The 57,919-nt window shown below is 48.6% G+C and overlaps 2 protein-coding genes across 2 annotated transcripts; one reads left to right on the forward strand and one right to left on the reverse strand.

Moving 5' to 3' along the window:
- Positions 1-6,010: 6,010 nt before the first annotated feature.
- LOC125425437 (E3 ubiquitin-protein ligase ZNRF3-like) lies at positions 6,011-46,883 on the reverse strand. The gene is made up of 3 exons (XM_048483044.1): positions 46,563-46,883; positions 8,941-9,066; positions 6,011-6,055 (listed from the first exon to the last, which is right to left on the reverse strand). Exons 1-3 carry the CDS (start codon positions 46,881-46,883, stop codon positions 6,011-6,013), a joined length of 492 nt encoding a protein of 163 aa, XP_048339001.1.
- Positions 46,884-46,975: 92 nt separating this feature from the next.
- On the forward strand, positions 46,976-50,874 carry LOC125425439 (transcription initiation factor TFIID subunit 4-like; the record flags this gene model as incomplete). Its single annotated transcript, XM_048483045.1, has 3 exons — positions 46,976-47,388; positions 47,518-47,783; positions 50,786-50,874. Coding segments are annotated over 3 exons (768 nt in total), but the record flags the coding sequence as incomplete, so codon positions are not given.
- Between the last annotated feature and the right edge of the window lie 7,045 nt (positions 50,875-57,919).

Consider the following 57,919-nt stretch of genomic DNA (forward strand, 5'->3'; position numbering starts at 1 on the left):
ATCTAGCCAAAATGGAGCCTGGGAACAAAACTTGAGTTTGCCCCCCCAGTATGGGCAGCCACCCTCCCCCACCACAACCAAACAATGATTTTTGCACCAGCTCACAAAATACCTCCCACCCCCAGCAAAACATACATGGCTCTTTCCCCATCAACTCACTTTCCTAATTTTGTCTTCACACCAACCCTATGAGGTAGGTTGTTAGCCTGAGAAACAGCTCCAAGTCAGTGCAAATGGGTATTAAGCATGTAAATCTCTCACAAATCACCCCCAGCAAAACATTTACCAAACAAATGTCAGCATCATCTCTCACAAATCACCCCCCACCCATATTTCCAGCAAAACATACATGGCTCTCTCCCAGAGGCATAGCTAGGGAAAATGGAGCCTGGGGCAAAATCTGAGTCCCACCCCCGTATGGGCAGCCACCCCACCCCCACAACAAAAGAATGATTTTTTTGCACCAGGTAATCTTAAAGTCACCATCACATTATAGAACATGCCCCAACTCACAAATCTGCACACCCAGGGCTCCCTAGTTTAAACAAAATTGAATGTGATGCTGTTGGGGGGGGGGGAATCCACCCCGAAACAGCATCATTTTCAATGTTTTTTAAACTAGGGAGCCCAGATTCTCCTTTGAAATCCCCTATAAAAGGAGAATCCACCCCGAAACAGTATTACTTTCAATGTTGTTTAGAGAGCCAAATGTTGTTTAGACTAGAGAGCCCGTATTCTCCTTTTAAATCCACCTTAAAGGGAAACTCTGGGCTCCCTAGTTTAAACAACATTGAAAGTGATGCTGTTGCAGGGTGGATTCCCGCCATCCCACCCCCCAAATAGCATCACTTTTAATGTTGTTTAGACTAGAGAGCCCAGATTCTCCTTTTAAATCCACCTTAAAGGGAGAATCTGGGCTCCCTAGTTTAAACAACATTAAAAATGATGCTGTTTCAGGGTAGATTCTCCACCCGCCCCACAAACAGCATCACTTTCAATGTTGGTTGTTGTGGGTTTTCCGGGCTGCGTGGCTGTGGTCTGGTAGATCTTGTTCCTAACGTTTCGCCTGCATCTGTGGCTGGCATCTTCAGAGGTGTATCACAGAGAGAAGTCTGTTATAAACTGTGTCCAGACTTCTCTTATACCCCATGTCCCTAGGCAAATACACCTCTGAGCGCGGGCTTCTCAGAAACATCTTTGCTGATTCTTACCTTCAGGTGCCAAATAAAGACTACAGTTTCTATTATTTTCAGACCCAGGGTCTGACAAGCTTCCGGGCTGTATGGCCGTGTTCTAGTAGCATTTTCTCCTGACGTTTCGCCTGCATCTGTGGCTGGCATCTTCAGAGGATCTGATGGTAGTAAAGCAAGTGGAGTATATGTACCTGTGGAATGTCCAGGGTGGGAGAAAGAACCATTTGCCTGCTTTAACAAGTGTAAAAGGGTGCAATTAGCAAGCTTGATTTGCATGTATTGAGTGGGATCCACCCGTTTTAGCATATGAGTAATCACGAAGAGAACATAATCCATTAATGAAGGCATCAATGTAGCAAAATGTAAAGTGATGCACATAGGGGCAAAAAATCCAAACTTCACATACATGCTACAGGGGTCAGTGCCATCAGTCACAGACCAGGAAAGGGATTTGGGCGTCTTAGTTGATAGTTCCATGGGAATGTCAACTCAATGCGTGGCAGCTGTGAAAAAGGCAAACTCTATGCTGGGGATAATTAGGAAAGGAATTGATAATAAAACTGCAAAGATTGTCATGCCCTTATACAAAGCAGTGGTGCGACCACACTTGGAGCACTGTGCTCAGTTCTGGTCGCCACATCTCAAAAAGGAGAGATAGAAAGAGATAGAAAAAGTGCAGAGAAGGGCAACGAGGATGATTGAATGACTGGAGCACCTTCCTTATGAGGAGCGGCTGCAGCGTTTGGGACTCTTTCATTTGGAGAGGAGACGTCTGAGGGGGGATATGATTGAATATAAAATTATGCATGGGATCAAAAATGTTGACAGAGAGAAATTTTTCTCTCTTTCTCACAATACTAGAACCAGGGGGCATTCATTGAAAATGCTGGGGGGAAGAATTAGGACTAATAAAAGGAAACACTTCTTCACGCAATGTGTGATTTGTGTTTGGAATATGTTGCCACAGGAGGTGGTGATGGCCACTAACCTGGATAGCTTTAAAAGGGGCTTGGACAGATTTATGGAGGAGAAGTTGATCTCTGGCTACCAATCTTGATCCTTCTTGATCTGAGGTTGCAAATGCCTTAGCAGACCAGGTGCTTGGGAACAGCAGCAGCAGGAGGCCATTGCTTTCACATCCTGCATGTGGGCTCCCAAAAGCACCTGGTGGGCCACTGCGAGTAGCCGTGCTGGACTAGATGGACTCTGGTCTGATCCAGCTGGCTTGTTCTTATGTTCTTATCTGCACAGTAGTAGCCTAACCTTTTGATCCCTTTGACTGCTTACTGCCTAGAGACATCCTGTGTCTGGGTGGTGTTCATTAGTCACTGTCTTGATTCTAGTGTTTTTCTGCACTGGTAGTCAAATTTTGTTCATTTTCATGGTTTCTTCAGATGCAGGCAAAACGTCTGGAGAAAATGCTGCTAGAACACGGCCATTGAACCCGGAAACCACATAACACCCCAGTGATTCCGGCTGTGAAAGCCTTCGACAATAAATTAAAACCTTATTATTAAATTCTAGTTTTAAATCCTAATGACACCCTTAGTAAAATCTAATAGTAAAATTTAATACACCAGAAAAGGCAAGAAGGCAAAAGAAAGAGAAAGGAGCAGGAAGGCCAACCAAGGAAACAGTCAACAAGTTAAAAATGCAAACAAAAACAGACCGAGAGAGGCCAGCCTGAGGTAACTGTCTTTGCCTCCTCAACCACAGCCTGACGGAGCATCTCGGCCTTGCAGACCCTGCAGAAGTGAGCCATATCCCACAGGAACTGGGTCTCATGTAATAGAAAGTTCTACCATGCTGGATCCAGAGCTCTGACTGAGCATGCTTCCGGGACCAGGGACCAACAGCAGATTGTTACCAACTGAGGGTCACACTCTCTACTGGGGGGTGGGGCATTTGGGAGAGGATAATGGTTCCAGACCATCTAGGTTAATACCAAGACCTTGAATCTCATTCAGTACTGAACTTGAGCCGGTGCGGTGGGCAGAGCACTGGGTTTATATGTGTTCTAAATGGGCTCCCCATAAGGACGCTGGCCATTGCATTCTGAAAGTTTCTGGAGCATCCCAAGCAAGTTACAGTAGTTTAACCTGGAGTGACCATTACATGGATTACCATGACTAGATCAGGGTAGGACAGATAGGGCAGCAGCTATATGTGTGACCTAAGCCTCCAAAGAAAAGGACGCATCCAGAATCACACCCAGGCTCTGATAGTTGGTGCTGGTGTTATTGACACCCCATCCAAGGCCAGAAGCCAGATCTCCTGGGTTTCCCTGGCCCAGCCACAGGACCACTGTTTTACATGGATTCAGATTCACCCAGACTCCATTTCATCCCGACTCCATTTCACCCAGCCAATGTATCTGGGACAGTATCCGGTCAGCCATCCATCAAGAGATACAGCTGAGTGTCATCTGCATACGGATGAGAACCCAACTTGAAACTCCAGACTGGCTGGGCAAGGGGGTGCATATAAATGTTAAATAATATTGGCCAGGCTTGGAGGGATTCTTGCAAAACTGCAGCTCCCTTGATGATATGGTGGCTGGTCAAGCAATCTAACAACCCACCCAAGTTCTAGTGGGCTCTTCTGCTGACTTGCTGACTCATTCCAAAAGAGTTCTTATTACAAGGCATAACTGGGAACTCCTCTTTCCACACAAGCAGAGACAGAGCAGCATTGCAGAGGCCTCGGGCTAAGGATTAAACAAAAACAAAACCCCTTCCATGTATAATTAGGGGTCTCTGTTTGCCAAAGAGCCATTCCACAGCAGGGCGACTTAGATTCAAGACGTTGCTTGGAGAATGACTCCCAGCAGGTCGACTCCAATGGCAGGTTCTTCTGAGCCAAACATTTCTGCTCACCACGAGGCAAACTGCCTAAGTATTGTTTTCACTGGCCTAGCTTTGCAGTCTGAGGAACAGCAAGATAAAAAACAGTGTTAGACTGGGGAAGCATTGGCTAGGGGTCTCATTTTTGCCTCTGGCAGGTGCCCGATTTCTGCACAGCTCTTGGCTCTGGCACATTAATGCCTGCTTCCTAGGAGCCTAGACCGTCCCCCTAGCCCCAGGTCTTCACCAGCAGTACTAGAGCTGATGGCTACAGCCCACTGGTGGCAACAGAAATTCTAACATTTAGCCAGTTGACTTCCATCCTCCAACAATAAAGCAGGCAGGCTGGCAGGCAAGGAGTCAGTGGGGACTGCAGCATCACTCACAAACTTCACAGTCAGTTTCTAATCAGAGCACTTTCTTTCCTCTTCTCCCACAGTAAGGATTGGGGCCTCTGGGACAGTCAGGATCCTCAGGGGGGGGGGGGGAATATTTCTAATGCGTGCTTGGGAGGTGACCATCCACATACAAACTGGGTTTCAGGAGCCCCTCCTGAACAACCATTGGCTTTCCCAAGTTGCAATTCAAAACTGGTCATGTTCCTCTCCATGCCTGAACATCCTGGCCAAGAAAGTAAACACCTGCTCAAAGCAATGACTTCTACAGTGGAATCAGCTTTCTCCATTTTTTCTCTTGGCGCTGCTCATTAAGGAAGCAACTAAAAACCAAGCAAGAAGGAAAGAAGACTGTTTCCTTTTGACTTTTCAGAAACTGCATCCAATTGCCCCAAAATGCAGTCTACACAACAGCTCAGCAACTCCTTATCTTATTTGTAAGCCTCCTTTCCATTGCCTTGTATATCCTCACAATCCTTCCTCCCTGCTCAAGTTCACATCATGAGCCCCTGAAGTAAGTACTTCTTGGAAGCAGTCAGAAAATGACAAAGGCCGTTTCCCCACTCACCATTTGTTGCGGGCTACTGGTGGCAAATAACCCGGGGTCCGGCTGCACTCCCCACTACATCAGCGGTGACAACGCAGCCACCCCAGTTCTGCTGCTCTCCTACCCCCTCAGCGCACGTCATTTAAGATCCTGTTCAGAAGTGCACCTTTTGGAAAACCCCACACAGAGCACGGGGCAGTGAGGAAATCTGGGGGCGGGGGTGACTCCAGGTTTGAGTTTCCCGCCCCTGGTAGTGACGTGGAGCCTTTTGCCCAATAAGGAAGCAGTGGGCTGTGCACAAGCGCGCAGCCTTTTTTTTTATTTCGGGAACAGAGATCGACATGTATTTGACCCCATGTTGCAATGTAGGGTCATTTATATAGCAATGCAAGGGAGCACTCACTGAAAGTCTAGTATTTATCCCTATCTGCTATTAGAATTTCTGTGGCTTAACTAGGTAATGATGCCTTCTGTCTGCTTGTGCTGCAATGTGAAAGCTTGTTAGTTCTAGTCCCGCTAGGGACGACTAATTTTTTTTAAAGAAAAAAATCGTCTATGAAGGAATTTGGGCTAATTATTAACCAGGATAAGTTTTTTGTTTGGGCTGAAAGCAGCGTGATTCTGATACACCGGTCCCACTGTTATTTAGGTTTACTCAAAACACACCACAATGAATCCCCACAGTTTCTGTTCCCAGCATGATCATGAAGCCACAAGCGAACAACTAGGAAGTTCAGCAAATTTTCGTGCCGCAAAGTGCTGGCCAATCAAAAGCCAGCACCAAAAGCACGGAAATCGCATTGGGCAGCTTTGTGATGTCGTGTGCATGTGGCGACATTTCCATGTTGATTCCAGGAAGGAAAAATTAAAAAAATTTTAAAAGGTTCAGCCTCCAAAATGGGACTCCAACCAATCATAACAGAGACCCGCCCTGCCGATCGCTGCAGAAAGCAGGGCTGTGGGGATTGCTGGATCTAAAAAACTGCAGCAGAAGGGTGAGTTCCCCCAATGGACAAACTGCAGTGGGGAGCATTAACCCGCACTCGACAACGCCCAGTTCTTACGAGCCCGGTTTGCCTCCACTTTCACTTCTGAAGTGGGGAAACGACCAAAAATGGGGGCTGGGCAAAGGACAGGAAAAAAAGAAGAAGCACTTCTTTGCCCAGCACAGTTATGTGAAATGCACTCCAGGCAATATGGTGGCCATTTGGGGCAATATCAAGCAAGGAAAGGGAGGCAGATTGGACTGGAACCAGTTTAGGGAATAGCAGATTTTGCTTATTCCATGATCATCTCTGGTGACTCTTGTCAAGTCCCGTGTCGAAGTAACCAGTGCAGTGTCAGATTCTGCCCATGATGTGATGCTGCCTCCTAGCAAGCTATGGTGTCATCTATGGCAGCACTAGAACTCTTCCAATTTGTATCAGATCCCACGCCACACCCTGGATTTGATTTTCAGGGTGGGGTTGGAAGTGGATCTGACTGAAAAGAACCATAGTTGGACCACTGCACCCTAAAGGTCTGTTTCAACATGCCACTCCTACCTCATACAGGAGGCGAGCTAATTTATGCTTGCCCGTGGAGTCTCATGGTTCCAACAGGATTCCAGAATCCTACGCGGGAGTGACTTATTGGATAAGCTGATAGAGGACTGGCATGCACGGCTTTCTGAAGCCATCAACAAGATTGCTTCATGACACCGTCTGCATTCCCACCCCAGATTAGCACAGTGGTATACCCCAGAGCTGAAGAGGAAAAAGCAGGAACTAGCACGGATAGAGCAAGTTTGGCAGAAACCTTGTGACAGAGTGATAAGAGCATCTTATAGGATGCTTATGAAAGCCTATGAGATGCGGTGAAGGGAATACTTTGCAGTCAACATTGCATCCACTAGCTCATATCTAGCAGTGTTTTTTAGAGTAATGCAGCAATTGATGACCCTATCAGGAAGGCCCCAAGTTAATGCTGATTTGGCCCACAACTGTGATGATTTTGTAAGTTCTTATCTGTCAGCACCTTCCCACCAAGTTGAATGCAGATAGGGAACTAGAGGCAACTCATCACTGCAAATGCCCCCACCCCCACCCCCGGTCCAACAAAAGGGAAACAGAAAGGAGCCAAGTGCAACTAAACACAGAGTCTGGGCTAGTTTATAGCCAGTAAGCTGCCAACATGCACCTTTGGGAAGATCTCCAGCAACAGGAAGAAGACTGAAGCTCTGTCAACCTAATTGGCAAGCAAAAGGCTAAAGAACATCCAGATCAATCCAGATACACTTCTTGGCCCAACTGAAAGCTTCCAGAAGTATCTGGCGGGCCATGACTGCTGGCCTAGCTGGCCTGGTCTGATCCTGCTGACGGGGTGGACCAGGAGGAACATCAACATGGCCCAGGCTTAGCTTTACCCCAGGGAGCAGTGATGACAGGCAGTTGCTTGCCCAACTGCCTCCTCCCACACTGCTACGGAGCCCTTGAGGACCTAGCTTGATCCTGGCCAAGCAGCAGTGACCCAGGATAGCAACCTACAAGGCACTGTCCCCATAAAGATCAGCTCTCCCTGTAGGTGGTTCTTATACAAAGGAAGAAGGTACTCTTTGCTATCAATGGGAAGGGTCAAAGAAAATATGAGAAAGGAGAGGACCTGCACCCCCTTGGAGCCACTCTGTGGCCTCTGTGGCACTCCCAAGACATTCCATGACAGTTAAGCAACCTGAGAGGAACAAGAATAGGCTGGTGCCAGGACTGAAGCCAGCCACATCCAGCAGTGACTGGACCCCACTTGGCTCAGCAGCTGAGTTCCAGCATTGCACGCAAAGGATCCCAGGATCAGGGCCTGCCATTTCCAGATGCCAGATCTCAGGCAGCAGGTGCCACAAAAGACCTGTGTCCACCTGGTTCCCATGACAGCCACTGCCAGTCCGAGTAGACAATACAGAAGCAGAGGGGCTAATGGTCTGACTCAGTGTTCACAGAACATCTTTCTTTCCTTCTGGCAAGGTTGCTGCCAGACCCAAGAGTCATTTTACAACTGAGAAATGGAATGGATGAAATATTTGCCACAGCTGTACCTTCGCAAGATGAAGTTTCTTCACCCCATAACCATTCATGTTTTTCAGTGCCAAGGTCCTGTTTATAAAACTGCTTTCAAAATAAGGTGATATCCCCTCATTCATTAACTTCCCACAGTCAAATGCTACAGAGAGAGGTCTTCCCCACTAGCTGTTGGCTCTGCTGGCACATGGAAAACTTGAAAAAAGGAGAAGTCTTGGCTCAATTCTCCCCGCAGGAAATCTGTCCACCCATTCAGATTCCTCTGAAGATGGGAAGATGCCGTCCTTCCACTGGCTGCAAAGAAGGTCTCTGTGACCAAGTCACAACACAGGCTCTGTTCCAGCAAAGCCTCAGCTAGCAGCCCTTGAGGGCATCCTCAGCACACAAGCTGCTCAGAGCCTTCAGGGACTGTGCCCAAAGAAGAGAGGCTCCCAATAGGAGGACAGCAAGAGAGCCAGCCACACATGCAATGGGCCTCCTCTTTAGCAAGGAAACAAAGAACTGTGAAACAATTTTGGCACACAGTCCTCATGATCAGGAAAAGGTTCCAAGCTAGGATGGATCTGCATCATGGCAGTTTCCCTGAGGCGGGCAGCAGACTGAGAATCGGGACTCTTCTACCCACATGCAATCAACTAGTTCGCTAGCAACCAACGAGGAATAGTGGCTTACAGACTCCCAATGTTTCCAAAACTAAGTCCAGACACCACCCTGAGACTACAGAGGAATACACAGGAGAAAGCCCCAAAACCAAAACCAGGGGCAGCCCTCTGACTGTCATAGAACCGTGCTCTGGCTTGAAGCATTTTCACACCTTATTTAAATGCATGGACACATCAGAAAGCCATCTGCCAGATGACGCCTTCGATGAAGCAGGGGAACAGCCAGAGTTCACCTAGATGGGTTCCTTACCTTGCCCAGAACAGTGAGGCAGGGCTTGGGTTCCAGCTCGGGCTGCTCCAGTTTCACGACTCCAACCCAGCCATATTCATACAAATCCTCTTCATCATTGCTATTGCAGAGGCCCAGTGGATGCATCTGGATTCAACAAAGGAGAAGACGAAAGCCTCCATGAAGCAGACAAGAAAAACAATCCCCATCCCCAGCCACTGTCCTCCGTTCCACCATGACAGCCACACAGGCGTTACTGTGCCAAAGAACATTGGTTCCTTCCGCCCGCCCGCCCGCCCGTCCGTCCGTCCGTCCGTCCGTCCATCCATCGACCATAGAACGTGGAGCAAAACTTCCACCTAGGAACAGCCTGCACTGCACAGCAGGAAGCTTTTCCCGTAGCAAAGTCTTTTTGAAACTCAAACTGTTCTGCAAGAACCCACTCTTTGCTCAGTCGGGTATGGCTTAAAAGTCGATCCAATTAGAATAGTTTACCTCCTCTATAGTCAAGCACAGGAGAACTTCTGTTTCATTGCTACCACCAAATATTGTGGGTAGGAATGCAGATCTTCAGTCATCATTCTGAGGTTTTATACAGAAGACATTTCCAGAGAGGAAACAATTCTACCCTCTTTTTGCTCCAAGTAATGCTTGTTCCCCTGGGGTTTGATTCCGGCACAAACAAGCCTCTCTCAACCACACCCTTTCCAAGGGTTCCAGAGGAGGGCAACCAAAACAGTAAAGGGTCCGGAGTCCATGCCCTACAAGGAGAGGCCTAGGGAGCTATGGGTATGTTTAGTTTGGCGAAGAGAAGGTGAAGAGGTGACATGATAGCCATGTTCAGATATTTTAAAGGATGTCATGTTGGTGAGGGAGCAAGCTTGTTTCCTGCTGCTCCAGAGACTAGGACACGGAGTCATGGGTTCAAGGTGAAGGAAAAGAGATTCCACCTAAACATCAGGAAAAACTTCCTGGCAGCCAGGGCTGTTCAACAGTGGAATGCACGACCTTTCCCCTTTCTTTTTTTGTGTTCCTTTTTCAGTCCCACTCTTCATTTCATCCCAAAGTAGAAGTTTACAGTCCCAGCTGCACCCTAAAATAATTTTAAAGGCCACTGGGAGAGGCCACTGGGAGAGGGAGCAGCAGGGATCGGGGTCCAGGGAGGACAGCTAGAAAAGTTCCTCCTTGGTTGAGCAACTGCGCTCAGACACGGTGGCACAGCTGTTGACTTTCCCACCACTAGCCACACAGAAGGCCCCAGGTTCAGCCCCCAGCAGCACGTCTAGCTAAAAGGATCGGTTGATAGGTGATATGAAAGACCTGACACGGAGGCCCTGGAGCACCCCGGCCAATCTGCATAGAAAACCCAAAAGTTTGATTCAGTATAAGGCAGTTGTGTGTGCTCAGAGATTCTTGGATTAATAAAAACTGCCTTTCAACACAGAACTCACACAACATTTGTGAACTCTGTTGGGTAGCAGCACTTAAGAACATAAGAACGAGCCTGCTGGATCAGACCAGAGTCCATCTAGTCCAGCTCTCTGCTACTCGCAGCGGCCCACCAGGTGCCTTTGGGAGCTCACAGGCAGGAGGTGAAAGCAATGGCCTTCTGCGGCTGCTGCTGCTGCTCCTGAGCACCTGGTCTGCTAAGGCAGAATTCCCCAGGTGCACCTTTTTTCTCAGAACAACCTGTGCTGATCATATGGCCAGACACCCTACCCATGGTACCTGCCTGTGCACATGGGATCTACAAGTATGCTGCACTTCCAATACAATGCTTGCAAATTGCTTCAAATCTGTTCCCACTGGCCACAATGTCTGGTTGATGAGATTTAAACAGCCAATCAGAACAGTACCCTCAGAACAGGGAAGTCAGTCCTTAGAGCCACCTCTGAAGAAGCTTTCCATCTGAATTGCCTTGAAGAAGTAAATGGAAGAAGGTTGGCACTTTCTATCCAAGGTCACAATATTTGTACACACTCACGAGGGTTTAAAATAACTTCAAAGAAGGCTGCACAACTGTAAGAGGGTTACTGTTACACAGCAGCCAAATGCTGAATCAAAGAGGGTATAAAAGTCACAAGCTGTAACCTCATCTCCTAAAAGAAACAAGCCAGGCAATTAAAAGGGGGAGAACTTCTTCTTCTCTTTCATCCTTTTCTCATCTGCAGCATAAAACCAGAAGCCCAAGCCCACTCTTAAAGACCCAGCGACCGGTTCCATAATTTTTAACTAGCTTCCCTGCCTCAGCACATAAGACAAATTACCCGGACAGTCTGAGAATTAGGGCTTCAGTTTTTAGACCACAGGGATTTTTCAAGTGCAGCAGGTACAATCTGAGTTCAAAAGGAGACGCTCTGCCGCATGCTATCGTTTCAGATAGCATGCACACCACTCTCACAATTCAGCCAGGCAAAACAGCTTTAGAGGACCCGTAGCAAAGTAACAGTCTTCCATATAGCACCGGCAAAGGAGGATGAAGCATGTCCCCTCAGAAGCAAAGCTGGCAGTTCAGCTGAGGGCACAGGTGGAAAGCACCGAGAGGGGGGGAGAAAGGATTCCCCCGTCCTTACCCTGGATGTTTCCCCATCCCCCCCCCCCCCGGAAAAATTAGAAATTTAGAGAAGCTCTTCAAGACACTCCTACAAAATACTGTCTATCTTAGAATGAGTAAAATATTTTTAGAGCAACGCATTACTCAAAATGTATAGTATGAAAGACAATCTAAAGAACCAAGTAAATGATAATTCCTACGTAAATAGCAGAGACTACATATTTTCAGTCATGTACATCATCTAATTCAGTATGCAATAATGTGTATGATTATGCACTATAGTAGGATTCAATTTTTCAGTGTCATAGCATATGTTGCTAGTCCTATTGTAATGCCAGTCCAAAAATACACCCTTCTGTTTGCTACAAAAGTTGTTTCCTATGTTCAAATTTTGTTTTTTTCTTACTTCTCAAGTGGCAGAAATTAAAAGACATGCAGAAAAATAGCCAAGAAGCAACAGCTTTGCCAATGTCTCTCAAGGACTGAGTGCATTCAGTTTTGCTTCTAGTTATGTGAATTCCCTCAATTCCATAAATATGCCAAAACATCACAGGAATGTTTAAGCAGTGAAACACATTTAGGTTTGATAAGAAGAATTCCCTATGCTTTCACATTCCCCAAACTTTGGTTTTCGGGGGGGGGGGGGGATAGGGACACTACAGTTTCAAAATTTCTAGTAATTTTACATCACTACACAAAGCTGTTTGCCCTGAGCTGGACAGCCCAGTTTAGCCCAATCTCAGCAAATCGCAGAAGCCAAGTAGGGTCATCTCTGGTTAATGTTCGGATAGGAGATGACCAAGGAGGTCCAGGGCTGCAACGCAGACAATGGCAAACCACCTCTGAACCGCTCTTACTCTGAAAGCTCCACGGGGTCAGCAAAAGTCAGCTATGATTTGACAGCAACCCCCCCCCCCCCACCATTTCCTTAAGAAATGTATGCTTTGTCTTCTGGCACAGGGCCTCAAAGATAGTTTACAAGAAACACACACAAAACAAAAAAGGGGAGAAACCAAATACTTTGTTTTTAAAAAGCCTTTTTAATTAAAAAATGAATGTTTTTCACATTAGTGTTTATAAAGCTATCAGGGTACATTTTTGTTTCAGAAGCATCTGAGGCAAAAGCAGAAGCTAGAATTACATCAAGTGACAACACCAACAGGTAGAAGGTCCAGGACACACAAGAAAGAAATAATTCTTCACATACCACATAATCGCCATAGGGAATCTGTCGCCACCATACGTGGTAGCAGCAATTTTCTTAACCGGCCTCCTAAAATGGCCCAAAACATCAAAGCAGATATGCCAGCCAACCATTAAGCCAACACCGTCAAACAAAGAGGTGGTCTACCTCGGGTCACCCAGATGCTCTGCGCTGGTTAAACTGTGCAATGAATGACTAGGCTCTTCAATGGGATAACACCAGATCAACATGCATCTACGATAAATTCAAGAGAAATAAACTACCTGTCAGATATTGTTGAAGGATTTCACGGCCGGATTCAACTGGTTGTGGCGGGTTTTCTGGGCTGTGTGGCCGTGGTCTGGTGGATCTTGTTCCTAACGTTTTGCCTGCATCTGTGGCTGGCATCTTCAGAGGTGTTTCACAGAGGGAAGGTAGTTCACACTTTTCAGTTGCAATGTTTTATCAATACTAAAGTAGAAAAAAATTCCTACCCATTTAAAAGAATTTGAAGGTCTCATATGTAAAACACGAAAAATGAAGGGAAAGCACCCTGATTGGATAAGCTGCCCTGTGCTCATGATTACTGGAACAACCAGCTGACTCAGAGGCCGTTTCCGCACGGCCACGCTTTGGGGGTGCATCGGTGTAAACGACGCTGACACACCCTCCTGAGACTGTTCGCACGGACGGTTCCAGTAGGGGTGGGGAAGATGGCGCAGCCTGCACAGAGGCTGCACCATTCCCCGAACGCCTTACCATCCCCTCCGGCCTTCCAGCGCGTCGCACAGGCCAGGGGACACGCCCCCTGCCCTGCGCGACAGCTCTGAAGTCGCAGGGCGGGGGCGTGTGTCCCCTGGCCTGTGCAATGTGCCAGAAGGCTGGAGGGGACGGTAAAGCGTTTGGGGAAGGGGGGGAAATGGCACCTTCCAGCTGCTGCCGTTCGCACAGCAGCGGTTGGAAGCCACTGCTTTCAAAAGCAGCATCTTCGCGCCGCTCAGGGGTTGCGAGGCTGGCGCTGCTGCGATGCGGCGGCGGCCGTGTGAACCCCTCCCCAGGGACCCTTTTTTTAGCATCCCTGGGGCGCTCTTTACCTCCCGTGCGGAAAGGGCCAGAGAGGGAGGAGGTATCTCTCTTGGACGGAAAATTCTGTGAGCTTTTGGATTTGGATTCCTACGAGTTAATGCCAATAACTACTCTGAGGGGATTTCAGTTAGGGAGTGGAGCATGTGCTGAGAGCAGAAAATTCTCAGACAAGAAAACTGAAGGTGGAGTAGTAGTGAGATTGTCCACAGGTGACTATAAAAGGGAAGGAAACATATCTTCTGAGTGTACAAGAAGAATGCCTAAGCCAGTTAGAACACGAATTATCCATGCAGGTGGATCCCCAGTCTGGTGTATGAGTGTTCTGTTATAGTTACCTCAGAAGGGAGATGTATGTGAACTGGGAGCTGACAGGGTCAAGGCTGTATGTTTACTGTGTGAAAGGGCACCAGCCTGTTGAAACCCAAAGTCATCGTGAATCCATTAGCCAGTAACATCTAACCATACCATCTTGCAGGGCGCAAATCCCCCTCTGGGGCTGGCCCAGGCATATGCTGGCAGACTTGTCCTCTCTGGGGCACTTACCCCAGAGGAAGGGGGCAAATGAGCCCACACTTGGCCGCTGCAGGAGCCTGGGATGCCCAACTACAGATGGACTGAGGGAAGTAAAGTTCAGACATGGAAGTGGATAGGCCTGGAGCAGGTCTATAAGCAGATTCCCTCACAGTTTTGTTGGTTTCTGAGGGACAAGAAGTTGAAAACTATGAAAGAAGCCACCACTTTACTTGACGAAATAGAAACAGAAGGGGACTTGGGAGGATTTCTATTCCCACTCCCATTAAAAGAAATAAAATTTGGCACCCCTCAGAAAAAGTTGGACCAGCAAACATCAACCCTGCAAGGTGGTACACTCCCATACCACATAAGAGGGGAGCAATTAACTTGCTATCAGTACCAGCTATGAACTGAACCCCAACTGAAATGGATCAGTACAAGGGCTAGATGCAATACCTTACCATCTGCGGTGACGAAGGTTGCTACCCATCTATCTCTTTCCAGGAACAGGTTTGTCCACATTGCAAGAATCAAGCGGAGACTCTTATGCATATTATTCTTGACTGTCCGAAAATTAGAAATTTCTCTCACTGTCTGGTTTTAGACAAAACGGCAAGATACTGACAGCTTTATTGTGGGTCTCTTGTTAAATAATTCAGTCGTCGTGTTTTTGGAAAAAGTAGCAAAATTTATTTTTTACAAATGATCGAATTTCATATCTATGTTTTATGTTTAGTACTATTCTCTTGCTGCTTTCTTGATTACAACATTGCTATGTAACTTATAAATGTTTTATAAACCACTAGAGCTTATTTTATATGCCTAATAATGGTTGCTGAGAACTGCCAGTGCCAGGAAGGGGGACACATTAAATCCCAGTATCCAAAATTGCAGAGAGCCACAACTCGTGCTGCAGCAAAAAAGGCCAGCTTTGTTAAAAGGGCAGAACCTGTCACAGAGCGACCCACAGAGAGTCACAGGCTGGTGCCCTTTTAGACAGTACAAACACAGCCTTGACATGACCACATGCAAACTACCCTTTACGGCACATCACCACTTGGTATCAGAGGCAACACTGTTCCTGCAGTAAATACAAAAGATGATGTAGAATTTGTTAATGGCTACAAAATTGTTAATTATCAAAAAAATGGGAGAAATGGTAAAACAATTAACATCAAACTACAGATTCAAAAAGCATGTTTTTTGGTGACATTATCTAGGGCTAACAGAACATTTACTCTTGAGGAATGGAAAGCAAAAAGAGACTTCCTTTTTCAAATGTTGGCAACCTTTCCCAGATTGTTGGTATTGGACACTTGGCTTGGTTATTGATTTCTATCATAGTTAATTGAAGGAATGTGTGTGATTCACAGGTTATAAACAAATGAAATCAGAGGAAAACCCAAGTGCTTGGAGCACACCCTTCCAAGGGAAGGCCTGCATGTTGGCCTCCCAGACTGCCTGCTTATGGAAAGACAAAGAGAGTGAGAGGGATTCTAGTTTGATCTTTGCAGTGTTTTAGAACCATCCCCCGAGCCCAACAGCATACTCTGCCTATGGGCTGCCCATCCACAAGACTCAGCAGCAGACTTGATGAGATTCAAATCACACCGAGTTAACTCCAGGCCACTCAGAGACACATCGCTTCAAGAGGCAGCAAACGGAAAGCCTTCACTCATATTAGTGGCGCGGCATAGGTTCACGTCCCACAGTTCCTGGGGAGGAATGTCCTACACTGTAGAGACCGAGGCATCATAAACCCAGCACAATTCAGTCAGGCTATTCTCAGTAGTGATGACAGGTGGGAATCGCACACGCGACAAGTCTGCCTCCCGAATGTACAAGGGTGCAATTCTGTGAATGTGCAGGGGAAAGTCAGGCCTTGCCCTGTCAATCCTTGCAAAGGCCGTGCTAGAGCTGCTCTAAACACTCACCTCCTATGGCAGAGGCCCTTCTCATCAGGCTGGCCCAATATTTTTGGCACCCCAAGCGACAGAGGGAGGTGGCAACCCCCAACTGCCACTGCCAAATGGCACACAGAGCTGAGAGGGCAGAGACCTGCTCTAAGCAAACCCAGCTCTTACTTGACCTTGCTGGGGTGGGGGGGACAGTGGAGGACAGGCCAACCGAGCAGGCCCCGGATACTGCATAGCGTGATTCCCAGAGCTGCTGATTGCCGCCAGCTGCTTGGCTGTAGGTGTGGCTGGTTGCCCAGGGCTCCTGCTTGCTGCAGCACGGTAGCCACCTCTCCAGGACCCTGGGGGAAGGTACTGGCCAGCGGCCACCTGGCTACAGCTACATACTGTGGCACACAGGGCTCCGGCCATCCCCACTCCGGGGCCTGAGGAAAGGCCCCAGCACAGCAGTGCCTGGAAGAACTTCTTGAGGAGGGATGCAGCTGGTCACGTGACATCAAGGGCTCCTCCATATTCAGGACAGACAATTGCCCAGGTAGGTCTAGTACAGGGGTTGGCAAACTTTACCATCAAAAGAGCCGCTGCCGCCACCACCACCCCGAAAAAGTTGTCTGCAGACACAAAACATATTTGAGTCTTATAATGAAGGGAACACAGCCTATTAAGTTTAAATTATCCAATCAACATTAGGTCTAACTGAGGATTCAATAATATGTTTTACCAAATGTGGCTATGCTCTGCAGTGGACTATTTATGATTCTTTGGTACTGTAACTGTGCATTACAATAACACCATGTTTTGTTGCATTTATGAATGGCTTTTGGGTCATAACGACGACAGATTGACCAGCAGTACAGTCAAGGTGGTGTTGGTAATGATCCCTTAATATAGCACATAAAGAAATTCACTAGCACAAGACACACTGATTATCATCAACACATATTGCTTTAAAAGGGAGTTGGACAAGCTCACTGGAGAGGAAAGCTATTAGCCAGATCCCGTAAACAGAGCCTCCAGGTTCAGAGGCAGTATACCTCTGCAAATCAGCTGCAGAAGAAAAGCTGCATGCAAAGGCTCTGGTGAATGTGGGATCCTAGAGATGATCCAGTAAGGCTTTTCTTACATGCTGCCAATCCCATCTGCCTACACGCCCTGAAAAGGACAAGGGGAGAAAAGTGATAAGGGTCACGCCAGAGGATGAAAACCTTTCTGCTGTCCTCAAACCCCCACCCCTTGACATCTCAAGCCCAGCCCTTTCCCTACAGCTGCTACCTCAAAAAGATTATCAATCAACACAACTAGGGGTGGGCATTTGGCAAACATGAAAAGAGAAAAATAACAGAAAGTATGTTTGTTCATTCCGGGGTTCTCCAGGAAAAAAAGGCAGCAATAAAAGGGAGCCGTATAAGAAGATCCTCCAAAATACTGAATTTTTCTAACTATCTTCAGGCTGCTTCAGGCTGCTGCTATAAAAAATCCCCCCCCCCCTTCTCACTTACCTACCACACATACACTGAACTGACCAGGCAGAGTCCAGTGTTCAATTTACCAAAAGACCTAGCGATTTTTATTAAGGGGGGGGCGGGGCACCTGAAGCACCTTCTATCTCTGGAAGGCAGACATCTTCCACACAGCTGTTCTTCTTGGCCCTCATGCCCTCAGCAAAAAGGTGGGTGTGGGACAACATGGTGCAGTGGTCAAGAGAAGCAGACTCTGATCATGGATTTGCTCCCATGCTCCTCCACATGCAGCCTGCTGGGTGACCTTAGCCTACTCACAGATGTCTGAGAATTCTCTCAGATCCACCTGCCTCGCAAGGTATCTGTTATGGGGAGAGGAAGGGAAAGGATTTGTAAGCCGCTTTGAGACTGCTTATATAGGAGAGAGAGATGAGGTGTGAATCCAAGCTCTTCTTCTTAATTCATTCACATTGGCACAAGGACCCCTTCGACCACCATAATGTCATCTTGCTAGTCCTGTTCCCCGGAGCCACGGGGGAAGGGGCGTGCAGGAGGCCCACAGCAGTGGCGCTCCTAGTCTCATGCATACCACAGCACTGCTGGGAACCGGCTCACAGGGTGTGCTCACAACTGTGAACAAGAATGGATGAGAGAAAGATGTGCAGGTCAGCAAGCAGATGGGTGGAGGATGACTGATGGGAAGGCCCTGGCCACAGCGCCCAGACGCCCAGTCCACAACGTGGGTCCTGGAACCAGCCACCACCCCACCCAATTTCCTGGCAGCCCACCACACTGGAGTTCCCAGCGGATAGAGCAGAGAGAGTCTGGGCAGAGAGTCTGTCCAACACTGGAATAATAATTGAGGCAAAGTGACAGTCATAAGATGGTTAGTGTTTTAAAAGTCAACAAGAACAAAGTTTATTCAGAAAGATGCAAACCCGAAGGAGAAGATTATTGGGGGTGGGGTTGCCCTCTACGTCAAAGAAAGCATAGTGTCACATAAAATAGACAATGCAAGGGGAGCTGATTCCCCTACAGAAGCATTGTGGATAGCAATACCAGGGGTGAAGGATAGTTTAATATTAGAGATATATTATCGTCCCCCTGACCAAAGCGCACAAGAGGATTCTGAGATGAAAAAAAAATTAGAGAGGCCAACAAAAGCAAAAACATAGTGGTGATGGGCGATTTTAACTATCCCCACATAAACTGGAAAAATACATGTTCAGGTCACAGTAAGGAGACAGCATTCCTGGATATGCTGAATGACTGTGGCTTAGAGCAGATGGTTGTGGAACCAACCAGGGGAGAGGTGATCCTAGATCTAATTAGAACATAAGAACTAGCCTGCTGGATCAGACCAGAGTCCATCTAGTCCAGCATTCTGCTACTCACAGTGGCCCACCAGGTGCCTTGGGGAGCTCACGTGCAGGATGTGAAAGCAATGGCCTTCAGCTGCTGTTGCTGCTGCTCCCGAGCACCTGGACTGTTAAGGCATTTGCAATCTGAGATCAAGGAGGATCAAGATTGGTAGCCATAGATCGACTTCTCCTCCATAAATCTGATATATAGGAAAATTTTCTGACCCATATCACTGTTTGGATAACAGTTCCAACATAGTGTCCCCTAAAACATTTTTTCTTCAGCATCACTGAAGTTACTTCCTGGTTCCAGCTTTACAGATCAGACACCAAATCTCTTACCATGGATACTTGATCTGAAGAAGGGGCCTCTGACTTTTGAAAGCTGCTACCTGGAAAATCTTGTTGGTCTCGAACGTGCCCTCTCTTTGCATGGCAACAGATTCCAGGGAAATGCCTTTAGTGATAGCAAAATGTATACCAAAGTTTATCTTGCCTGCCCCTTTGGTTGCTAACACTGGTGGGGGCAGAAAATGTTCATATTCAAATTTTCCCAGAAAACCCACATTTCTGGTCACTAATGGTCCCATTTCTAAGACAGGTGTTCTGCTGATACTGGAAGGAGTTGTACTCCCCCTAAAGGAACAAGCTCATGGTTTGGGACTGCTATTGGACATCTCATAATTTATTTACAAAATTTATACCATGCCTTTCTGCACTCATCATGGTGACCAAAGCAGCTAACAGATTAAAAGCTTACATACTAAAAACACATCTTCAAAACCATTGAAATTAAACTAAAACACACACAAAAAAATATAGGAACAAAGGAAACATCATGTTGAAAGAATGCCCGGGCAAATGGAAGTGGGTTTTTCCAGCTCAGCTTTTTCTGGAAAAAGTGGACAGTTACACAAGCCTTGCTTTCATCTTTCGTCAATCACAGTGTGCTCTTGGACCAGCAGAAGGTGCGCTTTTAAACCAATCAAGGTTAACGGTTTGGGTTTGAGATACTTGGTGGGCCACCTTCTGTTTATACTCTGAAGCTAGATGGAAACCTTATTGTGGCAACTTCAAGGTGGAGAAATCCAATGAATGGACACCCGTAGTCGACCTTCTTGGTAGATGCCACTACTCTCTGGAATCTGAGCTCTGGATATGGTTTCTTCCTTGGAGGCCTTTTGGAATAACTTCTGAGCTTACTGATAGCCCCCAATGGTACTATAAGTTGTTACCCTACATATTCTCACCCTTTGTCCACCAGACCAGCAAAATGATAGAATTAAAGCACTCCACATGAATTTAATGGGAGTGAAACATACTATGCCTTCCACCATGCCAGGAGCAGCTTAGCAGACCGACTAAGTCTGAGGCTAATAGCAGCTTTTCTAAGCACTACAGAAACCCCAGCCAGGAACCCATTGCACAGATGAGGAGGAGGAGGAGGAAGAAGAAGAAGAGGAAGAAGAAGAGGAAGAAGAAGAGGAGGAGGAGGAGGAGGAGCAGAAGGGGAAAGAAGCAGAGAAGAGCTTTTTTTCTATCCTACTTTTCTCTGCCATAAAAAGACTCAAAGCAGCTTACAATCACCTTCCTTTCTCCCCATCATACACAACAGGCACCTTCTGAGTTAGGTAAAGCTGAGAGAGTGAGGAACCAAAGCTGGTTCTCCAGATTAGAGTCCACCACTATTAATCACTACACTGCACGGTAACATGAGGCTACATCTGACTGGGGACACTTAACACAATCTTTGCTCCTGTTAGGGTACTCTGCACAAAAAGGAAGTGCTTTATAGAAACAGTCACTAGAAAACTACTTACATGGGGCCACCCTTTCAAATCCACAACTCACACCATGCGCAGTGTGGGAGCCGACATTCTTTCTGCCAACACAGCTGAACATTTCTCATTACTCTCCTTGCCTCTCTTTTGATTTTTTTTCATGCAGCCCACCAACAGGGATAGAGGCAACAGTGGAACTCATGCACGATGCAGTGACAATGACCTGCTGAATCTACCACACGACTGTCCCCTGCAGAAACCAGCTTGCATGTCACTGCTCAGCTGAGGACTTGCCTACTTCCTTGCCCCAGGGTGGGCTCTGCTGCCATGGCAAGCTGCCTGACAGATGTTCAGTGCAACCAATACTATTGCACCCACCGTGAGCAGCACCAGCATCAGCACCAGCACCAGCAGTGCATGAAGCTTTTTAAAATGCACTTCAGCCTGGCTGTGTCAAGAGATTCAGCAACCCCGTTCATCCAACTCACATTCAGGACTCCGTTCCTCATGCCACTCAATGTGTTTGTCCTATTTCACACCTGTGTCAGTTACTGTGGGTTTGGTACAGGTTTATGTCCAAGCCCCGCTCAATGATCACCTCTGCTTTCAGCATGGGAGCCAGCCTGGGGTAATGGTTAAAAGCAGGTAGACTCTAATCTGGAGAACTGGGTTTGATTCCCCACTCCTCCACACGAGCAGTGGACTCATATCTGGTGAACTGGATTTGTTTCCCCACTCCTGCACATGAAGCTTGCTGGGTGACTTTGGACTAGTCACAGTTCTCTCAGAACTCTCTCAACACAATCTACTCCCAAAGTATCTGTATTGTGGGGAGAGGAAGGAAAAGGAGTTTGTAAGTCACTGAGAGTCTCCTTACAGGAGAGAACTGTGGTATAAATCCAGGCTCTTCTTCTCCTCCATGGGTCTCCTATGGAAAGAATCATAAAAAACACAGAGTTGGAAGAGACCACAAGGGCCATCAAGTCCAACACCTTGCCATACAAGAATACACAATCAAAGCACTCCTGACATATGGCCATCCAGCCTCTGTTTAAAAACCTTCAAAGAAGGAGACTCCACCACACTCCAAGGCAGTGCATTCCACTGTCCAACGGCCCTGACAGTCAGGAAGTTCTTCCTAATGTTTAGGTGGAATCTCCTTTCTTGCAGTTTGAAACCATTACTGCTTGTCCTAATCTCCAGAGCAGCAGAAAACAAGCTTGTTTCCTCTTCAATATGACATCCCTTCAAAAATTTATACATGGTTATGTCACCCCTTAACCTGCAGAGCAGCAGTGGCGTAGGAGGTTAAGAGCTTGTGTATCTAATCTGAAGGAACCGGGTTTGATTCCCAGCTCTGCCGCCTGAGCTGTGGAGGCTTATCTGGGGAATTCAGATTAGCCTGTACACTCCCACACACGCCAGCTGGGTGACCTTGGGCTAATCACAGCTTTTCGGAGCTCTCTCAGCCCCACCTACCTCACAGGGTATTTGTTGTGAAGGGGGAAGGGAAAGAATGTAAGCCCCTTTGAGTCTCCTGCAGGAGAGAAAGGGGGGATATAAATCCAAACTCTTCTTCTCTTCTTCTCCAGACTAAAAATACACAGTTCCCTAAGTCTCCCCTTGTAGGGCATGGATTCCATGGATCTTTTACCATTTTGGTTGCCCTCCTCTGGACCCGTTACAGCTTCTCAATATCCTTCTTGAATTGTGGTGCTCAAAACTGGACTTTTCTCTGTGATACATCTCTGAAGATGCCAGCCACAGATGCAGGCGAAACGTTAGGAACAAAATCCACCAGACCACGGCCACACAGCCCAGAAAACCCACCAGAACCAGTTGAATCCGGCCGTGAAAGCCTTCGACAATACATCAAAATCCTTAACTTTACCATTTCTCCCCATCACAAAACTACCTGTAAGTGCTTTGTGAACCACTCCCCAAAATCAGATTATATTCCTGGGACAATTAATATACACATTTGTGTCTTGAATATGTGTGTGTCATTACAAAAGAAGAATCTTGATTTAAATGTAATTATTTCAATGGGTCATTTTTCTCAGTGATTTATGTGATTTAGAGTAACCCCCCACCCCTCCACCAAACTTAGTTTCACATTAAAGGCAAGAAGAAATAGCAATAGTCCCCCACCCTCCACCCCAACCTGATTCTTCAAGCGTTTTTGCCTCTCCCAGTTGGAGGAAGCATCCTCGCCCAGCCTCAGTAACTACACATCCAACACAGGTACGTCCATGCCCTGCCTCCCCCACCTCTACTAGACCACTTCACCACTCTGAGTAAACAACGGGTGCTTTTGTCTGATTCTCTCTCTCTCTCTTTCTCTCAGCAGCTTAGAAGCCGTCTCCCAAGGTCCCATTACGTCAGCAAGAGGCTTCTGGTTTTCTGTATCAATTCTGCCTCCCCAAAGCTTTGAAGAGCCTGTGTGCGCTGCTGTGGTTCTATGCTTTGATCTTTCCATTACATCGCCTGAAGGCAAGAGCTGATAATATCTGCTTTGCCTGCACAGTTTAGGCCAACAAAGCAGCACCCATTCCTGCCCAGCAACAGATGTGCTACAAACTGAAATGGCAAGCACATCTCCTGGGCAGCTGGCTCACACATGCACCCCATTCAGAGCCACGCCTGTACACAGGAAGACCTCATCAACTCAACTGTTGGCTCAGCACCAGAAGCACATCTCTCTCACGACTCCCTCCAAAAACCTCTAAAACCTACTTTCCCAAGAAGGGCATGAAAAGAGCTTCTGCTTAGACAGGGGGATGGCAGCCAACAAGAGCCGAGAGGTACTGGTCTTCCCAGCTCTTCCCTGTGCCCGGGGCCCTCCAGACAGCTAACAAATGTGGATGCCCAGCCTTTCCCCAGACTGCGAAGACCTTTCCTTCTCCAACATGGGCAGAACTCTCCTTTCCCAAGACCAAAACCCCTGCCTTCCCACTTCCAGACCAGCCATGTGTTTAATGTATTTCCAGTCTCTCTCCAGGGGATATATGAACGGGGATATATAAAAGGGGGCGTGTTGGACCCTCCCCCACAAGGGCAGGAGGCTGCCCCATGATGCTTGAGCACTCTGTCTGAAGACAGCACACTCCCATCCATTCCAAACAATACACTGTATCATAGATAGTTATAGAAACTGTACATAACCATAATGCAATGGACAACAGGCTTGGCCAATCTCTTAAGAACACCTGGGGAGAAAAAAGCAAACCCACAACTGACAAACATTTTAAAATAGCAGGAGGACCAACAAGAAACCCAGCAAGAGAGAAAGGGTACAGCAACCCAAAACGAACAAAGCTGAGTTCTACTCAAAGTTCACACAAGATCTACTCAACAACGTATCATGACTAATGCTCAACAGTCAACAAAAGCTGATGGTCAAACAGTCTGGGCGGGGGGAGGGAATTAGAGCTTTTTAAAATCCTGACCTTCCTTCAAGGGGGTCAGAGCAACTCACACGATTCGCTCCCTTCTTCCATTTTATTCTCACAACAACCCTGTGAAGTAGGTTAGACTGGGGGAGAGAATGACTGGCCCAAGATCACCCAAAGAGTTCCATGGCAGAGTAAGTGGATTTGAGTGAATGGGTCCTAATTTTACCTTGCACCACACTCAAAGGCAGGGCAAGAAACACCACAAAAAAAACAAAGCCAAGCTCTCTTGACCTGGCTCCTAAAGGAGTCCCCAGTCGATAGCAGTATGCTGGGGAGGGTGCACCCCTGCTCCCCTAGATGCCACCTCCCTGACTGGATTGGGTAGGGCTTGAGACAAGGACCTCAGCCCTTCAGATATCCTGCTCCCACGGTGGCAAGATCAGAGCCAACCCTCAAAATTGCCCAGAAGCTGTTGAGCTTTGAGCTACCAGCTAGAACAAATACATCTTGACAAACAAACACAATATGTGAGGCAAGTAAGAGAAGCCAGTTAAAAGAACTTGGGTAGCCATAAGCAGACGGGCAGGACAATGCACCCGAGATCTTCTCTCTCTCCCCCTCTCTCACACACACACCCCATCACCACCCAAATGCAGGACTAGCACAACTCAGACTCCTGGAAACGAAGAGTCAAAAAGTCCGCAGTTAAAATCTTCCCTCTGCTATGAACACTTGAGTCCTGCCACTCTCAGCAGCAGCCCAGCCGTGTGTCTCAGGCCTCCGGTCTGCTGAATCAAACAAATGCATTCTGGTGGTCATGTAGGAGGGTTAAGAAATATTGGGCAGCGATTCACTCCCAGATTGTTGAAATAATTAAAATTAGATATAAAAAATCAATAGGGATTTATCTTTTGGGACCAGTTATGTCAAAAGAAAGATTTCCTTGTCAATGTAAACATCTAACATTCCACATGAGTTCTGCAGCAAGGATAGTCCTAGCACAACAATGGAAGTCCACGGAGATACCAAAATTGGAAGACTGGAGAAATAAGGTTCAAAGGTTATACGTAATGGACAAAATATCTTTTAACCTTAGAGGAAAGCCAACTGAAGAATATTGTCAAACTTGGCAGCCATGAATAAATTATGTAATTAAAGTATATAAAATGTTGTTCCACCTATTTTGAGTTTAGGTAAACTTATTTACCTTCTTAATGATAAATATCTGTTTTGTATTTCTTTTATTTCTTCTCTTCTTGGTTGTTATCTATGCCTGTAAGGAACAGGTTTTGCTGGTGAAATCTTGGAAGAAATGTAGAGGGGAAGTCAGGGGGGAGACAGGTTTTTGGGCGGGGAGGGAGGAGGGGGGAAAGGAAGGGGAAATTATATAAGACAAGCAGCAAAGTCCTTGTATTAGACTAGATCACAAGGTTTTATAACTTGTTTTTCTTTTAAAAATTGGATAATTATGCGCTCATAAAACTTTGATGTATCAATGTTTTTTCCTTCAGAATCTCTGAAACCGCAATAAAAATGTATTTTAAAAAAATGCATTCTGAGGTCCTGAACCTTCACCTCTGCACTGGGACACCGGCCAGCCTCTTTTACGACGAGTATCCAGAGTCCAAAAGAAAAAGAGCACTGCACTTACCTGTGACTATTGTTCATCGAGTGGTCTTCTGGACAGGCACACATGGGACTGCACTTGCGCAGGCCAGCCACAGAGAAGAGTAGCAAGATTCTAGAAAACCCTACTCTGCAAAGCGCTCCCCCGCCACCCACTGGGCCAGGTCGCAGACAGGGCTTTCCCCCCACATCAATGGCCACTTCAGGAGGAGGGCAGAGAGCTCACCTCTCAGTGCTCCTTCCCCCACCGGACAGTCTGTATGTGTATTCTTTTTAAAATAGCAGTCCACAGCAGGGAAGGGGGGAGGTTGCCTGCCTGTCCAGAAGCCCAGGAGAGACAACAGTTACAGCGAAGTGCAACACTGTTTATCATCTTTGTGGTCTTACTGTGCAGTTCCAACTGGGAGAGTAGGAGGTCGGTGAGCATCTGCTTACTTAAATAATGACCGTAACACTGCTCTCCCAGCACCTGCGTTGTTTCTTGTGTCAACGTCCATCAAACAGTGAAGGACAAAGGTGGAGGGCATCAACCAGCGGGCTGCTTTGGAGATGTCTCCAAAATTTAGTCTGGACCAGAAGGCACCTGAAGTTGACTGGGCCCTGCTGGAGTCTGCTTTGATCTGCATGGGGCAGTCCACACCAGCTGATACATTCCAACTAAACAACTGATGACACCCATCTAGATGATGACTCCATGGACAACCCTGTACCTTTATTTGGGCCTCTGAAAGGTGCAGTCCATTGTAAATAAAATAACAATCTTCAAACATCTAGTGTGTGGATTGACCTATCAGCTTCAGAACTGAGTTGTGGACAGAACACTGGGAATACTACATCTTGGGACAAGTGGAAAGCTGACACTTTTGGGGGTAGGTAGTCCAGATTAGAACATAGTACCACCTTATCACTATGGAACTTCATGAATGGGGAATCATATCTCACAGTCCTCAAGTCTCCCAGTCTGTGAGATAATGTAACGGCAACTTTAAAAAGCTGTTTTATAAGATAGGGTAGCTAGATCATACTTGGCCATAGACTCAAAAGTCTTTCCCATTAGCTGGACCAAGACCAACAACAGGCTCCACTGAGTCACTGGAGTTTTGACAGAAGGATAAAGAGTATTAAGTACCTTGAGGAAGAGCTGCTAGAGGCACTTTAATGGATGAGGAAGACAGTCCAGCATCTTTCCAAGTCAATAACTAATCCAGCACAATAAGCAGCTGGCAACTCTGTTTTGATCCTTGTTAGCAAGACCCACAAAATGAACCTGGACCATCGTATAAATACCTGGTGGAAATCTTATGAGAAAATAGTAGCATCTTTGCCACCCTGTTTGACAAAGTGTTTAGGGGTGTTTAGGGGATGAACCAGGCCATTAGATGTAGCAAAGTCACATTACAGTGGAGAATTGGGTCTATACGCAAAAGCTCCTTGTAGAGTGGAAACTCCCAATGCATTCGCCTGGACAGTTTCCACAGCGTGTGAAATCAGGATGTCTTGCTCCAGAAAAGTGCTATGAGTATACAGTTGAGCCTGTCTGTAGCCATCTTGGTTATCACTCTCCCTAGCAGAGGAATATGAGGGAAAGATGTACAGGCGGCGCCTCCACACGCAAACTTAAAAGCATCTCCTATGAAGTTTGTTCCTATGCCTGCCCTGTAGCAGTAACCGAGACAGTCAACGCAAATAGATCTATGTTTGGGTGCCCCAGGGTTGGAACGCTGGCTCTAAGAGGTTCTTGCCTACGGACCCTTAGCGCTGTTCCTGCTGAGTGTATCTGTCGTTACATTGTCCTCGCCTTCAACATGGATGGCAGGAAGAGTGGTTTGGAGACATTGCCCATCTCCAAATAAAGGAAGCCTCTATGCAGAGGGGTATAGATCCTGTTGCCCCATTTTTGTCGATACAGGACATCACAGAGGGATTGTCCGTTGCTATAAGAATAGATCTTCTAGACACCAGTGCTGCAAAAGAAACCACAGTGTGTTTTGCCCTTCACTCCAATCTGTCCACGTGCAGCTTGGCTTCAACTAAGGAACAAGCCTCTTGGATGTGCCACCCCTTGCAATGTAAACAGGGGAAGGACATGGTGAGTCTCCAAAGTGGACACTCTGCAGCAAGTTGTCTGAGAAGGATCACCAATTAAAGCAATTTGATAACCACTCTGGGAAGGGAGAGTTTTCGTAATTGTGGGTCGGAGTTAATCCGGACACCCTGTGAAATTAGTTTTGTAACTGTCACATGTGCAATGTATGAGTGATGACAGAAGTCATAGAGGCCATCAGTCCAAGCTACCTGTGAACCTGTAGTGCCCTCTGAAATCTATTAGCCATGAAAAGTTTAACTAGTTCATTGGTGTAGCTATTGATAGAAGCAGGAGGACTCTGCTGGTGGGGAATGCAAGATTGCATGTATAAATTCTATTGTTCGTACTGGAGTCAGCCTGTATGTCTCATAATTAATAACCAGGGCTAGCTTTTCCAAAGTAGGAAGCATCAGGGAGACATGAGAGGCCAACACCTCAATCGACTCAGTCACCAAGAGCCAGTCACCAAGGTAAGGGAATATCTGGCAACCATGAAGTATCAGGTGAGTGACCATCACTGAGAGGCACATTGTAAATACCCCTGGGCTGTGGCTAAGCCAAAACGTATGATTCTATGATATATTTCTGGACTCTGCAAGTGAACCTTGGGTACTTCCTACGGTCCTTTTGGATAGATACGTGAAAGTACGCATCTTTGAGGTCCAAAACCACATGCCAGAATTAAGCAATGGAATCACCTGGTTCAGTATGAGCTTACAGAATTTCCTAACATTTATACCCTTTTCAATAAAAAGAAGTAAGTAGAATTGTAACTTCATCTGCCACGTGCTGGAAGGTCTTAGTTTTAGAATGCACGGCTGAGGTCCTAGTGCCCACCTAACAGGACTCAGGACCCAAGCAGAGCATTCTAAAATGAAGATGGTCTAGCACGTGGCAGATGAAGTTACAATTCTACTTACTTCTTTTCGCTGAAAAAGATCAGTGTTTATTAACATGTCTAGGCTCTAGAATGGGGTGCTTTCCCAGTCCTTTTTTATCAATTCAGAAGTATCCGGAATAGAAGCCCTCCACAGAGGTTTCATGATGGACTTCTCTGGTGACACCCTTGGACGATAAGGCAGCTACCTCTGACTTCAGCAGAGGGGACTCTGCAGTCACTTACTGAGAGTTGCCATAAGATGGAAGTGATTCAAATTCCAAAAATAACCATTTTTATTATACTTAATACCCAACAATAATCAGTAATAGAAACCTAGCACTGCAAGAACAAAGATAACCTATCACTGAACACCTCAACAGTTAGTCATGCATTTGCTTGTTTTGCCTTGGTTGTCTGGCGGCGACTTGCCCTCTTTCCTGTCCCTTGCTGGACGGGTGCAATTTTGTACCCTGCTGTTAGGCACTGTATTAGGGCTGATATTGCCCCCGCTGGAGATTAGATGGAGAGTGGTACATGTAAGGTCTACAGTTTATAAGAGGCCAAAGGCAGCACAGTGATACCCAAAGACCGAGTCATGTATTTGGTTTTTCTCATCCTGTCAAAAATGGGATCCTCAAAGGGCAGGTCTTCTATTCTGGCCTTGGTGTCCTGAGGTGAACACTGAGGCTCACAGCTGTTTCCCAACATGTTTCCCCCAGACTGGATCAGCTTCACCAGGGGTTTCGTCTCCTCAAGCAAGGCATCGTGGTATTGAGTGAGGATGTCCCAAAGGTATCTCAACATAATGGCTAGAAAGTTTAAGATCCTAGGGCCTAATGCTACAGAGGAATTGATCTTTCTGTCAAGGATGTCAAGCTTTCTCCCTTCCTTTTCCACTGGGGATTACTGGGCACCCAATCTGTATCTGGCCAGTAGGGTCTCTGTTATTATGGATTTAGGGGAAGGTGATGGAATAAGAAATCACATCCTTCCTGTATGATCTTGTACTATTTTCCACCTTCTTGGTGAAAGAAAAGTGGAAGCCAGTTTAGCGCAGCCAAAATCCCTTTGGTCATAAGGAGTGCCTATACCGGCCTTCTATCCAGATGTAGAAGACATCCTTAATCAGATCCTCTGATATTGGTGTGGTGGTCTTCAATGGCAAATCCAGGACTTTTGCCATTCTTACCAGCTGTTCACTATACAGCTTGATAGTGCCAGACGGCAAAATCAGTGTTGGGTCAGTCATCGGGTTACTTGGTGACAGCACCGAAGTCAATTCGGATTAGGTGTCAGAGTCCCGGAGGAGAAAACATCCAGGTCTTGCACACAATGCTGTGAGCGTTGTCTCTCGCTAGATGAGGTGTCTTTTGCAGGCACATCCCTAGAAGTATCAGGAAAGGGGGAGCGGCGTCTTCCACAGGATCGTGGGCAAGGCTGACGGCCAGAGAAGGGCCCTCGGGGCAACGCTGAGCTGACCAGTATGGCTGCTGTGCACCATGGGGATGATGGGATGCTGTGGAGCCCTCCACTGGCCGAGGATCCAAAGGACTGCAAGGCTGGTCAAGACCAAACGTTGACGGAACGACCTCCATCACATGCTGCCCTGATGAAGCCGAGTCTGCTTCTCCAATCAACAAGTGGGTCTTCTGAGGGGACACAGGGAATGCCTGCATGAAGGACTGGGAGCCACTGGCGTTGGGGACTGACGTCAAGATGTGCTTCGATGCCAGTCCGAGAGTGGTGATCGACATCACCAAGTAGGTCCTGTCGCTGCCGAGCAGACTGAAACACGTCCTCTCTTTGCAGTGAATAAAAGGAAACTGAGAAAGGAGTGATGCCCTTTGTCATTTGGCCATTTAGGCAGGAAAAAGCCCTGCCTGCAGCCTGGTTCAGAGGCCGAGAGAGAAAAGCACTCTGCAGAGCAGAGCCTTCTAGGCTCTTGCTACTCTTCTTGGTAGCTGGCTTGCGCAAGCACACGTGAGACTGCACAGCAAGACCACAAAGATGAACTGGGAGATTCCACCAAGCATCTGTTGGAAACAGCTGATTTCTTAAGACCAGCTGAGCTTGTGCTAACAGTGAGCCAAGGACAAAATTGCTCCCTGGACAAAGACCCTCTAAATAGTGGGATATGAATTCTAGGTTGCAGGCTGCTGGAAATAATCTAGACTGGGACCCAAAAAGACACATGTTATTGCAAACACCTCTCCTCAAACTGCTCTAAAAACAGGAATGTATGTAATGAGGGTGGTAGGCCTCCATGGAGCTTCAGATCAGCTGATATACTCCTGTTCAGAGAAACAGGAACACCTTCAGTGCAGAATAGGTCCTGCTTATAAGTTTGTTCTGCCTTTGAAACTTTGCAACACAAGCTGAGATATCGTCCTTAGGGAAAAGAAGGGAAGCACTCCAGGAGTTCCCAGGATCTGCCTACCATCCCTGACTAGAAAGGTATCAAAACCCCTAGGACAGTAGGCATAGTGAAATGTGAAATGGTGAGTCTTCCCAAGTCAGCCCCTGATTCCAATGCAGCAAGGTATGAGCCTCATGGATTATTAAAGAACATGTCAATGATCAGTAATATTAAGATGAATGTCCTTAGTTATTCAAATGGGCTTTCTCATACTGGCTCTTCTTTGATTTCTGATTCTGAATTGTGACATAGCTTTGCTCTTGAATTATAAATAATGGCTGATGTGCTATATAGGCCAGCTGAATTATCTTTAGACCTGAAATGCCTTGGATAGCAAAAGGTGTTCCATCTTGCAATTCTCAGCAAACAGAAAAATAATCAATCACAAAATATTCATCATGTGAGAATATCATTTCTCCTGCCCAACCCATCACTAGCCCCAAATGCATGAGCTGCATTTGGACCTTGGAGGAAATAGGAACAAGCTTCTAGCAAAGGGAGCCCAGACTCCAGATATGGGCAAGATACCTAGCAGAGAAGCTTCAGCTAGCAATTTGAATAGCACACATGAGCAAGTGTGTTGCCTACAGCCAGGGACCACCAGAATCCTTTGCAGACCAACACACTGGCCTTCGGAGCAAGAAGTGGAACAGGAATACTCTACTTGCTTTACTACCATCAGATCCTCTGAAGATGCCAGCCAGATGCAGGCGAAACGTCAGGAGAAAATGCTACTAGAACACGGAAACCACACAATACCGCAGGAAGAGAACAGCTCCTGTCTTCCCCTCTGAGCCAGCTGACAGCCCACTCACGTAGCCCACCCAGCAAATGTCAACATTCCCATAGAGCGGTGACAGCCAGTGTGGTGTAGTAAGTGTAGTCGGGCAAGTATCTGGAAGACCTACTTGTATCCTGGAGGCTTGTTGGGAGACCTTGGGCCAGTCACATGCTTGCACCCTAATCTGCCTCACAGGGTTGCTGTGAGCATATAATGGAGGCGAGAACAATGAAAGCCACATCGGCGTCCTCACTATAGAAAAAGGTTGAGTACAAACAAACAGAATAAAAAGACTCGTAAGAACACTGTGCAAGTGACATGCAGACCTTGTCAGGGGATTCTATTAAATGCTGGACAGAACGAAAAAAAAAGAAGAAACGTTTCAGCCAAAAATTAACTGCACACTCTACTATTTTCTAAACCTCAAGTCAGTCAGTGAGGGGCAGTGGTCTAGAGTCTGAAAGACGCAAGTTCAAATTCCCTGACTGGGGTAAGGCAGCGGCTCAGCAGCAGAGCATGTGTTATCAGACAGGAAGCTAGCAGAAACCCTATGGAAGAATTTCTGGACATAGATGAGGCATTCTTTTTCTTCTTTTTAATTTTGAGACCCTGGGGCCTTGGCAGTCCTACTACACTGCCATAGAAACACTGGGTGACCTTGGCACAGCGTAGCCTACCTCCTGGGGTTGTGAGGATAAAATGGAAGAGGGGAAGAATGCATTGTTGGCAGATCTGAGTCCCTTTTGAGTAGAAAAGTGAGTATAAACATCTAAACAAATGCAATCAATAGATGAGCTGCCCTCCGAAAAAGTCACGCTTCTATTTTTAACCTTTTCTAAGCTGCTAAATATTGTTACAGGCATCCTTCAAAAATATTGTGTCAGCTTTCAAAATAAAACTTCCTATTCCTCCACATCTATTTGGAGCACCCAGAGTCCGCTCACAAGAGTCACCATCAGGATACAGCAGAAGAGACAGAGGGGGAGAGGGGGTCGGCTTCTGGGGCAGGCAACACTCCCTGTTTCACATAGGAACAGTTTCAGCAACAGCCCATGAAAAATAACATTGTGAAGAAGCAGGATGAATTTGATTTAAATCAATCAATTAAAAATCTCTAGTCAGCAACTTGATTTAAATCATGGTATTCTACATAAAGACTCATTCTTGCAGTTATAAACTTAATATTTATAACCAGATGAAGGTTTCAGTTTTAGAATAATGTCTGTCTTACCTATAAGTAGAGGAACCATTAAAATATTCCCAAATTCGTTTATGGCCTGCTGTCATTATAGATTTTTTACTCCAGAGAGGGAATAATATGAAAAACCTCAGGAATTTTGCTAAACTACCTCAGGTATGTTGCTAAACAAAGATCCCAACACTTGTGGAATATTCTGCTTAGAAGGTTTCACTGCTCCTCACACGTAGCTCTTTGTGCATAACTATTCCACTCCAAACAATCTTCCCTTAATTGCACTTATTGAAACTTCGCACTTCAGAGGTAAGGGGTTGATTCGGTGTACACAGATTCACAAAGGCACAGTAGGATTAAGGTCTTTTTTTGCAAGTTTGTATGTTTACTTCATAGCATTTTTATTGAGAAGAGGAATGTTCTCTCTGCAGACACAAATTCTCAGTTTTGAGAATTACAAAACGAAGCATGTGTGATAATATCTTCTAGATGGAAAAACTGCCCAAAATAATCTTACAAATCCTCTGGGAGAGGTTGTGAATTGATTGACGGACTTCATTTATAAAAAAAATTAAACATTGCATTAAAAATAAACAGTTTCGTGCTATCTAATTAAAAAGTAATTCTTATTTCATGATGAATGGAATGTATCTTAAACAGAAACAGAAAACTATTTAAAATATCTTTAGATTGATTTTTCCTCAAAGGCCCTTTACTTTAAAATAAAATTTAAATTTTTGAAATCCAACCTAAATTTTTAAAATTTGATTTAAAAATATTACAAACCACTGATTTTCATCCGCCCTGGGAAGAATGCCCCCCTTGTCTCCTCCCACCCATTTAACTGTATTAATCCACCTTTTGCTGTAATCACCGGTTTTTAATATTTGCAAGTTCTATCATGAGTGATCTTGAAAGGCGGAGGGTACATGTTGCTAAACAAGCAAGATCTCCTTAAGTCAAACTAGAATCCCGTCCTGTCCCCCATAAATTCTCCCGATGGTCCATCTCTTGGGGCACACAGGGGCTGCAGACAGCCTCTCCTGGCCTCTGCCTCTGTGGTGCTCTGAAGGGAGAGAGGGTGCTCTGGCCAGACCACACTGCCCGTGACACCACATCAGTCAAAGTTCTGGCAAGACAGAAGCAGCAGCCGGCCAGCAAAACTGGAGCAAAAAGCAGCCTATTCCAGCCCATCTTAGTCCCCACACCAGGTTTTTCCTTCAGCCACTACTTGCTACACATCAAAAGAAAAGTATTTTTGAACAGCCCAGCAAGAAGTGTAAACTGGCCCTCTGCTTGCAAAGCAAAAGGAATTAACCCTTGCACATCCAGCACCTTCTTGCCTCCTACCAGGGTGCCTTGGGCTGCGGGGTGTGGTGTGTGTGTGTCTTTGCTGTGAGCAACCAGCCTGCAATGCAGAGCTGCCGAAAGTGTCCTGGTTCCAGGCTGCTCCTCGGGGCCCTCCACTTACACAGACACACAGCAGCTCCACTGAGAAGGACAGGCTGGCTGTGCATCATCCCGTAACACCAACACACATCCACCCAGCTATAAATATCCTGTCCTCTCCAGCTGGAGGCTCAAAGGGATCTCAGCTATTCATCACCTCAATGGAAACTGCACCTTCCAAAATGCCCTTCAGATCCTTCCGTGCCGACAGGGGTCCAGCTCAGTTGCCGGGAAAGCCCACACGGGCCCTCCCGCAGCAGCCATGTGGCAGCCATCGGCTCAGCCACTCAATGCTCGCTCTCCTCGCATTCTTGGGGAAGTGGCTGCAATGGCCGGACACTCTGGGGCTCTGGATCAGTTCGCACCACAACTCACACCAAAGTCGTAGACAAGAAGTCGGCTCCTTCTTGAGCTGCAGAGGGAGGAACCGGAAGGTCCCCAAAACACTGCAGTGACTTTGGCACAATTCCTTTTGTGGGGCAGGTGGGCAGGACTTTGCTGATTGGTTTCATAATATAAAACGCATCACCTTATAACAGCTGGCCTGCATAAGTAAATGTTGCCTATACTTCACTTTCCCCCAAAATGTTCATTTCCCTCCCCCCCAAAAATCAGTTTTGCCCATTGTGAATAATTTTGGTATCAATTAAGATCCAATCATGCTTTGATTATGTGTTGCATGGGGTCGGACTTGATTGCCCTGGTGGTCTCTTATGATTCAATGAATGTGTTTCAATAATAATAAAACGTTTTAAAGAGTTCAGTATTTTCAGCATTTAAGTTTAGTTTAATATCCAAACATAATGGTAACACTGTCTATTCTCTCTGAGAGTTTCTGATACACTTACTTTTTCTTTACTGCAGAATTTGTTTTCCACTTCCTACTTGTATACTTTGTACCTCTCAGACCACAAAACAGAATGGTACAGGAGCTGTGATGTTTTTATTCTGGATACATTGTAAGTGCTACATATTTCCCCCCCCCCCCCAAGGGCTGTTTCCCCTAAATTATACATCTCTAGGTGTCACCTCCTGAAAGTGAAAGGCAGCAGTGGGGCCATCCTGCCCCCCCCCCCCCCCATCTGAACACAGCCTTTTCAAACAAAGGCTGCACAATCTCTCAAGCCTGCCTGGTAGCGGGGTGCAGCCCCTGCAATTCTGTCGGTCTGCTCAGGGTTTCAGCAGAGATCTTCCACATCCCCTTCCGTGAGTTGCTTTTAACAGCGAGTGACCCCCACTAGAACCTTGACCTGCCCAGATGTTCTTCTGGAGAGAACCCAAAATAAAGGTTTGTGTTAGTTTTACATTTGCTGCATTTGATCAAGGAGAAGGTCCCAGTCTTGATTCTGAAAAGGGACCCTATCCAGAATAAGAGCACGAGAATCAGCTTGCGATACCAGGCCTCTTCAACATATTCAGCATTCCTCTCCTACAGCTGGGGTCCAGGATTCCTGGGTGCACCTGAAGGGTTTGTCACAGGATGAAGGCATCAGGGACCCTTTCAAGGAGACAGCAGTGACCATAACCTGACAGATGGCCAAAGATGCAGAGAGCAAGAGGAGTCCCCTTTTCCTTCTCTCATCAGAGTGGGTCTGGGAGGGGGGCGTGGGAGGGAGACAAGGTGTAAAGAAAGAGACATGCATTCTGTCACATGTGAAGCTAAAATCATACCTTTTTACTTTATGCAGTGAGAACACACGAGAACACACAAAGTGTGTCTGCAGTAAGATTAACCCATAAGACAGAGCACGTGAATCCTTTCTGTACACACAGGTGCAGTTGTGGAAGAGGAATGGATCCTCTGTGAAAGATTTGTCACCAGAAGTGGGGATGGGGAATTGCTCTGCACTTGTAGAACAGCACTGGCTGGGGCCATGCTCAGACCCGGAGCCTCCAGGACTTCTGCAGCTCCACGTGGCAGGGAAGGGGGGAGTGTCTGCCATTGCCTCAGTCAAGTCTGTTCTCAGTCATTGCCTGGTATTTGCCTCAGAACTCCATTCTTGTCTGCAGAAGGAACATCCATAGGAAATGAATGCCACCCAACGTGGCCCAGGAGCGAAGCCACCTCCGTCCCTGTGGATTAGGAGGTCTGTCTTTTTAGGAGGTGTCTGACACATGCCTGAAGCTCTGCGACTGCCAGCCAAGTCCCCTCTCCTGCCGCAGAGCTCATTTCTCTCTGGACTCAGCTTACAATGACTGGATTCCAAACTGTATCATCAGAGAAGTAACAAAACTCAACTATAAAGAATGCTTCAGCTTCCCAAGCTATGCAACTCAACACAGGCCAAGCTGGGAGCCAGGGATCCATTTCCCAGAGGGCCGCCCTCCCTCCCTCCCTCCCTCCCTCTAGCCAGCAGCAGCCATTTATGAGGAGAGCAAATGTTTCCTGAGCACCACAAATCTTCCGCGGGACTTCAGAGCAGAGGAAGGTCCGGATGCCTGGGCGAACACCAGCATGCTAGGGGCACGTTTTTGATTAAGCGATCATGGCATGTTCTCTGCAAGAGCCAGCCTCACGGCACTCCTGCCAACCACTCAGGGCAGGTGCCCATTAGGACATTATTGGCATCCCACCTTTGTGCCAGAATGGAACTCTGGAGGGCACTCCCAGTTCCCAGGGGGTCTCTCCTGTCCAAGCACTGACCAGGCCCAGACATGCTTCACCTCAACAATGCACCCAAGGGCACAGCCAGGCAGAACAGTCGGCACGGGCCTGACCTGTGGGTGCCAAACACGGCCCCTCTGCAGCAGAACACGCACCATTTAAAGCTGCCACAAAGACCCCGTCTTCCTCAGGCCCAGAGCACAACATGACCAGGGACTCAAGTGCCAGAACAGGCTTTAGGTGCTTGAAAAGGCACCGGGGGGGTGGGGGTGGGGGCGGCTACAGCAGCCTGGTCCCACTATGCTATGGCCCAGTCAGAATCAGGCCCTCACAGCATTTTTAGATGGTTCAAGCTCAGCTGCAAAAGGATAGTTCTGGCACCCACAGGCCAGGCCCACGCTGGCTGTGCCCTTGGATGCATTCTAAACAAACCCTGGTCATGTGCACAGCATAACCCCACGGCAACTTCCCTGCTTTGGAACAGAGTCTAGGCAAAGAAAAGGGACAATTTGCCAACATGAGGCAGATACATTGGAGCAACCAGGCATGATCTTGTGAACTGATGCTCAGAGGGCAGAAAGTCGCATTTTCTCATCTTTACTCCCCTCCATGCAAAAGGGGAAAAACCTCCGGGGCTTCATCATGCCCCTGAGTCGTCTGCAAAGTACCTGATATGTGCCTGATGCTCACACACAGCTGTGGTGTGATATCCTACCATCCCATTCCACACACAAAGCTAACCTTGCCCTTAATGCCTCTTTGGGACCTTCCTTTCTCCTCCACTGGATGGTACAAGAACCCCGGTCAATGTGTATTCCGCAAGCCTCCACTGGCAGCATCAAGACAGCGCACCGGAATACAATCTTCACTTCCTTTTCTGTTCCGCAAACGCACGGCACAGCAACTGCAGGACTACCCATTTGAATTCACTTTTAGCTTCTTGCTTTCAAACAATGGGAGCCTGGGGGTATCCCATCTCAAAACATGGGTGGGCTGTGACTAATTCACACCACATTAGTTCCACAGCTAGTTCTCACCAGTGCTCACAGCCATCAGCCAGAGTCTCATCCCCAATTTGCCTGGCTGGGGCTGTCCAAAGTGCGGGCGACAGCAGCCCTGGCCCTTGCTCTGTGAAAGGCCTCAGCAGTCATTCAACACTACCTTTTGGCATTGCAGAACTTCACCGTCTCCACAGCCCAGTGAAAGGAAGAGGGCAAGAGGAGACGCATTTTCAGTTTCACTGCTGCCTGCTTAATGCAGCAGAAGTGCTACTGGCGACTGGAAGGCCTGACGCAGGAATTGAGGAGTCACCTGTTCTGGATGGGGTGGCACCTCCCTTGAAGAAACAGCCCCATGGTCGGGGCAGGCTCTTGGACCCAGGCCGAGCACCAGAGAAGCGGGCTGCAGCTGTGGCCTGGAGTGTTTTTCACCAGCTTGGACTGGCTAGTCAGCGGTGGCCTTTCCTAGACAGAAAGGATGTGGCCATTGGGGTGCATGCCCTGGATACATCTAGATTAGATTACTGCAGCGTGCCGGATGTGGAGCTGTCCTTGAAAAGTATTCAGAAACTTAAATGGGTGCAGAATGCTGCAGCCAGGATCACTCCATATGACCCCATTCGGCCTCTGCATTTTCCAGAGGCAATTTTACTGGTGGTCCCTGGCCCCTCAATGATGCGGCTAGCCTCTACCCGGGCCAGGGCTTTTACAGCCCTGGCCCCCACCTGGTGCAACATTCTCCCTCTAGATGTCAGGGCCCTGTAGGACCTGGGTGAGTTCCGCAGGGCCTGTAAAACTGAGCTGTTCCACCGGGCCTTTGGGGAGGCTGGCCGCGGACTGCCCGCCTCTTCTTGATGCCCCCGTGTACCATCTGTTTTTGCTGTTCCATCTCCGGCGGTTGGCTGGTCCCCTCCCGAGAGTGTAGATCAGATGCCATCTGTAAATATGGGGTGTGATATATTGCTGCTACTGTTTTTAAGGGATTTTAATGTGATTTTCTGATGGTGTTATTTGTATTCTGTTGAATATTGTTTTGCTGTCTGTACACCGCCCAGAGCCCTCCAGGGGTAGGGCACTATATTAAACCTAATAAACAACAACAACTACTCCAATCTTGGCTTATCTATGCTGGTTTCCCATTTGTTTCCAAGAACAATTCCAGATCTGGTGCTAACCTTTAAAGCCCTAAGTGGTTTGGGGCTCCCATGCCTAAAGGACCTACCACACCCTCATGAACCTCTTTGACCACCGTGGTCACCATGGGCCTGCTTGGGCTGCCGCTGCCTTCTGAGGTCAGGCAGGTGGTCTCGCTGAACAATCCACAACTCAGGCAAAGAATCCCTCCCTGAATGGCCAGTTGGGGATGCAAAGTTAGGAGGGAGAGAAGGGAGACCCTATCCCCACTCCCAACAATAACAGGAAGTACCAATTGATGCGATCTTCCTCTCTATCAGTGAGAACCATTAATTACTCTGGGTATCTGATAGTATTAAATGAACCAGAGAGTGCGTATTGTATGGATAGTGCAAATGTAGCCAAAATTTGAAGGCCCTCGACCAAGCCCTATAGACTAATAAATTTTGGGCCAATTCTAAGCAGAGAGCCGCATAACATACGCAATTTTGCATTTTGATGTGATTTTGATGTGATTTTCTAGTGTTTATGCCAAATAAAGGCTGAATGAATAAATGAATGAATAACAGGAAGTTCTCTCTTGACCAAGGCTTCCTTCTCTCCCCATCACAGTAGCCAGCCAGCCTCCTTCCAAACAGCCAAATGCCCAGCAAGTGACCAGCTGCTACCCTGGAGGGGAGAATGGACAAGGAGCCCAGTTGGCCAGAGGAAGAGGAGGGGGGGCAGGCAAGCCTCACAACACCAAAGCACCAGAAACACCCCGGAAATGCCCTCTGGCACCACTGCCAAGGTGGCAAACCAAAGCTGGCTTCAAACCTTGTCACTGTCCTCAGAGAGCTGTGATGGAAACCAGAAACGAGAAAGAATGGTGAACGTGTCCATGTAGAAACACTCACACAAGATCCACAAGCCCCGTTGACAGCTGCATCTCCACGCCGCAATTCATGGATCGTTTCTAGAACACGAGGCTTTCCAGCCATGAAGTGCAACTTTCTCACAGCCACCCACCCACCCGCACTGCCGCCCTAAGAGTTCCTCAGGCCCAGGGGCCCAAAGGAGCGACTCTGGGTGAGCGCTTGTGGCCACATCAGAAAGGGGAGGGGGGTCAGGCTGCTCCAGTGGCTCTGAGCCCTCCTCTGGTACACCTGGAACTACTGCCCAAGTCCCCTCACGCCAGGACATGGAAACATCCCTCTCTCCCAGGACTCCACCCTCTGAGCCTTCCCAGCAAGGGAGACATGAAGCCAAGCTACGCCAGCCCTGCTCATTACTGCCAGGCAGCTTTTGGGGGAAGGCTCTCGGCTGCCGGCCGCAGGAGGCATCTGCACGGAGACCTCCTGGCTCCATCTGGGTGACTTTTGGGCAGTTCCTAAGCTCTAAGAGCTGCTGATGGCTGCTCAGTGTCTCCTGGTCACTTCCCCCATGAAGGGGCTTGGCTCTGGGGCAGATGCTTCCAAAGCAGACAGGCCCTCGAGATGCGGAGGTGCGTTCACACCTAGCCAATGCACAAGTAGCAAGGGGGTGGGGGTGGGGCTGTGCCTACTGCTCGATGCAACAGGTCAGTCGAGCCACTCCAAGTTCAGGGCAAAAGCTTCAAGCAAAATGTCAGACCAGATCCGAGCAGAAATGTGGCTGCAACTCCAAGCGAAGGAAGCCAAGCCAGCGAAGAAGCCGTGTGGTCCTCAGGCTGCGCTCCAGTCTCCCTTGGGGTCTAGGGAAGGCCTTGAGCTTCCCAGGGGCCTCCTGCCTTCTTTCATTTCCCACAATGCCCAAAATAAACAGTGAGTCCACAAAGGATTCAAGATGAAAGGGAGAACCTTCTGTTGCAGTATAAAGAGGAGCAAGCTGGAGTGATCTGAACCTGCCTAGAAATATGCGAGATCAAAGCAGGTCTCGTTAAATTAAAAATGCTGTCACACAGATAGGAACTAGCCGCCAGCAGTGCCGGCTTCAACATGCGAGCCTCTGATCTGAGGCAGAGGGAGACTCAGCAACACAAGACACTGCCCTCACCACAAGGGGAAAAGAAGTTCACCAGCAGCAGATGAGTTTTAATAAGGATATTAAATACCTTATAAGCAAGCTATTAGGATTTAACCCTTTCAAAGGCAACCGCAAGGCTTTCTGCAGACAGGCCCTGGGTGAGGCCTTTTCTGATCCGCCTCCCCGACCCCCTGCAGGACCCAAAATAAAAAGCAGGCAAAAGATGACCCGTTGTGGAAGACCCCCACTGGACACCCTTGAGAGCGGCTGCTGGCCTTGAGAAGCCGAGGGTTTGGCTCAATACAAGGCAGTTTAGTATGTGTGTCCAATCAGCGCTGATTTTGACCTTCAGAATACCACCCTCATGGCCAGGTGGACTTGCAGAGGCTGGCCTCGGTAGACCCCCTGCCTCCCCCCCCAAAAATGGCTCATAGCACGCACACACACCCCACTCTGCACAGCATCTTTCCACAGACCACACATATCTTCCTTAGCTGCTAGAAGAGGACCTTGACAAGGCAGAGAAACAACCACTTGTCTTCTCCCAGAGGAATAGGCTACACACCCCTTTCAATTAATGCCTGGCTCACAAACAGGTGATGCAAGCAGCTAGAAGAGTCTACCTTTTCCAGCCACACAAAACCAAGTCTGAAATCCATAGCTATGACTGAGGCGCTAGAAAAATGCACAGCCCCCGACAAAGCTCAGATTTTCCAAATCTGAGATTGCATTAAATAAAAGTTTCAGTTCTGCAGGTGCGAAGCAAAAGGGCCACTGTGTGACCCAGAAGCCAGGCCGGGCCGGCAAAGTGGAGGGGAGGGGGTGGGCATGGACGTCCAGTAGGGCAGAGCTTTCTGCAGAACTGCTCCTCCAATCTGGATCTATCACAACACATTCTAAACCACATATTAAGTCACCATAACGTGCATGACTTATCACAAAGTGGGATGCCGGAACGCTTTAACCTGTGCCCTCATTCCATCCACTTTTCATGAAGTTTCAGCACAGAAGTCATAATTTAAATGTCTGCTGCAGCCTTTACAGAGCAACCTTCAGTAAATAGGCATGTGTCGATATCAGAGATGAAAAGGACAAGGAGGGGACAAAAAATGGGGGAGGGTTCCAATTTCCCCAGTTCTACCACCCCACAACTTCTTTTTCAGTCTTTCCAAGTGAAATTTTGGGAACACTGGAAAAAAGCTCTTATGGAATTGTTTCTCTTTCAGAATGAGGAAAATCCTCTAAAGACAGGGTAGATCTTTCCACAAACCAGAGAAAAGTTTACAGAAAGATCTGAAATCTTAAAAGATAAATTTACTGGAAAGTTTTTTTTAAAAAAAAACCAAAATAACGGAAGTGCCACCTGTAGCTTTAAGAAAGTAATGCCCCTCAGTAGCTGTAGCTAGGCAACCACAGTAGCACTGCCAGTCTTCAGTCCTTGTTTCTGTCAGTAAATGGCACGGCAAGGAGGCACAACCCCTTCAGGGACTGGTCTGGACGTTGAGGGAGGACTGAGCAGGGCCAAGCCCACCAGCGAGCACTGGCTGACTCGACGCCATGCAACTTGCCATGTGACTCCTTCAGGCCTCGCTGTTTGCTGTGGTTCAAAAGCAGCCAGTGTGGTACAGGGGTTAGAGTTTCAGACTGAGGTTTGTAGGACTAAGGTTCAAATCCCTACTTTACCTGCCAACTTCGGGCTACTTACACATTCTTGGCCTAACTTACCTCAAAGCGCTATTGCGAGGCTAACATGGAAGAGAGGAGAATGATTTAAGCTGACCTGGGTTGTCATTGTGTAGAAAGATGGGGCATAAATGGAGTCAATAAATAACATAGCTGAAGATGGGGGTAAAAGATTGATTGGCTGGTGGGAGGGAGGGAGGGAGGGAGGGAGGGAGGGAGGGAGGCAGGCAGGCAGAGGAAAGGAAAGGAAAGGAAAGGAAAGGAGGGAGGAAGGAAGGAAGGAAGGAAGGAAGGAAGGAAGGAAGGAAGGAAGGAAGGAAGGAAGGAAGGAAGGAAGGAAGGAAGGAAGGAAGGAAGGAAGGAAGGAAGGAAGGAAGGAAGGAAGGGGGTGGCTGGAAAAGGATGAAAGGAAATAGTGTGGGGGGAGGGGAAAGGAATAAGTGAGATGCCTGCTCCCCACCTTGCCCTTTGCAGGGTCCCCACCATTCAACTCTGCCCCGTTTGGCAGCTGCCCCTAGTCTGTTTCCCAGGGTTGGGGGAAGGAAAGAGGAAAAGCTGACAACAGAGGGGGGCAGATAAAAGTAGGTTGGCTGGTGGATGGGAAGGAGAGAAAGAAGCAGGAAGAGGGGAGAGAGACTATGAGAGCTGTCAGCAAAGAGAAACAGAGTGGAGAAAGGGAGGTCCCCCCCACAAGTCCTTGTGGGTATGCGACAGCAGTTTAATTTATAACAGACTATCTCCCCTCTTCCTGCTTCTTTCTCTTCTTCCCATCCACCAACCAACCTAGGACCAGGAGTGATGGGTTCAAAGTGAAGGGAAAGAGATTCCACCTAAACATCAGGAAGAACTTCCTGACACTCAGGGCTGTTCGACCGTGGAATTCACTGCCTTGGAGAGTGGTGGAGTCTCCTTTGGAGGTTTTTTAATAGATGCTGGATGGCCCAGGAGTGCATTGCAGGCGGTTGGTCTTGGGGTCTCTTCCAACTCTATAATTCTATGATTCTACTTTTATCTGCCCCTTTCTGTTTTCAGCTTCTCCTCTTTCCTGATATGCAAACTTGTTCATATAGTCCTGTTGTGAAGGTATGGAACTGTTTTTGTCCAAATAAATCATTTTTTTGGTTTACTACAAAATCTGTCTTACTACAAAATAACTGAACTTTATTTTTTCCACCCACTCAGATACCAAAAATAGATATATGTGCTAAAGTGGCAGACGGTGAACAATTTACAGCTTGCTCACCCTCTGTTAAGCAGAAAGCTGTGGTTACAATCTTATTGGCATTTTCCTAGTTATAAGCCCTACTAGAGAGCTACTGTGGGGTAGCGGTTAGTGTGCCAGACTCTTGGACATGAAACTCCCAGCTTTGAATCCACACTCTACCGTGGACACCATGTGCGGTCTTGGGCCAGACACATATTCTCAATCTAAGCCACCTCCAAGGAATATTGGAGAGAGCATATGCACCGGAGACAAATTCCTTGTGTGTCCAATCACACTTGGCCAATAAAGATTCTATTCTATTCTATTCTATTGTAAGGGCAGGAGAAAGGAGAAAGTTGGAAGCTACTCTGAGTTCCCATTGGGGGGAAAGGTGGGGCAGAAAAAAATTATTAACATGGCACTTTTCCAAGTAGACCTGTTTCGGGTTGCTCTCGACAGCCCTCATACTTTTAAATTTCTTAAATATGATACATAGTAAGCAGTAAAACAACTTTGGGCCGACAGGAAAATACTGCATATGTTTCATTGTTTCCCAAAATGTTAATTTCCCCCAAATTTACACAGCTCTAGAATTTTCAACTTTACATCTGTACTCAATATACAAATATATGTACAAATCAGCTCTCTGTATGTCTTAAAGGGATGTAGAATGGTCTGGTATAGCCCAATCCTGTCAGAAATCAAGTAGGGCTGGTATTTGGACCTCAGGGATCTGCAGAGGAAGGTCGTGGCAAACCCGCTCTGCTTCTCACCTCCCTCAAAAGCCCCCTTCCATACATTGGTTCATTCAATAGCACATGCGCACACGCGCGCGCACACACACAGCATGAGCCAAAAACTGCCAGAGAGGGCAAAATATCACCCCTCCAGCATAGCGAAGAGGCAGGTCAGAAATCCATGTTTAAGGCTGTAAAGTGCCGTGGGCAGCCCTGGATGTGGCAAAATGCCACAGCAGCCACCCTGAAAGAACTCATTTCAATGAGGAAACAATTTTTGCTGTGGTTTTTGTTTTCTGACAAACTGAAAGACAAAGGACACTTTCTGCAGCTTCAGGTTATCTGGCACATAGAGGACCCCAGAGGCTGCCTGGGACTCACCATCTCCACTAGGAAGAAACTGAGCACAGCCACTCCTGAAGATGCATCAGCTGTCAGCCAACAACGCTCATGCTGTCTCCAGGCCTGCTTGCAGCCTCTGGGAGATCCGCTGGCCTATGGAGGCAGGCAGGTGGCACACCTGGCTATGGAGCCTGCCCACCTCTCAAAGGAAAGAAACAGCTGGCTGGGCTGCTGCCCACCCCCCACCCCACGTGCTTCTGGGGCTCCAGCCTTGGCACTTCTTCCCTGGTTCACACACACCTCCAGCTGGCATCACGACAGAGGACACCAGCCACCCAGAAAGGGGGGGGGGCGACTGTTCTCTGCCACACAGCGGGGGGGGGGGGGGTGGTAGAGAGAAGAGCCAGAGTGTAGAGGACCACACAGAGACAAAGGCGCTGACTGGAGTACCAGGAGCGAGCCAAAGGGCCAAGGCCCCGTTTGCCACCAAGTTCTTGCGCCTCTGTTGACAAGCAAAACCCTCTGAATGCAGCGCGGGGCAGCTGAGCCAGCAGCTGAGCGCCCCGCGCAACTTCCTTTGTACCCCAGGCAAGCCTCTGCCCACTGCTCCTGCCCACCCCGCGGTCCTTCCCACCCCGATCTGCGGCCAGGCCAGGCCGCCACACGAACCTCCGGCCGGGCAAACAGACTCGGGACTCCCGCATCACACGCGAGTGGGGGGGGGGGGGGGGGGGGGGGGGGGGAGCTTAATCCCCCCCTCCGATCTAGCCCCAAGCGCAACATTAAGCCCTGGGGGGCGCGTCGGAGAGAACGCGGCGTAATTGGGGGGGGGGCACGGTGCCCCCAGCAGTCGGCAACCGGGCGCCCCCCCCCCCCTCCGCTGCGTGACGGCTTCTCAGGCCGTTCTCCCCGAGAAGAAAGGAGGCGCCAGCCGGGCAGAGAGTCTCGGGCCCCTGGGGCCCTTCCGGGGCTGGCGCGGAGCGAGGGGGGGCACCCCCTCTCAGGCACGGTCCGGGAGCCCCGGGACGAGCAGTTCCGGCGGGCGGCCCGGCAGAGGCCTTCCCCGCCCAGGCAGGCCCGCGTGGAGGTCGCTGGGCGAGTCAAGTCAGCCAGCCCGTGGTCAGGCCAGGCCAGGCCAGGCGGGTCCGGAGAGCCACGTCCGCCCAAGCGCCTCCCTCTCGCTCCGGGCCAGGCGGGCACCCCGCCGGGCGAGCCAGGCCCGCGCCCGCGCCCCCCACCCCGCCCGCCCGCCCGCCCGCCCGCCCGCCGGCTGCTCACCTGGACGATCTCCCCCTCGGCGCTGAGCGTGGCTCCGGCGCGGGAGAAGCGGCCTTGCAGCCCGGTGGTGTAGGTGGTGTAGTCGCCGCCGGGGCTGGACTCGAAGAGCACCACCTCCACGAAGGCCGTCTCCTTGGCCAGCGCCGCCGCCGACGAGGCCGCCGCCGCCAGCAGCACCCACAGCCCCAGCAGCGCCGCCCGCGACGACGAGCCCCGGGACCACGAGCAGCAGGACGAGGAGTTGCAGGAGGAGGAAGGCCCCGCCGCCGCCGCCACCAGCCGCCGCCGCCGCCTCCCGCCGCCGCCGCCGCCGCCGTTCATCGCGCCCCGGGCCCCCGCGCGCCACACTCGGCGGCCGCCCGGCCCAGGCCGCGCATCGCTCCACCGGCCCCGCCGCCGCCACCACCACCACGCCGCCGCCGCCGCCGCCACCACCCGCGGGCCGCGCCGGGCCCCTCGGTTGCCCGCCCTGGCTGGCTGGCTGGCTGGCTCCTCTCCCAGCTCCGGCCGCAGCTCTCCTCCGCCCTGCCGTGCCGCTTCCCTTTCATCCGCTCCACGTGACGGGGGCCGCCGTGGGGTTATCCCCGCCCCGCTCGCTCGCTCGCTCGCTCGGGCAGCTGCTCCGGCTCCTGCGGCGGCGGCGGCGGCGGCCTGGCCCGGGCACAGCCTTGCACGCCCGCCCGTCGCAGCACTTGCAGGGAGCACTTGCTAGGCGCACTCCGGCGGGACCCTGCCGCCTGGCACACCGGGCGGCCTGCAGGAGGGCGGCGCGGGCGGAACTTCCCTCCCGGGCCGGGCCGGGCCTGGCGGGAGAGACACCGGCGCCGTCTCGGCCCCCTCCCTCCCTCCCTCCCTCCCTCCCTCCACACACACACCGCCCCAGCAAGGCGATCCGGGAGGCGGCGGCGGCGGCGGCGGCAGCCACCTCTCGCCCTCCCCGCTTTTGCCTCACCAGGAGGGAAAGGCCAGGCGGGGAAGATGGCTGCCCAGCGCTGGGCGCCTCAGCCTTGCCTCTCCACCCCCCAGCCCCCGACACCTACTCAGGCAGAGACGCTGGGGCAGGCTCCCCTGGCCTGGCTGAGGGTGCCCAGGAAACCACACACCGCAACCCTCAAAGCTGCCAGTTGACCCCAGCAACACTGCTACCCGCTTGCTGGGACATGAGGCCCTATGGCTCTCACTCTGCCCGGCACTCATCCTATGCCCAGGAGCTAGCAACTGGTGTGATGTCACAGGACAGACGGGTTTGTGTGTGTATAGAGAGAGAACCTTCCCCACCACACACACACACACACAAAATACTTTCCCTGCTTTGCTGCCGTTTTGCTGGAGGAATTCACTCTCTGCCAAGTCCCTTGTTGTTGCTTCTGTGCCATTCGGAGCACACTTGTCCTTGACACAAAGTTTGATTTTGAAGGGAAGTGGTGATAAGAATTGAAATTATTATTATTATTGAGATTAAATTTATAGGCCGCTCTCCCGCTTACAGCTCAGAGCGGCTTACATTTAATAGATTAAAATAAGGTACATTAATAAATTAAAATACAATCCACTTAAACCCCATTATTCACAGCCTTCCCCTGCCTTTCCTGAGGAGAGACTGGCTGATGTTATACAGGAGGCCAATTGATGCAACGGCCCCAACCCAATGCCTGGTGGCACAGGTGTGCTTCACAGGCCCTGCGGAACTCTTTCAAGTCAGCGTTCCACCAGGCTGGGGCCAGAGGTAAAAGCCCTGGTCTGAGTTGAGGCTAGTTGCACCACAGAGGGGCCAGGTGTTGCCAGTAGATTTGCCTCCGCTGATCAGAAGGCACGTGTGGGGTAATGGGGGAGAGCTAGTCCCTAAAATAAGAGCTGAGGGTCCCAGGCCACTAATGGCCTTAAAGGTTAAAACCAACACCTTGAACCTGACTCAGAACTCCACCGGTAGCCAATGTAACTCACAGAGCACCGAGGTAATGTGCTCCTGTGGCAAACACCAGACAGGAGGAGCTGTGCTGGACAAGTTAAAAGTTGGACATTTAGCACCTGGAGAACATTTTAGTATGGTAATGAGCTCCCCAGACATCTTGGGGGCAACCCTGTCACCTGAAATAGCAACTGCTTAGTGAATACCACATGGACACCATAAAACAGTAAACTAGCCACAGTGGTACACTCTTATCACAGGAAGAAGAGAGGAAGTGTTATCCAAAACAAGGAGGGGCGACCAGAAGTCTAGGAAATATCCTTGAAGCTTGGAACACTGGGGCATACTGCAAAATCTACTGCCTGCAACTCAGCATTTGTAGGAAAAAATGCACTTATCGGATCTCCCCTATTGCCGGGCCAGGTGGCTTAGAAGACAAGGTCTTCTTATGTTAGAACAACACTAGAAAAATACAATCCAAGATAGCATCTTGGTTGACTGCTTCTATAAGTAAACACTCTTTGCTTATTCTTAAAGCAAGCAATAACCCTCCATTATATTCTGTTATCCTCTATTTATTGTAACCATTCCATTTCTAAGGCACAAATTATTAAGGCCTAGACATGCTTCAATCTCGTATGGTCAATACAGAAAAGAGTTTGGATTTATACCCCCTTTTCTCCTATAAGGAGACTCAAAGGGGCTTATAACGTCCTTTCCCTTCCTCCCCACCCCCCACAACAAACACCCTGTGAGGTGGGTGGGGCTGAGAGTCTAGCCCAAAGTCACCCAGCTGGCATGTATTGGAGTGCACAAGCTAATCTGGTTCACCAGATAAGCCTGCACTGCTCAAGTGGCAGAGTGGGAAATCAAACCTGGTTCTCCAGATTAGAGTGCACCTACTCTTAACCACTACAGTACACTGGCTGGGAAGGAATAGGAAGGGATAATAGCATTACAAAAACCAGTTTTCTGAAATGTTGCCTCACAGCCTTGTGGGAGGACAGATGTTTCCTGCTGCATCTGCTTTGGCTGATGCAGTTCACTGGTCCAAAAGATTTCCTAGTTTTATCCCAAGGGCTACACGTGACTTCTCAGGCTGGGGATGTAAATTTCTGCATCTTTTTCTAAAAGGATCAGGCCCTAATTTGAAGCTGTTGTTCATATTCTACTGCAGTGGTTCTCAACCCTCCTAATGCTGCGACCCTTTAATACAGTTCCTCATGTTGTGGTGACCCCCAACCCTAACATTTATCCATTTTACAGATGGAGAACACTGATGCAGAGAGTCTTAGGCAACCCACGTGAAAGGGTCGTTAGACCCCCAAAGGGGTCGCTAAAGAAAACTTTTAACCATCTTCTCTCCTGGCTCCACCTTTCTGAGGCTAGGTAGACATTTCATGAGAAGTGGTGGGAATTCTCCAGCTCGAGGCAGCCTCCTTCCCCCACCACATCCAAAGTAAAATCCTTCATTTTGTCCTTGGAGGATTTCTGCTGTGTTCCTCAGATCTTCCAATAAACAGACTCAAATTTAAATGAAACCTATTGATTGAAGTATCAGGCAGGTTACACTATAGAGATCTTTGTCAAGACTAACTTTTGCACCAACATCCACAGTGAAAAAGGCAGTAGCCCCTCCTACCACCCCCCCCCCCCCCCATTGTGAAGCAGCAGCTGCCCTCTTCGGACTCTCACATGCTTCTCGCCTCAGTAGTGGCATAGCGCCCACTGGGCAGAGGGGGGCGCCCTGCCCCAGGCACAGCAGCAGTGGAGACGTGGCCGGGCCATCGAGGGGGTGTGGAGGGGTGTTCCGGGGTGGGGGGCAGGCGACACTATGGCAGGGGCCCCGGGAGCAGTTTCCCCTCGCTCCGCCTCTGCGCCTCAGAAGCCTGCGCTAGCACAGCACTAGCATAAGCAATGCAACACAGTAGAGTGCAGGTAGAAACCCATCAGATGCTACAGTCTCCTAATTTCCCCTGAAGACATGAATGGGCAGGTCTTGACATTCTGGCTGCCCCAGCCCCAGTCTTGCCCAAAGACAGGAATCAATACTTTAGAAGTGGAAGTCTTGTTTTATTGTTGGCAATCATGGGGAAGCCAATAACTTTATTGTCTGAACTGGTGAGTTCTTTACAAGTCAAATATCATATGTTCCCAGCAGTAATACGCCAGGTACCCCTCAAGCAAGATACCCAATTCCCAGAGAAGGAAGATTTCGGAGGGGGAAGAAAAGGGGGAGGAAGACAGAGGCACTTTCTCATAGGTACACACGTTCCAGAAGGCAGATAACGTTCTTGATAACTCTCTTTCTCAGGCCAAAAGTGTAAGAAGGGCCTCATTAACAAACAAAATGGCAGGAACCAAGCTAACTTGGCGAGGGTCATGACGACACTGCCCCCCTAAAGCCCCCTTCCCAAAGGCCCAGACCTGTGAGGACACCATTGATAGAAATGGTGAATTCGCTGGGAGGCAGAAACAGCAGAAGCATTAATTTACTCATTCTCTCCAGAAAGGAAATTTTTTCCAAGCAATCAAATATTGTAACAGTCCCCTGTGTGGGCAAGAGTCCAGAATTTGTGACCCTTTGTAATGGGTATTCTTGTGAATCATGATAGGTGGGGGAATTTCCGTAGCCGGGCTCTTTAGTGAGCTGCAATGAAACACAGAATGTTCGTTCAATCTCAATCGTTACCTCACTGATCAGCTGTTAAACTTTGAAAGGCCTCAGAAAGCGATGTCCCAATTTATGGCTGGACTGAGTACACTGGAGGGTTTTCTTGTGGAGATATAAATGCCATCTCCTGGTTTGATTCCTCCATGCTATGCAAAAGGGGAAGGTACACACCAAAGTGAAAATGAAGAAAACCTGTACCAGGCTACAATAATGACTTCAAAGATTAGTTCTCCCACTGGAGAACTAATTTTTGAAGTCATTATTGTAGCCTGGTTGGTACAAGTTTTCTTCATCTCCTGGTTTGAGGCACATGGTAGTCCATTCCTTATCAGCTTAAGCTTTGTATGAATGAGTCACTGGAAGCAGCAGAGAGGAGTAGCAGTGGAGAAGAGGACTGGGACAGAAAGGGCTAAGTGAGCTCTGGTTTTCTTTATGGAGGGCTTTTCTCTAACCACATCTTTTAAACAGGGGTTAAAGGTGGTTTTCTTTTTTCTCTTTGTCCTGGCCATGTGCTTGCCCCAGGTTTCTGAGAGAGGGCTGCTGAGAGGTGGGGCTTCCTATTAGCTGTGTTGCTCATTCTCTGGGAGCAGCGAGTGTTTTATTGAATAAGGACATATCTTGAGGGATAGTAGAAGGCACAGAAAGCTCAAGGGGGAGGCACTCATTAAAAATTTAAAATATTTTAAATTTAAATATCTAAACCCCCAGCAGATGTGTGGGGGCTTTCCAGTGTTTTGCACTGAGTGTCACACGTACGATTATCTACTACTGGGACAGAAGTCATGGGTGTGCCCTCGCTGCAATGAGCTCCTGGCACTCAGGGAATGTGGGTGTTCTCTTGAAGCCAAGGTGGCAGACCTGGAGAAGCTGAGAGAGGCCCCTCACATCATCACTTTTGAAAGCAAAGCCCCACACTCCATGCCGCTGCTGCACCAAAGTCTCAGTGCTGTCACTGCTCCCCTTCCCAGTTGCCCCGCTGTCCTTTGCACTCTGCCCTCCCCACAGCCACCGCTTTCATAGTTTATGAAGGTCCGTTATGCACAGGGAGCCCACCACAACTAGGAGGAGCGTTCACTGTGCAGTCTTTGCTTTGGGGCATATTTGCTGCCATTGTCCATCGCCCTGCTTCCCCACGCTTCCTGCCTGTCTGCTGCAGTGAGACAGGCATCACCCTTGGTTTGGTGCGTTTCTTGTTGTGGGTCTGAATGGCATCATGTTCATTGGATTGACAGCTGTGCTCTGTACAACACAGCCCAGCTGCATGTGTACTCCCACTGGATGTGATCGGATATCTCCTCTCTCCCTCGGGGAAAAAATCACCTCATCTGAGTAGTTCAATAGCTATAATAATCCAGGGGGAGTGCTCTTTTTACCAATGGGGGTGGGGGTGAACTCCAATGCAAGTTCTTATCTGACTGTGGGAGGAGAAATCCCTTGCAATAATGTTGGTGTTTTTGGGGGGGAGGGGGAAGCCTCCATCATGACCCGGGGGGGGGGGGGGACACGGCCACAGTCTAACATTCTCACTGTAGCCCGTCGCTCGTAATTCATCCTATGGACATCCCTCCCAGCCTGCTGATAACTGCAATGGCTGCTGGAACTGAGACGGCGAGGAAAATGGCTGATCTGCTATTTGGAGGTAAACATCATGTTTTCAATAAAAAACAATAAAAGACAGCAATTTTGCAATGATTATTTATATCAATTATTAATATTGTGCTATAATAAGTAAAATTGAAGTAACAAATCTGAAAAGATTATCTGCCTGCTGTTTGCCTACCGATTTACCTATCAACCACTCCTCCCTTTCCCCTACAGGATGCAATGCTGGCGACATGCTCTGTTTATCACAAACTGCTGTCTCCCATCTGTCCAAGCGCACAACGCTAACAATAACCTTTCTGTGTCCAAACGCTACCCATCTGGGACAGAAGACGTTTGGGGGTGTGGGGAAGCAATCAAGGCAGGGTGAAGAGGAAGGAGGTGGCCACAGGGAAACAGGGAGGTGTGCCCTGGGGTGCAAGGGAGTGCGAGGGGTGAAGTTAGGTAGGCTGGCGGTGGACGGAGAAAAGATGTCCAGAGCAAAGCTGTGCTCACCGGCCACTTGCCATTACTCTGGTGCTGAAGAAAATGAAGCTAGTGCTTGAAGTGGTGTTGCTTGGTGCAGTAAAACTGGGAAGTAAAGCGGGGCTCAGGGAAATACACCCATAGAAGGATTCTTGCCTTGACATACATTCAGTCTTGCATAATCAGCCTAATGTCCAGCAGTCAGTTGGGGAGAGTCTGGTACTCAGAGGGGCTCCCACTGTGCAAATATTGGGCAGGTTTGTGGCTTGGGCTAGCTGCTGGGTCCTGGCCTATGGTTGGAAGCCCAGGTCTCTTCCGCAGCAGGGAGCACCTTTTATCAGCCCGGGCCACTATGCCAGCCACACTACCTAGCCACAGAGTTCCAGGATCTGGCCACGTTCACTTTAGATCATTGGGGTGCTGCAGTCTACGTAAGGGTGTCTTTGCAAACTGTCCACAAACTTCAGTTGGCCTCCGTGTGGCAGCCAAGGGGCTGGATACCAAGATCCTATTGTCTCTGGATGCAGCATTTGTTTCCATGCACAACTGAAGGGCCTGGTTACCTTTAACGCTCTAAATGGCTCAGGACATGAAAAGCCACCTGACCCATCGGGTTCAGACCACCCATTCAGATCCTCCGCTTAAGCCCTGCTTTCTGTGCCCTCCCTGAAGAGGTGAGGCAGTGGAGAACCACGGGCAGGATGCAAAGCGGCCCACCTCACCATCCAGCTTCTTCGTCTGTCTTGTATGTACTGGGTCAAAGCATTTCTTTTTGCCTACACTGGGTCAAAGCATTTCTTTTTGCCTTCACTGAAGTTTTATCACTTTCCAAAGTGGTGGTGGTGGGTTTTCCGGGCTGTGTGGTCGTGGTCTGGTAGATTTTGTTCCTTAGGAACAAGACCTACCAGACCACGGCCACACAGCCCGGAAAACCCACAACAACCAGTTGAATTCGGCTGTGAAAGTCTTCGATGATACTTTCCAAAATGTTTGACTACCAGCTTCTAGGCCAAGGATGTTGTATTGATATCAGTTTAAGCTGGTAAACATTTTGTGTTGTTTTTATGCTCCAGGTAGGTTTCCATTATTGAATTTTTATGGCTTATTTAATAATTAGAATGCTGACTTTATGCTGTTTTTATAATGATTTTACCTCCTGTTCATTTGTGAGCCAGGTGTCAAAGGGTGGGGCATATAAATATTATGAATAAGGAAGTGAAAACCAAGTTTTCCTAACCCTAGCTCCAGACTATCTAAAAATAAAATAAGAACAAGCAAGGTGAACAGGGGATTGGAACATCCTCCTGACAAGGAAAGGCTACAGGATTTGAGACTTTGACAAACAACACAAGGAAGGGGAAGACATAATGAAGGATTATTAAATATCCTATCATCCACTGACTGCCCCCTTTCGTTCTTCAGACAATCTAGATGTTGGTTCTTATGTTCAAGAGCCTCAGAGGAGTGGTCCCAGAGTCCCTGAAGGGCTTTTTCTTCTTGTACTTGGTAGCAGATTTCAGACAGACAAAATAAAGTGCTTCTTCATGCAATGCATTAACAATGCATGGAATTCACTGTCATGAGGCATAGAAAAAAAACAGATTTATTAGAACATAATAACAAGCCAGCTGGATCAGACGAGAGTCCATCTAGTCCAGCACTCTGATACTCCCAGTGGCCCACCAGGTGCCTTTGGGAGCTCACAGGCAGGATGTGAAAGCAATGGCCTGCTGCTGCTGCTGCTCCCGAGCACCTGGTCTGCTAAGGCATGCAATCTCAGATCAAGGAGGATCAAGGTTGGTAGCCATAGATCGACTTCTCCTCCATAAATCTGTCCAAGCCCCTTTTAAAGCTATCCTGGTTAGTGGCCATCACCACCTCCTGTGGCAGCATATTCCAAACACCAATCACACGTTGCGTGAAGTGTTTCCTTTTATTAGTCCTAATTCTTCCCCCCAGCATTTTCAATGGATGCCCCCTGGTTCTAGTATTGTGAGGAAGAGAGAAACATTTCTCTCTGTCAACATTTTCTACCCCATGCCTAATTTTATAGACTTCAATCATATCCCCCCTCAGACGTCTCCTCTCCAAACTAAAGAGTCCCAAACGCTGCAGCCTCTCCTCATAAGGAAGGTGCTCCAGTCCCTCAATCATCCTCGTTGCCCTTCTCTGCACTTTTTCTATCTCCTCAATATCCTTTTGGAGATGTGGTGATCAGAAATGGACACAGTACTCCAAGTGCGGTCGCACCACTGCTTTATATAAGGGCATGACAATCCTTGCAGTTTTATTATCAACTCCTTTCCCAATTATCCCCAGCATAGAGGTTGCCTTTTTCACAGCTGCCATGCATTGAGTTGACATTCCCATGGAACTATCAACTAAGAGGCCCAAATCCCTTTCCTGGTCTGTGACTGATAGCACTGACCCCTGTAGCGTGTATGTGAAGTTTGGATTTTTTGCCCCTATGTGCATCACTTTGCTACATTGAACTGCATTTGCCATTTCTTAGCCCACTCACCTAATTTATCAAGGTCCGCTTGGAGCTCTTCGCAGTCCTTTGCGGTTCTCACCACCCTACATAATTTGGTATCATCTGCAAACTTGGCCACCACGCTACCCACCCCTACTTCCAGGTCATTTATGAATAGGTTAAAGAGCACTGGTCCCAATACGGATCCTTGGGGGACACCACGGAGGGGAAGGTATTCTGCTGTGGTTCTTCCTCATGACGGCTGCATGATCCCCGCATAATGCGCAGTGAGGTACTTCAGATACCAGCTGTAGGGCAGAATGAGCGGGGGAGGGTGCCAGCCTTTCTGCCACACTTGTGAGCATCCCAGACGTAACTAGTAGTTGGCGCTTGTGGGAAGCATATTCCCTAAGTGGACTAAGTGGACTGGCTGTTTTGATCCTGTGAGGTCATTTTGTTATTGTGTTTGTGTCCCATAACTAGACCACCTGGCACACCACTGCCGGGGGTAGCTGGGCCCTTTAACTTCCTGGGAAAGCTCTCAATGGGCCACTGCTCTGGGGAGCCCTGAGTAGTCAGCAGTTGGGGCGCTCTGGAGGGCTTGCCTGGCCTGCACCCCACTATGCTGATGATTTCTTCCTTTTCCTTACAACTGGGGCCGTCTCACCTGTGTCTGAGTGGAGGGGCCCTTGTGATGCTGCCCGTTCTGCAAGGGCTTCTGGGCTCGGCCTGCTTCAGCACCAAGCCACCTTGAATAGCAGCCGAGATGTCCCTGCCTACTGCCTCGTCCTGGTTGACCAGCTATCCACATTCCCAGCTCACTGAAGTAACAAGAGGGAGAGCACTCCGAAGAGCCACCTCTGGAAATGGCCCACTTGCCCTCAGCCTCCTGAGATCTCCCACACCAAAGGAGACCAGAGACACAAACGACGACGTTTCTTGCCTTCAATCTGATTTGCAAGATGGGACGGTTCTGCCTTCTGCTGGTGGATAACGCGTGACACTCCCGCTCTCACCGCTGGAGGGCCTCATCATAAAGCCTAGGCATAAATCACACCTCCGATGCCGAGTATAATAGCAAAGAAAAGGCATTCCACACATGTTCAGAGGCAGTCTGCTACCCAGAAAAGCAGTTCTGAAACCAAATAATTTATTATCATTCAAAAAGTGTGTTTTTAAAAAACCACTGTAATCCACACTGTGGACAAACTCAGACCAATTTTTCAAAACTAAGTCAATTTGTAATGATCTCACTTCTGGGGATTTCGTCAGCTTCAAAGGTGACAGCAAGGCTTTGTTTTTAAAAGCATATGTGGCAGGAATGGGCATGTTCTACAATGCAGTTCTAAGGACCCTGCCCTGGAAGCCAGCCCCACGAGGGAGGATTGCCTAGCTAAAGATCAGCTGCAGCCGGGAAGAGTTTGGCCTTTGGAGCCAGCTCTCGGGTCTCTCACAGCACCTGGAAGACTCAGTGCACATGGGCACTCGGAGTACCAAGTTCTGGGGGCCCCCTGTCTGCCTGTGGCAAATCTAGGGGGAAAGGGAGAGATCATTCATCCCAGGCACCATTTGCCTGGGAGCAGCAGTGGCGTAGGAGGTTAAGAGCTTGTGTATCTAATCTGGAGGAACCGGGTTTGATTCCCAGCTCTGCCGCCTGAGCTGTGGAGGTTTATCTGGGGAATTCAGATTAGCCTGTACACTCCCACACACGCCAGCTGGGTGACCTTGGGCTAGTCACAGCTTTTCAAAGCTCTCTCAGCCCCACCTACCTCACAGGGTGTTTGTTGTGAGGGGGGAAGGGCAAGGAGATTGTAAGCCCCTTTGAGTCTCCTGCAGGAGAGAAAGGGGGGATATAAATCCAAACTCTCTTCTTTTGTGGGGGTGCACTTTGGTGTGTCCCCCAGTTCCCAGTGCCTCGCTGAACTCCCCGAGCTTCCTTCCCTGACATGAACCCCTCTCCAAATGGACCCCACTCCCTGGCGTGTCGCCTATGCCAGACACACTGTGCTCCTACCTGGGTCTTCACTACTGAAGGCACTTCAATTTCAGCATCAGTAGCCGGGCATTCCAGCCACCATCGCTGCCATTCGGGCTTGGGAGACTAAGGCAGGTGCGGCCACTACAGGTAACCCCCACACAACTGCTGCACCATTGTGCTGCCAGCCAGCTCCACTCAGGCGGAGGAAAAGGTTTGTCGGGGAGTGGGGGTTGGGGCAGTGCAACGGCTGGGGGGG

This window comes from Sphaerodactylus townsendi, unplaced genomic scaffold (genome assembly GCF_021028975.2).
Source record: "Sphaerodactylus townsendi isolate TG3544 unplaced genomic scaffold, MPM_Stown_v2.3 scaffold_48, whole genome shotgun sequence".
Classification (NCBI taxonomy): Eukaryota; Metazoa; Chordata; class Lepidosauria; order Squamata; family Sphaerodactylidae; genus Sphaerodactylus; species Sphaerodactylus townsendi.

Coding starts and splice junctions, on each gene's coding strand:
- LOC125425437 (XM_048483044.1), bottom strand. CDS start 46,883: ATGAACGGCGGCGGCGGCGGCGGCGGGAGGCGGCGGCGGCGGCTGGTG. Junction 9,067..46,562: donor CCGAGGGGGAGATCGTCCAG/GTGAGCAGCCGG, acceptor TGTTGAATCCAG/ATGCATCCACTGGGCCTCTG. Junction 6,056..8,940: donor GCCTCACTGTTCTGGGCAAG/GTAAGGAACCCA, acceptor GTGAAAGTGGAG/GCAAACCGGGCTCGTAAGAA.